At 44.0% G+C, this 51,105-nt stretch overlaps 4 protein-coding genes across 13 annotated transcripts; 3 read left to right on the top strand and 1 right to left on the bottom strand.

The window, feature by feature from the left end:
• The first annotated feature begins 18,702 nt into the window (after nt 1-18,702).
• On the top strand, nt 18,703-21,923 carry LOC136508057 (protein argonaute MEL1-like). 9 transcript variants are annotated; one of them, XR_010771843.1, is made up of 6 exons: nt 18,703-19,527; nt 20,499-20,637; nt 20,774-20,847; nt 21,003-21,148; nt 21,233-21,294; nt 21,812-21,923. XR_010771843.1 is itself a non-coding variant. In XM_066502662.1 (6 exons), exons 2-6 carry the CDS (start codon nt 19,444-19,446, stop codon nt 21,240-21,242), a joined length of 453 nt encoding a protein of 150 aa, XP_066358759.1. In that variant the 5' UTR covers nt 18,703-19,279; nt 19,357-19,443; the 3' UTR covers nt 21,243-21,629. The 9 variants fall into 9 exon arrangements, 4 of the variants coding, with proteins under 4 accessions (XP_066358759.1, XP_066358762.1, XP_066358760.1 ...); XR_010771844.1 differs by lacking the exon at nt 21,812-21,923 and adding an exon at nt 21,362-21,629 and having other exon boundaries at nt 21,236-21,294; XR_010771842.1 differs by lacking the exon at nt 21,812-21,923 and adding an exon at nt 21,362-21,629.
• A 2,950-nt stretch (nt 21,924-24,873) lies between these two features.
• LOC136506448 (DIBOA-glucoside dioxygenase BX6-like) lies at nt 24,874-26,392 on the top strand. Its single transcript, XM_066501377.1, has one exon. It carries the CDS (start codon nt 25,123-25,125, stop codon nt 26,269-26,271), a length of 1,149 nt encoding a protein of 382 aa, XP_066357474.1. The 5' UTR covers nt 24,874-25,122; the 3' UTR covers nt 26,272-26,392.
• An 11-nt stretch (nt 26,393-26,403) lies between these two features.
• Nucleotides 26,404-35,965, top strand: LOC136506450 (IQ domain-containing protein IQM6-like). 2 transcript variants are annotated; one of them, XR_010771595.1, is made up of 7 exons: nt 26,404-26,426; nt 26,506-26,581; nt 32,473-32,701; nt 33,665-33,714; nt 33,826-33,927; nt 34,012-34,129; nt 34,215-35,965. XR_010771595.1 is itself a non-coding variant. In XM_066501379.1 (6 exons), exons 3-6 carry the CDS (start codon nt 32,623-32,625, stop codon nt 34,072-34,074), a joined length of 294 nt encoding a protein of 97 aa, XP_066357476.1. In that variant the 5' UTR covers nt 26,404-26,426; nt 26,506-26,581; nt 32,473-32,622; the 3' UTR covers nt 34,075-35,965. The 2 variants fall into 2 exon arrangements, 1 of the variants encoding a protein (XP_066357476.1); XM_066501379.1 differs by having other exon boundaries at nt 34,012-35,965.
• LOC136506449 (chloroplastic import inner membrane translocase subunit TIM22-2-like) lies at nt 26,800-36,886 on the bottom strand. Its single transcript, XM_066501378.1, has 5 exons — nt 36,472-36,886; nt 28,301-28,365; nt 28,138-28,210; nt 27,979-28,032; nt 26,800-27,293 (listed from the first exon to the last, which is right to left on the bottom strand). The coding sequence occupies exons 1-5, from the start codon at nt 36,737-36,739 to the stop codon at nt 27,064-27,066; spliced, it is 690 nt and encodes a 229-aa protein (XP_066357475.1). The 5' UTR covers nt 36,740-36,886; the 3' UTR covers nt 26,800-27,063.
• Nucleotides 36,887-51,105: the final 14,219 nt, after the last annotated feature.

The following is a 51,105-nucleotide window of genomic DNA, read 5'->3' as shown; positions in this document are numbered from 1 at the left end:
AAGAAGAAAGAGAAAAACAAAGGGCTCAAGGCAAAGGTATAAGTGGTAGGAGCCATTTTGTTTTGGTGATCGAGACACTTAGCGAGTGTGATCACATTTAGGATCAATAGCCGTACTATTAAGAGGGGTAAAACTCATATCGAAATGCGGTTATCAAAGTGCCACTAGATGCTCTAACTCATTGCATATGCATTTAGGATCTAGTGGAGTGCTAACACCCTTGAAAACATTTGTGAAAATATGCTAACACAGGTGCACAAGGTGATACACTTGGTGGTTGGCACATTTGAGCAAGGGTTCGAAACTTCACCGGTGGAGTGTCCGCCCGTAGAGTGCAGATAGTCCGACGGTGCCACCGGCGCCCTGTACGAAAAGATAGGGTTTCACTGAGAGTGACCGGACGCTGGACTCAACTAGACCGGAGCGTCCGGTCAGTGGAAGCATTGAAGACGCTGGCGTCGGTCTTCGATAAGACAGTTGGGTCACTTTGTGACCGGACGCTGACGGGGTGCATCTGGTCTTGCTGACGTGGCAGTGCACAGAAGAGACGTTGAGTGACCGAACGCTAGGTGAGTCCGGTGTGGCAGAACCTCCTAAGTTATAGGGCCCACATGCACCTGTCACTGTCCGATGACCTTTGACATTTATGCATATGTTTCCATTAACTTAAAAAGACTGTCGGGTGTCCTCGGGGAACCTCGAATCATCCATGATTTCCGAGCAGGATCACGTTACAGAGTACATTGCAGTATTACAACATTTATTCAAATATCAATACTAGAGTAAAAACAGCGGAAGTCTTACAATAACATAATTTATAAAACAGTAGTTTCAAACCTCGCAACTAGGTTCGATGTTTATTACAAAACTAAAATAGTAGGAGTGGCATTATAATATAATACAAAACACACAATGAAACTGCCCTGCCCAAGGGCCACACATTTACTTCTCATCGTCATCACAAGGAACAACTGTCATGTAGCATGATCCAAAATAGATCTACTCATGAGGCTCACCTGCAACAAGGGGTCAATGAACCCTGAGTACAAAAGTACTCAACAAGACTTAACCGAAATAAAACTGATAGAACTCAGGAATGCCGGCTCATGGGATTCAAGGTATGGCTTTAACAATAATCCAAGTTCTTTTGCGTAAAAGCTCTTTAACAAAATTCTTTAATTCAAAGGTAAAACTTTATAAGTACCACATATGAATCTGCCATGATCCGTAATGAGATCATGAACTTCATACCGATCTCTTTCACAAACCTTTCTCAAGTTCCAGTTATTAATACTACGATGATGAACAGTGAGTTGAGTCTCCATAACCGAGGAGCAACAATGATTCGAACCGATTAAACCCAGCTGGGAATTCTAGACCACACGACATATGCATGTCCCTGACCTACATATACCAACCTGCACTCAGATCCTCTAAAACAAGAATAGGGTCCGCGCCACCCGAGAATACAGTACTCTACCAATCCAGCCCATTGCCACGTGGGTACACGCTATTCCTGCCATCTCTCCACTCCTAGTGCACGAGTAGCCATTCTCATAATAGAATAGCCGAGTAAAGGCTTACCGGAGTATGTGGTTAGTACTACAAATTCTCACCTCATGCAATTCAACAACAGACGTGCCTTAATCGACACAGGCGGAAAGAACCCGCTCACAAGACCTCCATGTCTTGTGGCTCACACACACCGAGTCCGCCCGGTCTAGATTTATTACTCCACATTCCCATATCACATGATAACATAAGTAACCAAGGTTCCATTTAAAACTTGTCGGATGGCAGGTAATCACCCGACTTTCATCGTTCTAAGCATAGCTAAGCAAAACTAGGCATATACGAATTTAAAACTAGTAATATGGTAAATATGGAATAACAAGGTTGGTAATGTACCAATTTGACTTGTACTTGACTCCTAATCACTTAATGCAGTAAAAAGAAGCAAAAGCGAAATCAATTTGTAAAATACAAGGTAGGGTTGTATGCATCCGGGGCTTGCCTTCGTTGACTGGAAAAGTCTGGTTCCTGCGACGTTTCACAAGTATTCGATCCGACCTCAGCATACTGGATTAACCTCTTCCACAACTTGATTAACTACCACTGTGTTCACCTTCGTTCACTACACTGTAGTAACAATGCCATGTTTAACATGATGCGGAATACGAAACATGATGCTCGATGATGGATGCAAAAATTAACAATTTGAATACAACTTTCCTTCGCGGTACCGTGGCAAGTCAAACTAATCAAACCTTTTTCGCAACACCCAAATCAATTGCCAAGGATCATTATCAACTAATGACCCAAGGACATCACTCAATCAAAAATTCAAACAAAACCTAATTCATTAAAGGTTACTATTTGCTTTTATGAATTAATTATTTAATTCAAAATTATGAAATAAATCAACTTATTCTAATTGAGCTCAAAATTTTGTAAATGTTCATTACATAATAAGTAAGTGTCAAAACAAATTTCATAATTTTTGGACAATTAAATAAGCCTAGAAAAATCATGGAAATCCATTTATTAATAAATTAAGTAATTTTTATCACATTCAAAAGGTACTGAAAAACATTATTTCATATTTTTCTTAAATACTATACATCACAGAGAAGTCACACAAAAATTTTCATAATTTTTGGAGCTCTAAATAAATCTACACAAAATTAACAAAAACAGACACTATTCATTCAAATCTAAAAATAGAAAAATTCCATTTGAACGTTGAGTCACTGACAACCCGACCCCACCTGTCATCCCTAACCTCGCGCGCTGACCACGGCAACGACGGCGCTGACCGACGATATCTCGACGACAGCGAGACCAACGGCGACGGCCAAAGCACCAAAACACTCCCCTCGACTAGGCGCATCGATCTAGGGCATAAGCGGGACTATCTATGGACTGGACCGAGCACTACGTCGGCCATGGCGGGCACAACGGCACGGCAGCGCTACGCCGGCGATGCAAGCATGGTAGAGGTTAAACGCTGAGCACAGAAGGGTTCAGCACCTCACCCCGAACACGACTGAGCAACGAGCAGGGTCGGAGGAGCAACAGAGAGGTGGGTCGACGTTCCAAGCAAGCACGGCGGAGCAGATCGTCATCGGTGGCGATGTTCCGGGAGCTGTGGTGGTCAAAATGAGAAATCAATGGGTCATGGAGTACTACAGCATCGTGGCAAAGCTGAAACAAGACTCAGCAGGGGCAAAGGATCACCATAACACGCTAGCCACGGCGAAGCGCTTACGACGGGGACGCTGCCGGCCGCGAGGAAGAAGAGCGTGCACCGCGAGTTTCCGGTGAAGACAAGCCACAAGGACTGGTTTGCCAGATGCGCAAGGAACTAGCGGAGCTGGGACATGCTTTGCTGCGATGGCTCAGGTGCTGGTTCGATGGCAAAAGCTCAACGGAGCTATGGCAACGGCGGCGGTGGAAACAGAGGAAAGGAGCGGGGCAAACAGCGATGGCCAGGGCTAAATAGAGCGGCTCAGAAGCACAAGGAAGCCACGCAGGAGACTTCTCCGCGCCAGCGCGAAGCCGAGGACGTCCACATGCGCGCCTGGAAGCGAACCGAAGGTCGCCGGCGGTTTAGCTACGGCGGTGAACACTGTTCACAGTATTTACAAGTTCGCCATTCACCAAAATTCACAAATTACTCTCAAATTTTCATAACAACTCAAAAATCTCCAAAAATAAAAGTTGTCCAAAATCAAAAGTTCTACAACTTTGCTTTTATAACCGAACCCCTAATTCAGTCTAGATTTTGAAATGAACTTTTGAATTTGAATAGGGAAATTTAACTGAATTACGCCTTTTCGAATTACTCCAAATTTTTCTAAACAACTTGAAAAACTCCAAAAATAAACTTTGTATAACTTGTCAAGCTCTACACTTTTGCTTTTGGGCTCAACCCCAAAATATGCTTAGATTTTGAAATGAATTTTCAGGGTAGGGTTTAAATACTGAAAAATCAGGGTTTTCTGGAAAATTCAAATCCAAACCAAATTTTGACATGATTCAAATGATTCAATTCAACACTCATAACACAAATATAAACTTGTTTTAGTGAATGCATATCAAAGTTTGCAATTTGACCAAATGCCTTGCAATGCATATGATGACATGTCATGTTTTTAATATTTAAACACCTCGGGGTGTTACAATCCTTCCCCCTAAAAGAAATCTCAGCCCTGAGATTCAAAGCCATAGAGTAAGTAATGGAAAAGGAAATGTGTCAGTCCAAAAACATCCAAAACTTGTCCATAAAACAGCTGAGGTTCCTTTACAAAACATAACTTGTAGCAACCGAGCTCAACTAACATTACTCTATTCTATATTGACGCTAGAAACTCTAGAAACTTTTCTAACAAGTAATCTTCTGATTCCCAAGTAGCTTCCTCTTCTGAATGTTGATTCCATTGTATTTTATAGAACTTGATTGTCCTGTCTTCGAGTAACACTGATCTTTCTGATCTAACACTCGGATAGGATATTCAGGAATAAGTTAAATCCGGTTCTAGTTCCACTCCTTCAACTTCAACATTCTGTTCAGGCACTCGGAGACACTTCTTCAATTAGAGAAACATAGAACACATCATGCACAGCTGCGAGATGTTCAGGTAATTTCAAGCGATATGCCACTTTTCCATACCTCTTCAAAATTTGATACGGTCCAATGTATCGGGGTGCCAACTTTCCTTTAACACCAAAGCGGTTAACTCTCTTCATTGGTGATACTTTCAGATATACAAAATCTCCTTTGTTAAATACCAATGGTCTCCGTCTTCTATCCGCTATAACTCTTTTGGTGGGACTGAGCTATTTTCAAATTACTCTGTATTTGCCTAACCTTGTCTTCTGTTTCTTTCACAAGGTCAACTCCAAAGAATCTTCTTTCTCCTAGGCTCAGACCAACTCAACGATGTTCTGCATCTACGACCATAGAGTGCTTCAAATGGAGCCATTCTAATGCTTTCCTGATAACTATTATTGTATGAGAACTCGGCCAAAAGGTAAGCACTCATCCCACTTATTGGAATAGTTAAGGACACAACATCTTAACATATCTTCAAGTACTTGATTGACTCTTTCAGTCTGTCCATCAGTCTGCGGATGATAAGCTATACTATATAGAAGTTTGGTACCTAACGAAGCATGTAAGTGTTTCCAAAAGCTAGAGACAAACTGTGTACCCCTATCTGACACTATGGTCTTTGGTACTCCATGTAAGCTCATGATTCTTGCTAAGTACATCTTGGCATATTGGATCATAGGATATATTGTCTTGACAGGAAGAAAATGTGCTGACTTAGTGAGTCGATCTACAATAACCCATACTGAGTCAAATCCCTTTGATGTCTTGGGTAGACCAACAATAAAGTCCATACTTATGTCCTCCCACTTCCAAGATGGAATAGGTAATGGTTGTAATTCACCAACAGACCTCAAATATATAGCTTTCACCTTTTGACAAGTATCACACTTTGCTATATATCTAGCAATCTCTATTTTCATTTTAGTCCACCAGAATCTTTGCTTCAAGTCATGGTACATCTTGTTGCTTCCCGGATGGATAGATAACCTAGTAGCATGTGCCTCATCTAGAATTGACTGCCGTAACTCAGGAACTTTTGGTACCACCAGACGATCCTTGAACCATAGCACACCTTCATCATCTATGCTAAAACATTCCGCTTTTCCATTCTTGACTCTTTCCTTGATATGGGCTATACCCTTGTTTTCCTTCTAAGCAGCAATAACTTGATCTCGAATAGTAGCTTCAACAATTAGGTTGGTCAAACTTCTTTGTTGAATTACTTCTACATTCAACTTCTCCATTTCTTGACATAAATTCAAACCCATTGTTCTCACTATCAGACAATTGCAATAACTTTTGCGACTGAGGGCATCTGCAACCACATTTGCTTTACCCGGGTGATAATGTACTTCCAAATCATAATCCTTAATCAGTTCTAACCATCTTCTTTGTCGCATGTTCAACTCTGATTGGGTAAAGATATACTTTAAGCTCTTGTGGTCTGTATACATATGGCACGTATTACCAAGCAGGTAATGCCGCCAAATCTTCAGAGCATGAACCATAGCTGCTAACTCCAGGTCATGAGTCGGATAGTGTTCTTCATGTTGCTTAAGTTGCCTGGACGCATAGGCAATGACTCGGCCTTCTTGCATCAACACACATCCAATACCAATACCTGAAGCATCACAATACACATCAAACGGCTTCTCGATATCAGGTTGGGCTAATACTGGTGCAGTAGTCAACAATCTCTTCAAGGTCTGGAAAGCCTCTTCACAATCAGATGACCAGACAAACTTGACTTGATTTTTCAATAGTTCCATTATGGACTTTGATATTTTAGAGAAATCTGGAATAAACCGACGGTAATACCCCGCCAATCCCAGAAAACTCCGAACTTGATGAACTACGGTTGGAGGTTTCCAATCAAGCACATCCTTCACTTTGCTGGGATCAACTGCAACTCCTTCGGCTGACAAGACATGTCCAAGAAATTGCACTTCCTTAAGCCAAAAATCACACTTGCTGAACTTGGCATATAGTTGATGTTCTCTCAAGCGGGTTAGAACAATTCTGAGATGTTCCGCATGTTCTTTCTTATTCTTGGAATATACTAAAATGTCATCAATAAACACCACTACAAACTTGTCTAGCTCAGGCATGAATACTGAGTTCATCAGATACATGAAATGAGCTGGAGCATTTGTCAATCCAAAAGACATTACTAAGTATTCATATAATCCATATCTTATGGTAAATGTCGTTTTGGGAATATCTTCAGGCTTTATCTTGATTTGGTGATATCCTGATCTCAAATCTATCTTGGAGAAAACTTTGGCTCCGGCCAATTGATCAAAAAGCAAATCTATCTGAGGTAATGGATACTTATTCTTGATGGTCACTTCATTCAACTGGACGATAGTCAACACATAACCTCAGGGTCTCATCTTTCTTTTTCACAAAAATTGCCGGACTATCCCCTAAGGTGAGGAACTAGGTTGGATAAACCCCTTCTCAATTAATTCTTGTAACTGAGTCTTCAACTCGGACAATTCCTTAGGTGGCATCCTATAAGCTCTCTAAGAAATCAGTGCTGTTCTAGGTTGCAGCTCTATGTTAAACTGTACATCCCTATCAGGTGGTAGACCGGGTAAATCTTCAGGAAACATGTCCAGGAAATTCACACACTACTGGAATATCTCTAATCTCTTTGACAGCAGTTGCACAAATCTTGCCCACTGATCTTCTTAGGGTTGGAAGTTGGATGAGAAGTTGAGAAGTACTATCAGGCAAACTTACCCTTAATGTCCTATTCAACGCATCTATAACAGCCTTATGCTGATACATCCAATTCATTCCCAAGATTACATCTATATCCTGATCCTTAAGGATAATCATGGTAGTGGGAAAAATATGCCCACCCAGGTTTACTGGGTACCTGGTATACCATTTCCTTAGTACACAGACGTCCCCCGAGGCGACTGTATAAAGAAACTTTCCTTTGTTGCCCCAATTGAAATTTCATGCTTCACGACAAATGTTCTATTGATGAATGAATGCGATGCTGCCAGAATCAAAAAGTATAACTGCAGGGTGATTGGCAATAGGAAACATACCCATCATCACTGGCTCCCCTTCCGAAATTTCTCCAGCTTGAATATAGAACACCCATCCTGTCTTCCTCTCATCTTTGCCCATCTGAGTATTCTGATTGGGGTTCTTGTTTGGTGCCTGACCCTGTTGTTGATTTGTAGGAGCCTTCTGATAATTTTGATTAGCCTGCCTAGGATATGGACATTCTCTGGAGAAATGACCAGTCCTTCCACAATTGTAACACGGATAGTTGTGACTCTAGGACATGGGAGCATTGCCACCAGGAGCATTGGTTGACTTTGAGTTCAGATAGGTTATAGCAGGATGGACATTTGACTGTTGCCTCAGGCTTGAGACTGTGGCGGACGGTAAGGAGGACGATTATGATGTACTAGATGATAAATCACCCTCTGCCTCTTCTAATTTCCCCCAAAAGATGCAGGATGGCATACTCTTTTTCTTTTTGAGCTCCTTATGCTGCCGATACTTTGACTCTGAAGCAATTGCAATATTTACGGCCTCATGGTAAGTGACAATTGGTGCAAGTTGTCATCATTGTTTGTAGCTTGGTATTCAAACCTCTCATAAACCACCTCTTCTTCTTTGCATCAGTATTGACATGTTCTGAAGCATATTGTGATAGGTGATTAAATCTTCCCACATACTGCATCACGGTTTGATCTCCTTGCTTCAAAGCAAGGAATTCATCTAGCTTCATTGCCATCACTCCTTCAGGGATATAATGGGCTCTAAAGGCAGTACGGAACTCAGCCCAAGTTATTGGAATGCCAGCTGGTTGCATAGCCACTAAGTTCGCCCACTAAGCACTTGCTGCTCCTCTAAGTTGCTGGGCGGCAAACGTAGGTTTCTGATATTCCGTGCATGGAATAAGGTCAAATTTCTGCTCCATGGTTCAAAGCCAATCATCAGCCTCCAATGGTTCATCTACCTTGGTGAACACTAGTGGCCTTGTGTCTATAAAATCAACATATGTAGCCTCCTATCTGTTATGGTGGCGACCACGGTTTCCTTGCATCTGATTCTGATTACTTAGAGCGATCTCATGAAGCAAACGGGAATTTTCAGCCGTCACATTGACAAGTGCGGTTATAGCATCAGCTAGATTTGTTGGAACTGGTGGCAGATCTGGAATACCATCCTCATCTTGTGAAGTTCCAGGAACATACGAACCCCGCGTACGACGCATCTGCTCATAACAAACCAAACTTTATTCACAAGCCTTTATTGAATTACACAAAAGCTTACTCTAGACACATTACATATGGTTTACTAATATAAACACCAGAACCTGTAAGTACCAAAACAAAGATACATAGCTTAACTATAACTAACTATTATACAACTCTACTCTTTTCCGTGATTACTTCAAACTTCAGGCTCGATATCCATTCCGGAATTATTACCGCCTTCATCATCACTTTCATTGATCATTACTAATTCTGCAGGATCTTCTTCTTCTTCCTCTTCCAATTCGTTATCATCGGCAAGGATGACACCGGGGTCCATGGCATCAGCTTGGGGCTCATGATTCGGATTTAGTAGATTGCTAAGCCTATGAACTTCCTCATGCAGATAAGTATTATGTTCTTCTAAATCTTCTACATAGAATTCTAGCTCATGAGTTCTAGCTCTAGCTACATTTTCCCTATGCCAAGCCTCATTTCGTCCCTCCACCGTACGAACTAACATGCTTTCGCAGTTCCTACGTACGGTGGTGAGACGCCTCAATTGATCCTATAATTCTCCTACCTATATAGCATCCAAAGCCCTATCTCTAGTAGCTTGTGCTAATTCTGCAGAAATCCTCTATATCTCTGCTTGGGGATCAGGCCTAGAACTGCTACTGCTAGCACCATCATTTCTAGGGGCAAGTTGGTGACGAGGAACTCCTTTGGGTCTAGTGGACTTACGGGGCGTCATCTTGGCACAAGCCATACTGTAGGAAGCCAATTTAATCCAAGTAAGATCATTTGATCAAGGATTACATTACTCAAACCAGTCTCACTACTCAACTCCAGACTAAGAGGTGAAGGAAGTAACGAGTGAATTAATAATGATGCATGAATCGTTCTTACGAACAGAAACATCAAAGTTTATAATGCACATAAACAACATTTATTTTTATATAGGGCATAGTAAGATTACTACTCCACCACACAAAACCTTTTTAATTAAATACGGAATGGTGAGAAAGAAATAAGATAAGTCAGAAGCAATTTGGACCAAACTATCAAGTTAAATTTAGTCATCCCAAATCATTTTGAAGTTTTTGTAAAACAATACAACAAAAACCTTGTAACGATCGCTCTGATACCATTCTATGGCAGAACCTCCTAAGTTATAGGGCCCACATGCACCTGTCACTGTCCGACGACCTTTAACATTTATGCATATGTTTCCATTAACTTAAAAAGACTGTCGGGTGTCCTCGGGGAACCCCGAATCATCCACGATTTCTGAGCAGGATCACGTTACAGAGTCATTGCAGTATTACAACATTTATTCAAATATCAATACCAGAGTAAAAATAGTAGAAGTCTTACAATAACATAATTTACAAAATAGTAGTTTCAAACCTCGCAACTAGGTTCGATGTTTATTACAAAACGAAAAAGTAGAGTGGCATTATAATATAATACAAAACACACAATGAAACTGCCCTGCCCAAGGGCCACACATTTACTTCTCATCGTCATCACAAGGAACAACTATCATGCAGCACGATCCAAAATAGATCTGCTCATGAGGCTCACCTGCAACAAGGGGTCAATGAACCCTGAGTACAAAAGTACTCAACAAGACTTAACCGAAATAAAACTGATAGAACTCAGGAATGCCGGCTCATGGGATTCAAGGTATGGCTTTAACAATAATTCAAGTTCTTTTGCGTAAAAGCTCTTTAACAAAATTCTTTAATTCAAAGGTAAAACTTTATAAGTACCACATATGAATCTGCCATGATCCGTAATGAGATCATGAACTTCATACTGATCTCTTTCACAAACCTTTCTCAAGTACCAGTTATTAATACTACGATGATGAACAGTGAGTTGAGTCTCCATAACCGAGGAGCAATGACGATTCGAACCGATTAAACCCAGCTGGGAATTCCAGACCACACGACATATGCAGGTCCCTGACCTACATATACCAACCTGCACTCAGATCCTCTAAAACAAGAATGGGTCCGCGCCACCCGAGAATATAGTACTCCACCAATCCAGCCCATTGCCACGTGGGTACACGCTATTCCCGCCATCTCTCCACTCCCAGTGCGCGAGTAGCCATTCTCATAATAGAATAGCCGAGTAAAGGCTTACCAGAGTATGTGGTTAGTACTACAAATTCTCACCTCATGCAATTTAACAACGGACATGCCTTAATCGACACAGGCGGAAAGAACCCGCTCACAAGACCTCCATGTCTTGTGGCTCACACACACCGAGTCCGCCCGGTCTAGATTTATTACTCCACATTCCCATATCACATGATAACATAAGTAACCAAGGTTCCATTTAAAACTTGCCGGTGGCAAGTAATCACCCGACTTTCATTGTTCTAAGCATAGCTAAGCAAAACTAGGCATATACGAATTTAAAACTAGTAATATGGTAAATATGGAATAACAAGGTTGGTAATGTACCAATTTGACTTATACTTGACTCCTAATCACTTAATGCAGTAAAAAGAAGCAAAAGCGAAATCAATTTGTAAAATACAAGGTAGGGTTGTATGCATCCGGGGCTTGCCTTCGTTGACGGAAAAGTCTGGTTCCTGCGACGTTTCACAAGTATTCGATCCGACCTCAGCAGATGGATTAACCTCTTCCACAACTTGATTAACTACCATGTGTTCACCTTCGTTCACTACACATAGTAACAATGCCATGTTTAACATGATGCGGAATACGAAACATGATGCTCGATGATGGATGCAAAAATTAACAATTTGAATACAACTTTCCTTCGCGGTACCGTGGCAAGTCAAACTAATCAAACCTTTTTCACAACACCCAAATCAATTGCCAAGGATCATTATCAACTAATGACCCAAGGACATCACTCAATCAAAAATTCAAACAAAACCTAATTCATTAAAGGTTACTATTTGCTTTTATGAATTAATTATTTAATTCAAAATTATGAAATAAATCAACTTATTCTAATTGAGCTCAAACTTTTTGTAAATGTTCATTACATAATAAGTAAGTGGCAAAACAAATTTCATAATTTTTGGACAATTAAATAAGCCTAGAAAATTCATGGAAATCCATTTATTAATAAATTAAGTAATTTTTATCACATTCAAAAGGTACTGAAAAGCATTATTTCATATTTTTCTTAAATACTATACATCATAGAGAAGTCACACAAAAATTTTCATAATTTTTGGAGCTCTAAATAAATCTACACAAAATTAACAAAAATAGACACTATTCATTCAAATCTAAAAATAGAAAAATTACATTTGAACTGTTGAGTCACTGACAACCCGACCCCACCTGTCATCCCTAACCTCGCGCGCTGACCACGGCAACGACGGCGCTGATCGGCGATATCTCGACGACGGCGAGACCAACGGCGACGGCCAAAGCAGCCAAAACACTCCCCTCGACTAGGCGCATCGATCTAGGACACAAGCGGGACTAGCTATGGACTGGACCGAGCACTACGCTAGCCATGGCGGGCACAACGGCACGGCAGCGCTACGCCGGTGACGCAAGCACGATAGAGGTTAAACGCTTAGCACAGAAGGGTTCAGCACCTCACCCCGAACACGACTGAGCAACGAGCAGGGTCGGAGGAGCAACGAAGAGGTGGGTCGACGTTCCAAGCAAGCACGGCGGAGCAGATCGTCGTCGGTGGCGATGTTCCGGGAGCTGTGGTGGTCAAAATGAGAAATCAATGGGTCATGGAGTACTACAGCATCGTGGCAAAGCTGAAACAAGACTCAGCAGGGGCAGAGGATCACCGTAACACGCTGGCCACGGCGAAGCGCTCGCGACGGGGACGTTGCCGGCCACGAGGAAGAAGAGCGCGCACCGCGAGTTTTTGGTGAAGACAAGCCACAAGGACTGGTTTGCCAGACGCGCAAGGAACTAGCGGAGCTAGGACACGCTTTGCTGCGATGGCTCGGGCGCTGGTTCGATTGTAAAAGCTCAACGGAGCTATGGCAACGGCGGCGGTGGAAACAGAGGAAAGGAGCGGGGCAAACGGCGATGGCCAGGGCTAAATAGAGCGGCTCAGAAGCATAAGGAAGCCACGCAGGAGACTTGTCCGCGCCAGCACGAAGCCGAGGATGTCCACGCGCGCGCCTGGAAGCGAACCGAAGGTCGTCGGCGGTTTAGCTACGGCGGTGAACACTGTTCACAGTATTTACAAGTTTGCCATTCGCCAAAATTCACAAATTACTCTCAAATTTTCATAATAACTCAAAAATCTCCAAAAATAAAAGTTGTCCAAAATCAAAAGTTCTACAACTTTACTTTTATAACCAACCCCTAATTCAGTCTAGATTTTGAAATGAACTTTTGAATTTGAATAGGGAAATTTAACGAATTACGCCTTTTCGAATTACTCCAAATTTTTCTAAACAACTTGAAAAACTCCAAAAATAAACTTTGTATAACTTGTCAAGCTCTACACTTTTGCTTTTGGGCTCAACCCCAAAATATGCTTAGATTTTGAAATGAATTTTCAGGGTAGGGTTTAAATACTGAAAATCAGGGTTTTTTGGAAAATTCAAATCCAAACCAAATTTTGACATGATTCAAACGATTCAATTCAACACTCATAACACAAATGTAAACTTGTTTTAGTGAATGCATATCAAAGTTTGCAATTTGACCAAATACCTTGCAATGCATATGATGACATGTCATGTTTTTAATATTTAAACACCCGGGATGTTACATCCGGTCAGGCATGACCAGACGCGTCATGGTCACTTTCAAGCAGCACATCCGGTCACAACTTAAATGTATTGATGACCGTTGAGATCGAGTGATCTGTGTTTGAAGCAGGGGCCACGTGGCATGTATCGCGCGACCGGACGCTGGGGTCCAGCGTCCAATCGATCTGACCAGTGCCTCCGGTTGCCCCATTTTTTTAGTGGACTGAGGAGCCAATGGCTCTATTTCGTGGGGGCTTCTATTTAAGCTCCATGGCTAGCTCAAGCTCACTCTCTTGGCCATTTGCATTGACATAGCAACTTTGTGAGTTTAGCCAAAGCCCTCCCACTCATCTCCATCTTTGATTCAACATCTTTGTGAGATTGGGAGAGAATCCAAGTGCATTATTTAAGTGTTTGCATCTAGAGGCACTTGGTATTCGTGTTTCGCTGTGGGATTCACTTGTTTCTCTTGGTGGTTGTCACCACCTAGACGGCTTGGAGCAGCGGAGGAGAATTGGCATGAGTTGGTGATTGTTCATGGCCATCTCTGGTGATTGTGAGGGGACTTATACCTTCCTCGGCAGAGTGCCAAAAGATAACCCTAGTGGATTGCTCGTGTCATTGAGTTACCTCACTTGTGGGTAGGTTCTTGCGGTGTCCAATTGTGTGGGTGAGGTTCGTGCAACACCTCTTAGCCGAAGAACCACCAAGTGTTAGTCGACACAACGGGACGTAGCGTGTTGACAAGCACGTGAACCTCGGGAGAAAATTGGTTGTCTCTTGCTCTTTGGTATTCTCTCGGTGATTGATAAAGTATTCATCTTGTGATTAGTTCACTCCTCTACGCGGTGGTATAATCACCTCACTTACTCATTTACATTCCCGCAAACTAGCTATAGCAAGCTCTTTAGTGTAGCTAGAATTGAGAGCTTGCTTTGTAGATTAAGTTCATCTAGTGGAGCTCTTTAGTGTGGCAATTATGAGAGCTCTTAGTGAGTAGTGACACAGTAGATTGTGTGCCTAGTGATTATAACAACTAGAATTGTTGGATAGGTGGCTTGCAACCCTTGTAGAGCTAGAGCAAGTTTGCATTTCGCTATTTGTTATACTAATCAAATTGCTCTAGTTGATTTGTAGATTTTTAAATAGGCTATTCACCCCCCTCTAGCCATATTAGGACCTTTCAGGATGCCAAGGCTCCACTCAAACAAGCCTGTTAACAACTCATCGAGCATCGTGCTCTGTCCAGCGAGGAAAGCATGGCACGGCTCAGCCCCTTCGTTCTAGCAAATAACGCATGGGGGATGACGACTACAAAACAAACCGACCCCCCGACCAGACCCCTGCTATGCGCGGGGGCTCAAGGGCTCGACATCGCAAAGAGACCGAACACACGGTCGCAGACAAGTGATAAGTGTCATACGTAGCTTGCCATCCTACAAAATGACAATAACAAACAGTACCCCCATGCACCCTCAAGCAATGGATCGCAAAAAGCCTTTGCAGGAGTGTCTAGGCGCTCGTGTCCACTTTGCCAGTCTCCCACATAGAGGCTTGGTATATAAATTCCTACTCGATTACCCTACGCGGTATAATGAACCGAGGGGGAAAACGCCAAAGTTCCAATAACGACCCGTCCCCATGGCACAACGGCCACAGAAGCAACAAATAGCAAAAAAAAGCCTTTGCAGGAGTGTCTCACTCCTCCAAAGGCTCGGGGACTACTCTCGGATATCTATACCTAGGTATTTGAGCTAAAGGATTAAAGAGCGTCACGTCGCCTCATACGATGGTTAAAGACGCAACTATGGCCATGTCCGACTTCGAGGGTGAGGTTTCCGCTCGTTCGATGCCCAGGTGCTGGGCCATGCCTCGTCCAATGATGAGGACGAGGTTTCTGCATTGTCCGACTCCAAGGGTGAGGTTTCCGCCTTGTCGAACCCCAGGGGCTGGGCCACGCCTCGTCCGACACCGAGGATGAGGTTTTCACATCGTCCGACCCCTAGGGGCTGGGACATGCCTCATTTGGTCTCATGGGGAGGGCTCCACCTTGTCCGACCCCCGAGGTTTAGATTTCATCTCGCCCGGATCCTAGGGAGAGATTTCCACCTCGCTCGATCCTTAGGGATCGGATCTGCTACCGGACCAAAGCAGTGGTCCTAGGGTAGGGCTCGAACCGCTTCAACCACTATGGCATGGAGGCACACGCCTAGGAGCACATCTCGGATGTGTCCTGATGCAACTGGAGGTCACATCGGGCCATGCTGGGAAACTCACGTCACCCATCGCGTCAACAGGCCAACACTGTGCTGTCAACTCCCTGCCTGAGCATCATCCAACGTCAGTCAACTGGCGTCAGTTGACTGGCGCTGTACCGCCAGCCCCTCGTATGGCCTCTGTCAGGGAACCCTCTGACCATTTCGTCCGCTCGAATGGGACAGAAGACAAGAATGGCGCGCGACGCCCGCACGTAAGCTGCAGCGACCAACAGGATCCCGGTACAACGCTGCTGCCACCACGATCTACAGGCTCAGTGGGACCCACATGAAGAGGAGGACGGTATACCTCCGGGAGCCTTATTTTTTTCTCTTTTTCCCCCTTCCCTTCGGCTGTAACCCCTGCTTTCCCTTGGCCTATAAAAGGGAAAGCAGGGCATCCCACTTAGGACAAGGACTCATTGGTTCACTGCACCGCATCAGACATCGAGCACCGAGCAACCGAACCTGAGACTTGGGAGCTATCTTCCTCTCTCGCCAGTTTGTAACCCCCTACTACAAACTCAGTGCTATTAACACGAGCAGCTCAAAACTGGGCGTAGGGACATTCGGTCTGAACCAGTATAATCATTGTGTCCTCCTAGCACACCATCCGGGTCCAACGCGCAATATACAAATTCACTGGCCGGTGCTTACTCAAAACATCAACACCCGTCCACCCTCCAGCCTCCATGCCTAGTCCTCGCTTCCCCTTGCGCCATGTGTCTGTGCGCTGCTACATGGCACAGCGCACGTGTGCCAAATAGTAATTGGGTGGTACATGACTTCATGGTGCTCGATTTTTAAAGTCGGCTAATTATTGTTAGCAATGTCACAGCAAATATGACCATATGAGTAAGCCAACAGTTTCGTTAGTTTTTTTACATGACCGGCACATTGCAAACAGAATCTAGTTTGGAGGCCACCCATCTGTAAGATTGTAACTGGGGGTGATTAGGAGTAATCGAGAGGGAGCAAGTGAGATAACTCATGTAATTAAATTAATGTGCTAGCAGGCTAAAAAGAAATCTAAAATCTAACTAGAAATGGAATGGGATGGTGTTTACTAACATTAGATCACTTGAGGAGGGTATATTTGCCAAAAACTTGAAGATTTTGTGTAGCACCTCTCTAAGCTATGCCGACGAAAGAAGACAGGAACTCTTGATTGTAGTCGGGCTTAGGCACCGAGGCGTTACTCTTTAAATAGGCTAGGAACATTATGTCAAGTGGCCTCAACCAGCATAGTTGCTTTGTAATACTATCAATTAGTGTCACCTGATTTGATAAGGCCTTCACTGTTCCAGATTAGCCCATCGCTGTTGGGTCTAAACCTGATATTACCGATTCGGATTCGATAGTGTGAATCCGATAGTGACGGGGAAGTCCATCACTACCGGTTTTCTGACAGTGAGAATATGCCAGATTAGCTTATCACTGTCGATGATGGGGCAAGTCCATCACTAGCCTATCACTGTTAGTGATGGGGCAAGTCCATAACTGTCGTTTCTAAGTATAAAAAATAATAATAAAATATATATGCATTTTCAAGATTCAAACTCAATACCTCAACGTTTATAACCAATCACTACAGGTGATGGGGCAAGTCCATCACCGCCGATTCTAAGTGTTAAAAGTAAAAAAGTGTGAGTTTTTCAGGATTCAAACTCAATACCTCAACATTCATATTTTCTCAAGCATCCACACTAGTTGAATTACACAACAAATGTGACTATACACAGTTGATGCTATTCTTTTAACTACCCAATTTCAAATCTTGTATTGTATATTTGACACTCTAAACGATCTCAAATGAAAAAGTTGTTAACTGCAAAGTTATAGATCTCGTCGAATACTACAACTCTAATGGTGACTTTACACCATTCAACATTGTTAACTATCTCAAATTCAATCCGAGAACTTATATTGAATATTTGGACTTGTAAACCATCTCAAATTAAAAAGTTCTCAACTACAAAGTTTTATATCTCTTTAAACTCTAATTTTGATATAAAATTTATTTTGATACGACCTCATATGAAAAATTTACATTTTTTGTGCAAAGCAGCCTATCACTGGCGGTTCAAGACATGAACCAGTAATAGGTGGACCAATCACTACTGGTTTGTGGCTTCAACTGGCAGTGATAGTACAATGCCTATCACTGCCGGTTGAAAACATGGGCCAGCAATGATAGTCCACCTATCACTGTCAGTTGTACTACCACTATCGGTTGAAGCCACAAATCGACAGTAATAATGTTTTTTGTGGTAGTGCTCAATCAGCACCGTCGGGCGAGGGCTTCAACCGGTAAAGTTATCACTATCATTTGTATCAGCACTCTCAATTGAAATACTGAGCCATGTAGCCTTTCCAAAAGTAGAGATCGAGAAAGGTGGTTTTGGATAGTGAAAAGACAGAGAGTGATTTAGAAAGTCTATTAAAGTATGTTTTTATTTGTTTTCTAAATTTTATTATAAAGACTTACATAGAGGACCTTTTGGAGATGTTTTTAGGACAGTCCCAATGCTAACAATTACTAGTAGTTTCTATGTCTATTATTTAGATAGACACTACACATATAAACTATCTTCTCTTTTCATCATCTACCTATGGCATCTCTTTATATCTTGATTATTGTGTAGGCATGGTTTTTTATTAGAAAACTATTTCCTCATTTCTCTTAATTAATTATAGTGGCGTATCATCTTTTTGCGTAGTTGATACTCTAATCTATATCAAATAATAAAAAGACAAAATTTCAGCCCAATTTTTTCGTCCAGCCCATTCAATTTGGTTCAACAGTCCGGTCCACTCTCTCGCATCCGGCCCACTCACGTGACTCACATCGCTCCATCGCTCCGATAAAAAAAAGGAAAAACCATCGTCTCCCAGCCGCATCGTTTCCGCCGCAGCGCCGCTGATCCACCCGCCGCCGTTGCCTTGGAGCCGCTGTCCTCCTGCGCGTCGCCGCCGCCACGCGTGACTCTCGGCGGCCGGAGCTCACCGTCCGCAGCCCGTCCTCCTCCCACGCTGCGGAGGCTCCGCCGCATCGGTCTCCCGCGCCGGCGCAACTCCCGCCCACACGTAGGGCCGTCTCGCCCTCCCGGTGGCCGGTTTCCGGCGCTCGCCGTCTCCCCTGCCGCGGTGGCGCCTCCACCGCTTGCCGGGCCGCGCACGCCAGTCTTCCGCGCCGGCGCAAATCTTGTCCGCGCGCAGGGCCGCGTCGGCCTCCCGGCGGCTCCGTCGCCGCGTTCTTCCGAGAAGCCGGCGCCGCCGCGGTGGCCGCGGGCGCTGGTCTCCTACGGCGGTGGAGGTGCTGCCACAGAGGAGCCAGCCAACCACCAGCTCGGATTGGGACACCAACTCAGATCGGCAAATTATCCATGATAAGTTCGACACGAACTCCACGTTCGACACAAACTTCTCCACTTTTTTCCATAATGTGTTCGAACAGGTTTCTCTCTTTTGCCTTTTTTTCCTCTTATATAATAGCCCACGAATCTTGTTAAAAAAATTAATCTTTGTTGACAGCGAAGTCTCTGCATCTCGAACCCGATCTTGCCAAGTTTGAATCTTGGTCTCGCCAGATTGGAATTGACAACTGGGAATCGAAAGGCGATGCTGACGACAAGCAACCGTCCATGGGGAAAAAGTTTCCAGAGAAAAAGAAGAACAACAGCAGAGGCTTTAAGTCTTAAACAAGTTGGGTAGGCTAGAGTTGAAACCCAGCAGAAGCAATTAAGGTTCAGTTATGTGAATAGCTGTTTTTCAAGCACTCCTATCTAAGGCTAAGTCTTTGGATATATTCCATCATTTCCGGTCTCTTTTTATTGCCTCTACCCAAGTCAACTTCGGTCTTTCTCTGCTTTTCTTCATGTTACTATCCTGACTTAAAATTCCACTACGCATCGGTGCCTCTGGAGGTCTCCATTGGACATGTCCAAACCATCTCAACCGGTGTTGAGCTTTTCTTCAATTGGTGTTACCCCTAATCTATCACGTATATCATCGTTCCAAAAAGTTTTTAGAGAAGAACATGTAATTTTGTTGTGTGCCTTTCATCTTTTATTGTAGATCTTAGCAGGGTTTTGGAATTGTGATATGTCAGAACCAAGTTATATATGTGCATATTGTATTGTATTTGTTGGAGTAAATATTCTTGTTATTACTAAATTGTAAGGCTTGAAAGTTGAAAATTTTAGTACGCGGACTCTATGTGGATATGACTCTTTGTGCATATGACTCTGGAAATTTTAGTATGCAACTCTGCACGAATACTAATTAACCCAATTAACCATGACCATGGATGAATTTAGCATGTTTATCAAATAAAAAGAAGAATAAACATACAGATGAGTGAATGGCAGCTTGCAATTTTGAATTTATTTACCAGACAACTTGCATACCTGATCAGTAGCACTGCACTTCTAGCGCTTGTAATTGACACAGATATGTAATTTCTTTGTCATCTTGCTCGATTTTGTCCAGGGTTTTATTTGCTGAAATCCATGGTTTATGTTTCTTATGTATGCAAGAAATATATTATGTTTATCTCTTAATGTCATATTGGAAGGTAGTTTTTTTTGTGCTCCATAAATATTTGACTCGACACATATTTGCATCTTTGTGATTTCTACACAGTCAACCCATATTCGATGTCAATGATATTTCAGGATTTCAATCCAAGGCCGGTGACAGAAGTTCAGTCAGCCTCACCCAATCACATAGAAGCTGCTTTAAGGGATGTTCACATGAGGGCTCCGAATTTGCAGCTACTTATTGTGATTCTTCCGGATGTTACTGGTCATTATGGTATGTGCATCCTTGAAAAATCTGTGCTTCGGTTGTTATATGGAAATTGAAATTTATTCTATGTTTTATCAGGTTTGAGGGAAAAATACAGTGCTTGAGCGAGCCTTTGTGCCTAATGGAATACCTTTTGTCTTAGATGTGCCAACAATCATTTTTGGTGCTGATTTTATCCATCCTACAGCAGAAGATTCCTCGGCTTTTATTGCAGCTGTTAGTTTCTTGTTCTCTGCTAACAATAACAATTGTTTCATTCAAATGCTTTATGAATTAAAAAGTAAATTTCACTCCACATTTGAAGATTAACTCCCAATGCATGGAAATGTCATGACACAAAGTAATGGAATAGATGGTGCAACCTTTTGCAGGTGGTTGCATCCATGGACTGGCCACAAGTCACAACATATAAAGTTCTGGCCTCGGCGCAAACACATAGGGAGGAGATGATACAGAATCTCTTCTGGACTGGTACAGATGCAGAGAAGGGCACTCCAGTAAATGGTAGAACGATAAGGTAATTTGTATCATTTGTGTTCATAAGAGCTGTGAATGAAGAGGTGATAGTTTGAAACTAAGGTGTCTCTAAATTATGGGCAAGGAGTTGCTGACTTCATTCTATAAGAGGACTGGCTGGAAGCTCGATAGGATTCTAATTTGTAGGTATGTGCTTGACTTATCTAGGTAACTCTTGGATGAAGACTTCAACACTTTTGTTTTGTTTATTTAGGGATGGAATAAGTGAAGGACAATTCAGCGAGTTGTCCCTCCATGGAAAATGTGCTTCCTAACTTAGCTAAAATTAGGATGTGGTAGGTGGCATTGCTGTACATGTATAACTTAGGAGTAGAATGTGTGGTAGTATAATTATAGATGGATACTTTGTGAGGGCCAAAACTCAGTGCTGTTTGAATTTGCTGGTTATGGATGAAACGTGGATAATTAGCTAGGTGGTTGTATTTTAATCCGATACGGGCTTAATAGCATTATTACCAACATTAACTTGTAATATGGATGTCATGTACCATTCCCATGGTTGTTTCTCATGAATATTTCATAATTTTTTCTCTTGTTGCAACGCACGGGTATTTTTGCTAGTCTAATTAATAAATATAGAAACTAATTTTTAGTTGAGTGCATCTTTTTTTTTTTATCTCATGTTGAGTGTATCTTATTGAAGCTATTGAACCAGCAACAATACAACATCACCGCAGGTTCAAAGCGGCACGACACTAATGGATAATTAATTTCGCCTTGTTAAATGAAGACTTGAGGTTTGTGTAAGCATTTTTATTTCTCAGGCGCTCGTGAAGAAAATGCAGGTGCCACAGGCACTGGCCATGTTTATTGGGCCTGTTTGGTTGGGTGGCTAACCTCCAACCAAGGCTGTAGGAGGTCACCTTTGTGTTTGTTTGGTTGCCTGGCGTCCGAAGCCAGGAGCCAGGCTCCAGGAAAACGCAGGTGGCGGTCGTTTTTTTTTTTTTTTTTAGCTAGGCCCGTTCTTCCACAGCGGCTGCGGTGGCCTTCACATGGCACTCCTTCCCGTCGTTCCCGTGGTGGGTGTGGGCGGCAGTGGCACTCCGTCCTGACGTTCTCGTGGGTGCGTGGGTGAACTCGCTGCGAACCCGCCTGGCCTGCGAGGTGCTCACTGAGACGCAGCGACGGGCATACCGTGGCCGCGATGGGCATACACAGGTGCTCGTCGAGATGCTCCCCGTGCTGGGCAGTTCCTCCTCCGAGCGTAGTTCTTCACGGCGTGGCCGGACGGCGTGACCAGCTGAAAGATCAGCGGCGCCGGAGGAGGAGGACGACAACATGGCCGTGAGGAAGAGCTCTTTCTGTTCTATTTACCATTATTACGGATGGCATCGTACTTGAGTCACTGACATGGTATTCTTTATATCACTCACGTTGTAATGATGATAAATATGTAAATATTCCCTCTGCTGCCCTACTTGTCGGGGTGCTGCACGCCCATCACCTGATCGACAAAATTTCTCAAAGAGGTTATACTTATTGGCATGAATAAGAGGTGATTCTATGCAAAACAAATAAGGTAACCAAACACGCTATTTGATAGCCAGACTTAGACAACACGGCAACCAATCAATTAAGGGGATGTTTGGTTTTTCCTTCTAAACTTTAGTCGTTGTCCCATTGAATGTTTGGACATATGCATAGAGTATTAAATATAGACTAATTACGAAACTAATTGCACAGCTTACGACTAATTTACGAGACGAATCTTTTAAGCCTAATTAGTTCATGATTTTGACAATATGGTGCTACAGTAAACATGTGCTAATGACGGCTTAGTTAAACTTAATAAATTTGTCTCGTGAAGTACTGACGAATTATGTAATTTATTTTTTATTAGTATTAATAAATTTGTCTCATAGAGTACTGACAAATTATATAATTTGTTAGTATCCAAATACCCCATACCATATCATCACGTAACACCCTGTAAGGGTCTGTTTGGAACAAAGGAATGCAAAACAGAGGAATGGTAGGAAACGCAGGAATGGAGGAAAGCAAAAAGCGGAAAACTACAGGATTACAAACCATAGGAACTAAAAATGTGGACCGTTTGGATTGCAGGAAATAGATTTGAATCTTCACATTTTCCAATGACAAAGTAGCCGTTGCTTTCTTTCCTGGTCTGATGCTCATGCAAGCCAGTAGCCGTTACTTGCTTGTCTGGTCTGAAAAATTCTACCCGTTGCTTGCTTCTCGTCACTATATAACTTGGACCTGCAGACTAGCAAGACAAGTAGTACACACAAACACACTGTATGTGTCATCCTGATGCTAGCAGCCATCTTTGTAGAGATAGGAAGTGCTTTCCTTTCTATGGATCCAAACTATCGTCGACGATCACAAAATGAAGATGATTTCATTTTCTTCATCCACCCAACACTAGAAGAAGGCACCTCATCCCAATCATCCAAAAAGAAACCAATACATAATTCTATCTGAAATTGAGCCACCTTTATTCATGAAACTCTAACAGGGCATGAGGCCCTATGCAAAAGGCGGTTCCACATGGAAAGAGAGATTTTTCAAGATCTTGTACACAGATTGTGTGAAAATAACATTCTTGGTGATTCAAGGTATGTATCTGTGGAAGAGCAGCTAGGCATATTCCTTTATGCCATATCCAAAAATGTCTCTTGATTTACAGAATCTTGTGGCTGGGTTCCATCTGGGGAGGCATTAAAAGTAGTGGCATTAACTAGATTTGAGAAAGGACTAAATTCATTAGCGCCAAACCAATTAGTATCATCTCTCGTCCCCTCGACATCAAAATGCAAGGTCGATGTAGTATCAGGACCATGTCATGGAGGTGAATGTGAAGCAGGAACTTCTGAACATTGCTTTCTCTTATTAGCATAATGATCCATTCCATGACAACTCCTTCCTTCAGCATAACGACCTATACAAAATATGTACAGGATATTTTTAAGTATAGGTGCAACAATATTTAATGAAAATATATGCCATTAGATCCATGAACTGAAACTCACCATCAGAAAACCAAACGTTGTCCACCGCGAGGTCATGCTCTCCCACTCCGTCGTCCTTGCGCTCCGTCCCACCATGGCCGTTCGGGAGCCATGTGAGCTCCTCGCGGGTGGGAGTCATGGCCGCGCCAGCCATGCGAGCTCCGGCCGCACCCGCAACGCGAGCTTTGGCCACGCCCGCACCCCGCTGAGGCTGCGCCTGCCTGTGGCCCGCGCTCGCGACCTCGCCGGGCTGGGCCTTGGCCGGCCGCCGTCGGGATACATGAATACGGCAATACAGTCACAAAGTAAAATTGTCAAATTGATTACCTTGTTCTTGTGGGATCTCGCCATCCCCTCCAGATTGGGGAACGCCAAGACCATGTTCTGGTGCTGTAGACGGAAGGGGTGGAATCTGTTTTTGTCCCCCAGATGCACTTTGAAGTCGCGGATTCGTCATCAGTGCGAGCTGGAGGGCGGCGAGTGCGTCGGCGTGCTCCCATGTGCCTAGGGTTTAGGCCATGGCGGGAGGGTGAGGCAGTGACGGGAGGGAGGCAGTGGGCGCGGGAGAGTCGAGAGAGCGAGCGGCCGAGCGTTCCCTCCGTTCCCTTGGGTCGGAGTGGATTTTCTGGTTCCCGTGTTTTGTGCGTGAATGGAATCCTTTCCTCCGGAACGGAAGGTTACATTCTTCGTTCTAAACGGCAAATCTTGTTTCCTTTCCTACCGTTTTTGTACCCGTGAAATTCCTACGTTATTCCCGTGTTCCAAACGACGCCTAACTTTTAAAACTTAGTAGTCACCGTATCCGAACACCACTTTCAACCATCTGCTTGTTTGTCCGAGGCTCCAAAGCTGCTAGTCGTGCTTACGTACGTGCTGACGAATTTGAGAAGTATCCAATCAACCACACCAGTACACCACGGACATCTGACATCTCATCTCGATCCATCCAACTCGCCTCGATCGCCAGCCCGGCCGGCCGGCAGCCATGTCCACCACGGAAGAGGCAGCTGGTGGCTACGACTACGACCGCCGCCTGAGCGAGCTGAAGGCTTTCGACGACACCAAGGCCGGCGTCAAGGGCCTCGTGGACGCCGGCGTCACGACCGTCCCCACCATCTTCCGCCACCACCGCCAGGACGGGCCGCAGGTATCGTCATCTAGCAGTAGCAGCTGCAACACTATTAGCGTTATCCCGGTCATCGACCTCTCGGCGGCGTCGGCGGAGGACGCAGCCGCGCGGGAGGAGGTGGTCGCGCAGGTGAAGGCCGCGGCCGAGACGGTGGGGTTCTTCCAGCTGGTGAACCACGGCGTTCCCGGCGAGCTCCTGTCGGAGATGCTGGCGTCGGTGAGGCGGTTCAACGAGGAGGCCCCCGAGACGAAGCGCGCCTACTACACGCGGGACGCCCGGCGGAAGCTGCGGTTCAACTCCAACTTCGACCTGTTCCAGTCACCGGCGGCCAACTGGCGCGACACGCTCTTCTGCGAGGCGGCGCCGGAGCCGCCGCGCGCCGAGGAGCTGCCGCCCGCGGTCAGGCACGTGATGCTGGAGTACAGCGGCGCGGCGCGGGAGGTGGCGGCGCGGGTGCTGGCGCTGCTGTCGGAGGCCCTGGGGCTGGGCCCCGGGCACCTCGCCGGGATGGGGTGCGCGGACGGCCTCAGCCTGGTGTGCAACTACTACCCGCCGTGCCCGGAGCCCGACCTCACCCTGGGGTGCAGCGCGCACTCGGACCCCAGCTTCCTGACCCTGCTGCTGCAGGACGAGCACGCGCAGGGCGGCCTGCAAGCGCTGCTGGCCTCCGAGTGGGTGGACGTGCCTCCGGTGCCCGGCGCGCTCCTGGTGAACGTCGGCGACCTCCTCCAGCTGGTCAGCAACGGGCGGTTCAGGAGCGTGGAGCACCGGGTGGTGGCCAACCGGAGCAGGGACACGGCTAGGGTGTCAGTGGCGTGCTTCTTCAACGCGGACATCGCGAGGTCCACGAGGCTGTATGGACCCATCGCGGAGCTCATCACCTCCGGCGATGGCGCGGGAAGGGCGCTGTACAGGAGCGTGACGGTCCCGGAGTTCCTGGCGCACTACGACAAGAAAGGCCTCGACGGTCGCCCGGCGCTCCACCACTTCCAGCTGCTTCAATAATTTTACATCACATCAGTCCTGTGATGTGATATGTAACTGTAGGCTAACGTACTCCGGTACAATAATTGAAGGTTGAAGATAAACGTGATGCTCTAATAAAGTTATGGATGGAGCAGACCAATACCATGATCATGCATGATGAAATGGAAGAGCAGGTAGGGCCTCTTCGCTTGTTACAGCATTTTTTCACAACAAAATAGCTTAAGTTGATTTATCAGTTCACTTTAATATCAGCCGAACAAGTAGAGATGCAGCTTCTTTCTCTCTCTCTGGAAAAAGGGAGATGCACCTTCAGGGATCGCGAAACCAGGTAAGAAAGATTGATACGAGGTTGAGTATGAAATGGAAGCAGTGTTGATTGAACGCCTAGTACTCCCTTCACAAAAGAGAGGTTGAGTGTGAAATGGAAGCAGTCTCGATGGAATGCCCAACACTCCCTCCCTTCACAAAAGAATGCAATTTCCACTTTTTAAGAGTCAAATAATTTAAAGTTCAACTAAAGTTATATAAAAAATACTATTTACCATGGTTGTGGTAAATCATGTTGGCTCTACGTGTGAATGTCGACAAGGTAAGGATACGTGGGTACAACTCCGAAGATCCGACCAGTTGAACAAAGGACAAGCTGCTCCCCTTATTTGCAAAATTGTCACATAACAGGGTAGAATCATCAACACTAGCAAAACACTACCTTGGGAACACTCATTCGCCAAGAAATAAACAAGGGGCATTGACGCATTTACAAGGACACGTTCCAGAGTAGGTAACTAGGCGTCACTCCATAAGGATAACTCAGTTTCCCCGAAATTTGGATGACAAAAAGTTTTGGAACTTGGAAAATTCGTCCATCGCATCCGGAAGAGGAAGTGTGAAGGGGGGAAGAACGCTTTGTCCAGCCTTCAGATCCATCACACCTGTCGCAGGCGGGAGCGCCAGCGCAGGCTGCTGCTTGTTTAGCTTCTCAATGATGTAAGAGAAAGTCCCAAAGGTCAGGCAGCTCTGAATCAGAGTTTGCGGAGCACCTGAAACCCAATAAAAAAAATGGGATATTGATTTCAACAATTACTGCACCGGGCCATCATATTCTAAGAAATCAAAAACAAGTGAGCATAACAAATTAACTTGAATGGAATGCAAATAGTCAATGTATGCCATGGACATCAACAGAAGATGAGTAATTGGAATCTAAACATTGATACTCCATAGTGCACAAGAGACAAACCACAACTGATTATGGAGGCATCCTAAGGAGATATCAAAATGCGGAATTGTTAAGCATAATAAGCATCAAACTTTTTATTCGTGACAGGCACTCAGACCATTCAATCTAAAGAAACAGGCCATCAACTAACACAAGTTTACAACCAGCTTCCTCTAGTCCCCGGCATAGGAAGGTTTCTATGCTATGCTCCAAAGGTCAACTAGATCAAAGGTTGCAAGCAAAGGTACAACCCAAGAACCACACATGAGCAAGTGATCATAAAATTTTTAACACAGACATTGTGTTTTCAATTTTCAACAAACAGTGTCAATTGCAAAGAGCATATATAAAAAAGAGCAATTGTCTCGTGGCCAAAACTCGGCATAAACAATGTGGCTATTGTTTGTGTAACCTTTGTCCTCACCAGCCATTAAGGAACAGGCTGTGCAGCAATTGTACATTAAAAAAGTTCAAAGCTATTGATTGCACATTTCCTGAAACTTTACCTGGAAAGCTCAAAGCAAGGCCAGTACAACAGCCTGCGACTCCTGCATTGATTCCTGGAAATAAAACAATTGACATGTTAATGCATTCATGCATTTTTAGCATTTTATTAATCCAGAGGAATAAAAAAAGAAACAAACAGAACACAGACAAATACAAACCATCATCTTTTCCACGAAGTTTTCTCAAAGAGCAGGCTACCAAACTTTGAACACCAGCAAGAACAGCAAATATCTAGATCAAGAAGGCAAGATTTACACCATGAGATGTTGGTAAACAATAGGCACAAAGTGGTATCCACATGTGGAAAGAATATCCTTATACCTTAGCAGATGACGCAGCATCAGGAAATGATCCTTTAAACCCCTTCATCATAACCAAACCTTTACCTGAAAAATTAAAGAAAATAGAAAAGTGGAGCTATCTGATTATACATGTAGGCTTCACAGCAGAAGACCAAAAAAGGATAACAAATACACAATCTGGAGCTAGACACCACGACTCCAGGACCCACCTAACACTTTTTAGAACACTGTGTTAGTTAAAATATAGGATCTTGTGCTCACTAATCCAATAAGTCATACAGGGGATCTCTACCGATTGTATGATTCTATAGTTGTTGACCCTCTAAGAAAGAGCATAAAATAAAGCTACAGCCGAGAATATATGGTTTAAGCAGAGGGATACTGATCCACTACCAGTGCTAACACAACAACAATAAAAGCCTTTAAGTCCCAAGGTAGGCTAGAGTTAAAACCCAGCAGAAGCAATCAAGGTTCAGGCACGTGACTAGCTGTTTTCCAAGCACTCCTATCTAATGCTAAGTCTTTGGGTATATTCCATCATTTCAAGTCTCCTTTTATTGCCTCTATCTAAGTCAACTTCAGTCTTCCTCTACCTCTCTTCACGTTACTATCCTGGCTTAGGATTCCACTACGCACCAGTACCTCTGGAGGTCTCTATTGTACATGTCCAAACCATCTCAACCGGTGTTGGACAAACTTTTCTTCAATTGGTGCTACCCCTAATCTATCACGTATATCATCGTTCCGAACTCGATCCCTTCTGGTATGACCGCAAATCCAACGCAACATACGCATTTCCGCGACACTTATCTGTTGAACATGTCGTCTTTTCGTAGGCCAACATTTTGCACCATACAACATAGCAGGTCTAATCATCGTTCTATAAAACTTGCGTTTTAGCTTCTATGGTACCCTTTTGTCACATAGGACACCAGATGCTTGCCGCCACTTCATCCACCCTGCTTTGATTCTATGACTAACATCTTCATCAATATCCCCGTCTCTCTGTAGCATTGATCCTAAATATCGAAAGATATCCTTCCTAGGTACTACTTGACCTTCCAAACTAATATCTTCCTCCTCCCGAGTAGTAGTGCCGAAGTCACATCTCATATACTCGGTTTTAGTTCTACCGAGTCTAAAACCTTTGTACTCCAAAATCTCCCGCCATAACTCCAGTTTCTGATTCACTCATGTCCGGCTTTCATCAACTAACACTACATCATCCACGAAAAGCATACACCAAGGGATGTCCCCTTGTATGTCCCTTGTGACCTCATCCATCACTAAGGCAAACAGATAAGGGCTCAAAACTGATCCTTGATATAGTCCTATCCTAATCGGGAAGTCATCCGTGTCTCCATCACTTGTTCGAACACTAGTCACAATATTGTTGTACATGTCCTTAATGAGCCCAACGTACTTCGTTGGGACTTTATGTTTGTCCAAAGCCCACCACATAACATTCCTTGGTATTTTATCATAAGCCTTCTTCAAGTCAATAAAAACCATGTGTAGGTCCTTCTTCTTTTCCCTATACCGCTCCATAACTTGTCTTATTAAGAAAATGGCTTCCATGGTTGACCTTCCGGGCATAAAGCCAAATTGGTTCATAGAGACCCGCGTTATTGCTCTCAAGCGATGCTCGATAACTCTCTCCCATAGCTTCATAGTATGGCTCATCAACTTAATTCCCCGATAATTAGTACAACTTTGAATATCTCCTTTGTTCTTGTAGATCAGTACCAATATACATCTCCTCCACTCGTCAGGCATCTTGTTCGATCGAAAAATATGGTTAAACAACTTGGTTAGCCATACTATAGCTATGTCTCCAAGGCATCTCCACACCTCGATTGGGATACCATCTGGTCCCATCGCCTTACCTCCTTTCATCCTTTTCAACGCCTCTCTGACCTTAGATTCTTGGATTCTCCACATAAAGCGCATATTGGTGTCATCGAAAGAGTCACCCAACTGGAAGGTTGTGTCCGTATTTTCACCGTTGAATAATTTGTCAAAATACTATTGCCATCGATGTCAGATCTCATCCTCCTTCACCAAGAGATGCTCTCTTTCATCCTTAATGCACTTAACTTGGTTGAAGTCCCTTGTCTTTCTCTCACGAACCCTAGCCATCCTATAAAGATCCTTCTCTCCTTCCTTGGTACTCAAATGTTGGTAAAGATCCTCGTACGCTTTACCCTTTGCCATACTTACAGCTCGTTTTGCAGTTTTCTTTGCCACCTTGTACTTCTCTATGTTGTCCACACTCCTGCCATGGTACAAGCGTCTATAACATTCTTTCTTCTCCTTAATAGCCCTTTGGACTTCATCGTTCCACCACCAAGTATCTTTAGCCTCGCCTCCACTTCCTTTGGTTACTCACACACCTCTGAGGCCACCTTCCGAATGTTAGTTGCCATCTTCTCCCACATGTTGTTTGTCCTCTTCTTCCTTCCAAGAGCCCTCTTTGATAACCCTTTTCCCTGAATACCTCTGGCGTCTCCCCTTTCAGTTTCCACCACTTTGTTCTTTCAATCTTAGCTTGTTTATCCCTACGAGCACGCACCTGAAAACGAAAGTCTGCCACCAAAAGTTTATGTTGAGAAACAACACTCCCCTGGTATCACCTTGCAACCCAAGCATGCTCGTTTGTCCTTTCTTCTTGCGAGGACAAAGTCAATCTGGCTAGAGTGTTGTCCGCTACTGAAGGTCACTAGATGAGATTCTCTCTTTCTAAAGAAAGTGTTGGCTATCATCAGGTCAAAAGCTACCGCGAAGTCCAGAACTTCCTCCCCCTCCTGATTCCTACTACCATACCCAAAACCTCCATGAACTGCCTCGAAACCTGCGCTTGTACTACCTACATGCCCATTAAGATCTCCTCCTATAAAAAAACTTCTTACTACTAGGTACAGCTCTAATCAGACCATCTAAGTCTTCCCAGAACTGTCTCTTAGCACTCTCGTCGAGACCTACTTGGGGGGCATACGCACTAATTACGTTCAAGACCATATCACCAACGACAAGCTTGACTAAGATAATCCTATCTCCTTGCCTTCTCAGTCCCACCACACCATTCTTGAGGCTCTTATCAATCAAAACTCCTACTCCATTTCTATTCGCGACTGTCCCTGTGTACCAAAGCTTGAAACCTATATTATCCACCTCCTTCGTCTGCTGACCCTTCCATTTAGTCTCTTGAACGCATAATATATTTACACGCCTCATAGTCGCGGTATCAACTAATTCTCTTAACTTATCTGTAAGCGACCCTATATTCCAACTACCTAAACGGATCCTAGTTGGTTCGATTAGCTTCCTTACTCTTCGCACCCGTCGACTCAGATGCGAAGACCCTTGCTCATTTTTCATTATACCCGGGCGCCGATGTAGCGCGCCACTAAGGATGCGACGACCCGATCCTTGCTCACTTGACACCGTGCCCAGATTGCGACACGGCGCATCACGGGGGTGACGACCCGGCCCTTGCTCATTTAACACCATACCTGGGTTCCGATATGGCGCGTCACTAAGAGGGTTACGCCCCAACGGTTTTCTTTCGGGTTTCATCTCCATTAGAATGGCTAGATTTAACGTTGGCTCGCCACACCTATCACAACCCTCCTCCTTTACCACGGCTTGAGACCTGCTATATTGAGACAACATAGGCGGAGTTCTACCAGTGCTAACACAAATAAAAGCATAATAATTTTCGAATTTTGCTATATTTCTGTCGACTGATTTTGTTGATTTGGATCTGTCAGATTTTGGGCTGTTCATTGTGTTTCAAGATTCGTGTGGTGTTTCGGGCATAAACCTACGCTAGCGGATTCTAAAACTGGCGCAACGAAACCCGCAAACCCCGTTCTATTTCCTTTTCCCCAATCGGCCATGACGGCCAATCCCCTCCACCTCTCTCGTCTCCTCCGTCACGGTTGCGCGGGAGGTGGGTGGAGCGCGAGCCTCGCCGCCGCTTTCCCCTGTACCGAGGGCGGCAGAGGTGCCCCTGCGTGACAAAGCGTCGATTGCGGGGAAGTTCTTCGGACTCTCTTCGTGCGTATGTGCTCAACTCCGACGCGCGCGGTCGAATTTGTAAGTGTAGTTGTTCTTTAATGTAGTTATTCGTCGATTGCTATTGATTGAGGAGCTGCTGCTGTGTGCGCTGATTGTCACTGGCGTCAGCAGAGGCGCAGATCGAACGAGGTGGCGATGGCGCGGCGCCAGCTCGTCAAGGCGGTTGCGACGTGAATGAGGGTGGGCCGGCCTCAGGACTAGGAGCAAGACCTCGTCGAGGAGCTCAACCAGGAGGGAGTCGAATGGGTGGTGGCGCTGCTCATGAGCTCCGCCTCCGTCGGCGATGCTGCCATCCTGGAGAGAGCGGTTGTGGTGGGATTCATGCTGCCTTCTCCCGAATGTGAGAACATGGACTGGAACCCCGGTTTCTGCTAGCTTTTCTGTGATCTGCTGTGGAAGGGAGGTGGTGTGCACTGATACTAGCTTTTTCTGTTTGCTTTGGAACTTTGCGTGCAACTAGCTATTGATTTGACATGTGCTAGGATAGCAACTCTGATGCTCCTCGTTGCTTTTATTTGGACTGAACCATCATGTTTTTTTCCAATGTTTTTTTCCCTAATAGATGGATGTCCTCCATGCTTGTCTGTCCCTTCCCTTGAGATTTGTGATTTATCCTGGTGTTAGTGTTTATGGCTGTGTCGGCTGCCCTTCTTTCACATTGGCTGCAGCTGCTGCTGTTTGATTTGTATGTGCAATAGCAACTGCTGTCTGAGTGTGGCGGCAGCTGCTGCAGCTAGCACAAACGAGCAGGCTGTATGATTTTGTGATCCATTTTGTGTTTTGCCTCTTGCATCAGCATGTATTTTCCACATGTTCACCACAGCATTTGGTCTCTGCCAAACTATGCAAGCCTGCATGCCGGCCTTGTTTTGCTGTGATTTGAAAAAAGGTGTGTATTTTTATTTTTCGTTGGCACGCAAGTGGGTGTTTTCTTTTTCACCCAATGCAAGATGTGCCTGAAGAGAAAATAGAATGATCCCTGCTAGTATTTTCTGAGTACTGCTGCAAGACTGTGTACTTCCCGTATGTAAGTGTTTAACTACAAGTGGTTGACTTGGCTAACTAATTGTTTTAGAACAATAAAATTGAGATCTTTTTTTTTGTGTAACTAATTTTAGTATATCTAAGCTTGTTTTGTAGGTTCACCATTTGGTTCGTCTTTTTTTTGTGTGTGTGTGTGTTGCAATGTAAAAGTTAGATGCCCATTTTCAGGTATACTCATGTGAGTGGACAGGTTCTAACTTTTAACTTCAAATGCAGAAGAAAAAGGGAACATTTTAACACTCTAGCTTACTTGCCATAGGGGCCACTCGTACTGCCGGGAGATTGGTCGTTCATAATGGAACTTTGAAGGTATCTATCAATCTGCTACCATTCTAGTATGAGCAAATATTCAATTTCACTTTTTTTCGATGACCAGTTTGTTTGATGTCTTGGTGACGCAGACCTGTTTTTTTCTGTCAGGTGATTTGGCCTCTCAGCAGGCACTACTGGACGACAGAGGAGAACTTCCAAGAGTTCAAGAGCTTCGTCAAGGACAACTTGGCTCATCCAACCAATATTAAGGTTGGCACATCGCAACCCTGATCATTCAGAAAGTTAACTGAACATCTCTAAAGTTAATTCTTTTTGTGAACTTGTTCTCTACAGAAGATCCCAGAAGAGGAGGATAAGCACATGTTTACTTGTTCTCTGCATTTCCAGCATTGCTAGTGCGGTCACTGTCAGGAGCTCAATCTGGCGCCTGCAGGAGCAGACCGAGGCATGAGTATGGGCAATTTGAAAACGAGTACCTGGATTTTGTAGTTCAGCCAAGAGTTGTTAATTATGATGTTGCCATTTTGCCTATTTAGCTAAATGAACAAGGACTGGTGGAACAGCAGAAGCAGCAGCAAAAGCCACATGGGCAGATAGCAGCAAGCAGCTAACGGGTTTTGGATCATTGTTGATCTTTACCCGTGTATTGAAAATCTGACAGATTTTGGTATTGTAAATCTGTCAGTTTTTTTTGTTGGTGACGTGTTAGCTGTTGATTTGCCAAAAAGTTGACAGATTTCTGGTTGAAAAATCTGTCGCCAGACATGTAGACAGACCCATAATTTTCTAGAAAGGGCTTTATGGTGCCAGTTTCATTCAATATGGTGATGACTGTAACATCAGTTAAAAGGATTAAGTTCTTCATATCTCAGTTTTGGTTTCTTTTTGCTTCTTCACAAATCAAGGTAGAAGTTATTTGGATGAACTTTTTCTTTTACATGTGAGGATTCAGATCAGGCCAGCATTGCTCACATTGAACCATATATGCATTTGAAGGGCTAAACCAAATTTTGGGATATAACTCTATGGATAATTTATGTATTATACTCAAGTGAATTGTAGCTTTGATAATACCAGTAGTATTTCCTATTTGGTACAAGCATCTCGATTTCCTATTCTGGTCTTCTCTGAAGAAGAGCTATCTTTTGATGGATAAGTCTCATGTGTGGCTGGTCTTTGTGGGGCTATGATGCTCACATGGTCATGGTCCTTGTGGCTGTTTTTCTGTTTTTAGGACAGCATCTTAGACTAGAGGACAGCATCTTAGAGGACAGCATCTTAGACTAGAGGACAGCATCTTAGCTAGGACAGCATATTAGCATCTTAGACTAGCATCTTGGTATATGCTTGGCTGGCTAGCAGCCTATAAATATGTAACCCCAACCCCTCAGGTTGATATGGCATTTGTGTGAGCTTGTGTGAGAAATAGACAAGAAAATTGCCCCAACTCCTAGTGTCATCCTCTCTCGATGAGAGTAAGAATTCTCCTACTACCAAGAGTGAGAATTCAGCGACTAACATCTTTCAATTTCTACTTGTAAGCAGTGAATCAAATAATACAGCTGGGGCCCAGACTGGTTTGAACAAGAGAAGATACAAGTCAGGGTTCTGTTTGGTCAGCTGTCTGTGACGATGCAGAATGAACTAAGAACACAAGATGACATCTGGTTGGCATGATGGATGCTGAAAATACAAGGTTATGCCATCGGAATGTAACCAGCATTATTCCACTTATCTAACCTTAATTTAACTTTTGCAGCTCACCTTTATCCAATTTAATCACTACTGTAGACCCCCACTTGCATAGGGTTGTAAGAAGACCCAATTTCCCAAATTAAACTAATCCTCACCCATGAAGGGCAGGTAGAGTAACAGAGCAGCAGATGTGAAATGCTCCAAACACACCTCCAGACCTTCTCTTTCATTAAAAAACAGATATGCTACAGAACAAATACTCCAGAACCATCCAACTCACCAACTAACTATTCAACTATGGACATACATCAATTTGAAAACAGATTCCTATAATTTGGGTTTCTGTAAACTGCTTCAGATAACACAAATACCCATGCAAGTGAAGCTTTTCCAGGCTGAGAGTCTCAGCCCTATACAGCAGATTAGCAGTCAAGTGATATCTGACTGTGTGAATCAAGGTTTAGTCATTTTTAGTTTCTTTTATTATTTTAGTCCTTACTTGTTTCATGAATACAACCAACACTAAACCTCTGTACGGTTACATGGTCAGGGCTCAGGAGTCAGGACCAAGATAATAAAGTGAATAAAGAAGAGAAATCCCCCCCCCCCCCCCCCCCCCCCCCCCCCCCCCCACAATTTATTGAAACCAAAACCAAATAGTCCCACTCGAATCAGATCTTCTCTACAATCTGAAGAAACTTAGACACCATAACATTAATGTAACAAAAGAAAAGTTATAAATGGTGCAATTATAGACCAAACAAATGTAAACAGTTCCTAAGTGCAGGAGTTGTACACTAAAGACCACAAATTAGACCAGGGCACAAATACCTGGCTACCCCCAGGATGAACAATGCCTATAGCAAAACAATACTTATCACACCAATTGGGAGGCTAGAATTGGGGAAACACAACCTAAACCGCACGGGCTCCAACCCCATCATCCCAAGTCCGCACCTGAGGGCTGAGGACTTCGAAATGGCGCCACGACCACACGTTACCTCGCGGGCGGTGAGCCATAAACCCTAGCACGAGGCTGAGGTTCCATTCGAACGGGGAGGCAAGGGAGAGCGGAGACGACGGGCGGCGTGGGTTTACCGTATCCGACGACGGCGCCGACGAGGGAGCCCGCGGCGGACTCCCAGGCGAAGCGGAGGAGGCAGACCCCTGGGGCCGCGGTGGCCGCGGCCAGCGGGCTCGGGTTCCGCGACACCGCGAGGCGTGTCAGGATCGGGTTGGAGGCGGCGCCAGGGCGTCGGGCCCCCATCCCCTGCTGAGGGGACTCGTCGGAATCGGATCCGGTGGTGTCGCCGTCGGAGAAGGGGTCATCCTCCGGCCTCGGATCGCCGCCGCCGCCTCTCGCCATGGCCGCCGCGGTCTCGTGTCCCTGTTCGTGTTCGCGAGCGTGTGTGTCTAGCGCGCGGGCGCGGCTTCGTCACGGGGACCGGGTGGATCGGTGCACCGCCACTGCGCACTGTCCGCGTGCACACCGCACAGCCTGCGGCCTGCGGATGGCGCCACACGCGAGTAGGATCCTCTGCGGGCAGTGGGTGAGAATCCACCGTGGATAAAGTGCAGTTGAGTTCTTGGTACGAGAGTTTGACTGTCCATCGGATTCCTTTCTTTTCCTTAAAATTTTAATTAAGACCTTGATTAGTTCTTTCCCTAAAATTTAGTCTCTATCGCATAGGATGTTTGACACATGTATGAATTATTAAATATAGACTAAAAAATAACTAATTGCACAGATTGTGACTACTTTGTGAGACGAATTTTTTAAGCATAATTAGTCCACGATTTGATAATGTGGTGCTACAGAGTAAACATGTGCTAATGATGGATTAATTAAGTTTAATAAATTTGTCTCGCGGATTCCTGAGGACTTCTATAATTTATTTTATTATTACTATCCGAATACTCCCGTTCGACACCTCATGTGACATTCGATGTGACACCTCTAAACTTTAGCTCCTAGATTTTAACATCACCTTAATATAGAAGATCAAGAAAACTGAATTTTAAGGTATAAAATTTTAGATTTTTTTAACCAAATACTTTCAACTCAACAACTTTATATCACCAAAACATGGATCTAGTTCTCAAATCCATAAAATCCATAGAGCTTTTCAAGAGGTGCTCTGGAAACCTCTGTTTCGTGATAGGAAACAGAGCATCCTTTCGGAAAAACGCCAGGGTCTAGCTGAGGCCGCCGCCGCTTCCACCACCGCTGGTCCCCCTCCGGCAACTCGCCGGAGGCCGAAGGAAACGGGGATCCATCTCTTTAATAAGTTTTCCAGTAGATCGAGTCCTGTTAGGATTAAGGTGTCTCCATGCCAAGTTTCTTGGTATTGGGGATTTGTCTCCTTTTCGGCGACGAGGAGGAGGTAGGGTAGATTTGGTTTTTTCATGGTGATTCTGATGAAGATGAGGGCGACAGCTACATCGTCAACAACTTTCTTGGCATGACGACATGGAGAATTAGGTTTTTGGACGGTGACATCAAGGCGGAGATGATGTCGCCGTCATGGAATAATTTTCTCCGGTCTCTTCTCTATTTTGTTGTGGTTAGATCTGACCACAATGAAGGACTAGTGAGAATAAATCTGCGCATCAAGTCAATTACTGGTATTGAGTTGGAAAGATTCAGATCAAATTTTCTTATTCTTTGGTAGCAGAAGAAAGAAGATGGAAGACAAAAAAAAGTTTATGCTCAACTCCGCTACAGGAATGTTGGCCGTCGTTCCTTGGGCATATGTTCTTAGGGCTTTTGCCAAGTGTTTGTATGTGTGATCATCCATATGATTTGTCATAAAGGTTAGGGATTGAGATTTGGAGCAATATGAAGCGTGGGTACAATATAAATGAAGCACAATTTCTTAATATACGTATTGTATTCCAGAGTGCTTGTAACATAATAATATACTCATGTATATTTTAATATAATTCTCCTTTCGTCTTAAAAAAAGGAAACCTCTATTTCGTGGAGTCAGAGAAAACTACCCACCATGCCATTAGTTACACAGCAATACTGGTTTTTTTTGTCTCCACATACAAAAGTCATCCCCGGCGCACCTCGCCCCGCCCCGCGCTCCTCTGTGCCAAGACGTCCCATCCACGACAGCACCCTACTTCTCGGGGCGCTTCCTTGGATGCCCTACTACTCACCTCGCTGCCGCCCCCTACCTCCACTGCCGCGCCCTTGCTCACCTGACACTCATGCGTGGAGACCCATTCTTCTCGGCCATCCCTCACTCGGTTCTTCCCCGCCCGCCCCTTGCTTGGTTAGGAAAACGAAGATGTATTGGTTTTTTTCATTTTGGACCCTGGTTGTTTTTATAATTACATGTGAATTCAGATGGAAGATGGAGCTTTACCGAACAGTTTTCTGCGAGCCAAACCCTTGATGGAGCTGGTGCTCTGGAGTTAGTTTCGTGGAGCTAGAGCTCTCCCAAACAGGCTCTAAGGGACATGTGCTCTAGCAGCGTCAGCGGTGAAGAAATCTCTTCCACCTTCTCTCTTCTCTCATTCTCTTCCCTTTCTCTCTTCTCTCCCGTTGCTCTTCCTCTCCTCCCAATGTCGGATGCCTCCAGGCACGAGGTGCATGAGAAGCTCGCCTGCTCAGGATTGGGAGCCGCTGGCGACGCCGACGCGATAGTGGCAGCGCAATCTAGTGTGGGGCTCGCTCACCTGGCATAGGGACCCATGGGGCACGGTGCGATGTGTGCCCTCTTAGCATAAGGAGACACAAGGCGCAACATGACAATGGTGGCATGGCACGGTGCTGGGCTCGGTCGCTAGGCACGGGGAGCCACAAAGCGTCACGGCATCAACCCGATTTATGCAATAACAGCGGCGTGACACGTGTGCGATGGGGCGTAGCGAGGACGGATAGCCCAGTGAGGAGCACAGTGCGGTGACATGGTGGCAGCGCACGGTGCCTGTGCTCCCGCTTCGCTTGGTAGTGTAGGTCTACGACATCAATGGGAGAGGGGAGGGAGAAAGGGGATTGAGAAAAATCAGTTCTTCCTTTTTTTAAGGACTGGGAACAAATTTTGAGGGACTGAGAAAATCTTTGTAGGGATATGGATCTACTTGAGTGCACAAGCTCTACATAGGAGGCCAACCAAAACTGACCTGGGCTGGTGTGCACAAGCTCAGGCCAAACCGAATGAGTCAGTTTAAATGCTATTTGATCCGAACTTGACTCTTTCAGTCAAAACTTGATTTCCTTGTACATCTAAAACTCTCCTGATCATATTTGGCTCTCAACAGTTGCAGTCCAGTGCTACTCTACAACCTAGACATTCATATATTACGTGTTTGGTTTGCTCTCTTGCAAATTTGCCCGCTACATGAACTCTCCAAGGTATTGGATTTTGAGTGCCAGACAGTCCACAGCTTTCAAGTTGCCGACTGATGGTAATTCGTATCCACTCAAAACCTTACCTCACTGCCACATTGTCTAATCGGCTATCCCAAGGGCCAATACGTGGCTAGACGGTTGGCACGGGTCTGTTTAGTTTGTAAGCAACTTGACATGTCGCAATTTAGGCATGCTATAGTTTCTAGGTATGATTTAGTTCATGCCACAATTATAACATGCTAAACTTTGTTAGTCGTTTGTCCCACGTGTCATAGACTCATTTTGATACCAAAGTTTGCCACAAATAATGTGGCGCCTGATTTATCGGTTATACTTTTTATGGCTGCCACACTTTGCCTAACTTTAATTAATTGTGGCATAGTTCAGCATCAAACAAATAGGCATAAATTTGGATTTTTTATATTAATATTTTTTTAAAATATCTGTTAAAAAGATTATTTGTAGAAAATCTTATTTTGTATGGCCGAGATTACCGCGAATAAGGTTAAAGCTTACGACATCTCTAGCAGTACTACCTAAAGGAGCCCCTACTAGCATGTTTAGGTACCTCCCTATTTCTAGGGGGGGCAACATTTTGTTGTTGTCTCCGCTAGTACTTCGAAGAACAAAGTCCATATTCTTTTTTATTGGAACCCAAACTAATTCAAAATCGCCTTAGCCCTTCCAAAACTCTCTCTCTCTCTCTTGCACTTTCTCACCTGGAACTATGCATGTCTTCTTTCTATTTTCACATACTTCCTCCTTCACGTACGCTCAACACTGACAAGGAGAAGGGAACGACAGATTCGTCCCGTGCTGGCAACGCCTGAGGCAACGGGCAAGCTGGCGAGCTATGCTACGCTCGTGCACCCTCGGGGCTGGTTGTGGCTCGACCAGAAGGAGACCGGAGTGGACTAGCCACATGTGTCTAATAGCGCACTACGCAGTAGGCAACGACGGACTGGCGGCACGCTTGACTAGGAGAGGAGGAGGTAGCATCATCAGGCAGAGTCACGGAGAGGAAACGGGTTAGGAGGAGATGGTGCTAGACGTAGAGGAACCGGACGAGGAGTGTTGGTATTTATTAATGTGTCACTTGTTTTAAGTACTTAGCCACCTTTTATAAACTTGTATCTCCTAGCTTTAGTAGGTTGTCATCCCTAGTGATGATGCCAGAGATATGTGTTGGTACTACATAGTATTACTAGAATAACACTAAGCAGTTCTTATTAATGCAAGTGACTAGAGAGAATATATATAAATCTATGAATACAAAGTATCCGCAAGCGCACAGATAATATACCATTATAGCATTTTATTCGAGAGTATTCCAGGTATCATTATTTATATTTTTATCACTGGGAAGGTCTAGCATGGACATGTATTGATAACTTATACTATTGAAGGAGAAATAAACCATAACCAATATTCTACTCACAACAGGGTAAGTCATAAGATAAGAGATGTATAGATGATAAGTAATGAGAATAATAAATCACTCAGAGCATACCTTTCTATAGCATTAGCATGATCACGTAGAATATTAAAGGAATAATTTCTAAATTATTCTTAATTATAAGTCAAAGTATACATTTGATTAGTGCAATTACACCTAGTAATCATGGCTAAGATCATCATCATATCTACACCTAAGGGATATTACCAAGGAAGATTGAGGGCAGAGCTCGTTCTACCTTCATAATCGGACCCTACTTGCACCTATATTCGGGGAGTGGACTACAAAGGACTCAACGGGAGTGTCACATTCGCGATCTACCACATGACCCAGAATATAGGATGTATCCGCAGGTAAACAACGTATAAGCACCACGCTTATAAAATATCGACCACCCACCCCGTGTACATCGGAGTGAGCGCTATACGAACTAGCTATACTAAATATATAATCAAAGTAGACGTTGAACATTATAATGAAGAACATGAATAAGATGAACACTGCGATTGTTATAACAATTGTAACTAGCATATAAAAATAATGAAGAAACAAGAGAGAGAGGGGTACAAAGTTTATACCGAACCATGCTCTTGACAAGATCGGTGTAGGGCACCATGATGCCTAAGAGGAGGGGTGAATTAGACAACTTAAAAATTCTACTTCTAAACTATGGCCTCTTTTTCTAACCCTAGCAAAACATATGTAATAGATAAACTATCTAAATGTGCAACTATGGTTTTGCTAGTGTGTTGCTATCTCTACCGCAAAATGAGTAATATAATCAATGTAAATGCGGAAGCTAAAGAGCAAGGTAGAGATATGTAAACTCCCGTCGACGACTCCGATATTTTTATCGAGGTATCGAGAAGCGCTCAAGCTTCCCCCTAGTCCTCGTTGGAGCCCCTCGCAAGAAATCCCTCGCAAGGACCAAGCTCCCGGTCGGGTAACTCCGTGGATAGCCTCGAGCCTTCCCCACGTGCAAGTGGGTCTCCAACGTGCCTTCCGGCAAGCCTCTCCCGGATGCTCCCCGCCATTTTCACTATCAAGCTTCCGACCAAAACGCCGCAGGCCTTGTTCCCTCCGGTACACGGTGGCGGCCACACCACAAACGCGGTTGGTGTGATCTCGCAAGACTACAAGCCCCTCCGATGTACAACAATGGTGCGCGCAAGCACCGAGTGGTAAGAGGTATGCAAACCTCACTAAACACTAGGCCTAAACCTAGAGCAAACGCATAAGCGGTGGTCTAATCAACCTAAGCACTTCGCAAAGCACCTACGCTAATCACCTAATGAATCACTAAGCACTATGCAAGTGGAGATCACTAAAATGGTGTATCAACACCCTAGATATGTTTCCTCAGCTCCACTCACCTCATTTGGCCGGTTGGGGGTTGTATTTATAAGCCCCACTAAGAAAGTAGTCGTTGGGGATGAAGTCCCACTTTTCTGCTACTGACCGGACGCTGAAGTCGTCCTGATCGGACGCGTCCGGTCGTCCCGACCGTTGGAGTCACGATCAACTGATCGGACGCTGCCAGCGTCCGATCACCTACCACCGGACGCGTCCGGTCGTAGTTTCGTCCCTCTGGAACCTGTCTGTACTCGACCGGACTCTGCTGTCCTGCGTCTGTTGATTTGTTCGTTCAGCGTTCGATCGCTGCTGCTGCCGAGCCTCTTGATCGGAGCGTCCAGTCACTGTGCTACCAGCGTCCGGTCACTTCTGTGAGCTCGTTTCTTTGCGATCTTGCGTCTGACTTGGTTCCTATCTTCGTGCTTGGACTTTGCTTGATATCTTGGGTCTTCCCTTGTGCTTTTAAGGTCTTGCTTATGATGTTGATCATCGGATCATCATGTTGACTTCGTCCAAGCCACGTCTTGCACCCTATTGAACTACAAAACAAACACTTGCAAATTCATTAGTCCAATTTGGTTGTGTTGGTCATCAAACACCAAAATCTAAAGTAAGTGGGCCTAGGGTCCATTTCCCTTACAATCTCCCCCTTTTTGGTGATTGATGACAACACGACCAAAGCAAGCAAATAATAAAAATTTGCAAATTTGAAAACTACCTACTTGCTAGGATGCAATGCAAGGGGCAAGGTTATATGATGCTAAAAGATACTACTTGTAAGACTAGAAGATACCACTTGAACACTTATCTTGCCCTTGCAAATGTCCCCATGTGGCATTATGGATTTAAGCCTTGCTTCCTACAAATTCTCCCCATTACATAGGCTAATCCATAATCCACTATCCTCCCTTTTTTGGACCATTACCACTTGTAGACCATTGCCACTTGTAAATTATCATGATCTAGCTTTTGGTCCTAGGGTCCTCTAAATTCTCCCCCTTTGAAATCAAACACCGAAAAGGGAGACATTAGTAGCACAAGGGAGGGTCAAACTTTGTGATCCTTTGTGTATAGAGTGGAATACGTCACAAAATTTGACTCTCACATTATATAGACTAAGCTCCCCCTAAATATATGCATACATATGGTAGAAGGCAAAGCATATGCATAATTGGCAAAATATTGCTCAAGGGAATTTAATCTATATAATGCATGGAGAAAGCATATAAATATCAAAATAAAATCAACATGATGATATCGGTTTAGAAATACCACATGTGGAAATCAACTTGATTTCTACCACTTGCAATAGGTGGTGGATATTTGAATTATGATGCTTAACTCCGGGGACTCCATTTTCCTTGCAATGAGACTACTACACACATGATAAGCTTGAAAAAGGTGTTAGTCTCAAATCATCCAAATTGTAGAGTAACCTCCCCCTAAATTTGTGCACACAAGTGTGGAATACTTGTAGAAGATATGCACATTGATTTTAGAATCAATAATACCACTTGAAAGATGATATCACATGAATGTGAGAATCATTTTTGAAAATGATATTCAGGAGAGATTATCTACAATTTGGACTTTGGCACATATTAGATGAACAATTGTAAGATAAGCTATGTGCCGTGCTCCTAAACAATTTTAAACCATGTAGGTTTGCTCCAAGTGTTAAGAATGAAACCGAGCAAGCCTACCATAAGATATACCTAGTGTATGCATGACAAAAGATATATGCATGCAAATGCAAACATAGGCATGAAAAAGTGACTAGATGCTTAAAGATACCAATTTGTAAGAAATACCACTTGTAGGAAATACAAATTGATACTACTTGAAGGAAACTGAATCTAGTTACCTAACATGGGAAGGGGAATTTGGGTCCATAGTATTCACTAACCCACTTGGCAATGATTTTGTCCATCATGATGCACCCCATGAAATACACCCATACTTTGCCAAGTCTCCAAATTCCCCGAAGTCCATTGGACTTCTCACTTCCCTTTCGGGATCCAAACCTTCTTGGTGCTCTTCATGTTGGAAATGATTTCCTTTGGCACATAGAAGCGTTTGACCCCATTATTGGCTTGCTTGTTCACCTTGATGGCCACTACCTTGTCATTTTTCTTCTTCTTTAACATGTATGGTGTGGAGACCTTCTTGTCTACCTTGTTGGTGTAGGTGTTGGAGAGCTTGCTTGTTTGCTTCTTCTCTTTCTTCTTTGCTCCTCTCCCATTATTAACCTTGCACTCATAGGACTTGTGACCTTCCTTGTGACACACGTAGCAAACCATGGTTTGTCCTTCATCAAGCTTCTTCACTCCCTTGACGGTGTTATCTTGATGAAGTTGGGCTTGCTTCGCCTTGCCTTTCACTTGAGTCAAGTCCTTGGTGAGGCGAGCTACTTCTTGCTTGAGTTGCTCATTCTCCTTTGCAACCTCTTGTGTGCATGTATCTACAACAACTTTCTCAACATAGACTTGGTTGCATGAGGATGAGTCTAAACATAAATCATTACAAGAAGTAGAGGCATCTGTTTTAGACATGTTAAAGATAGAACTTTTATTTTTAGATGCCTTGGCGGGGGTTGAACTAACGGCTTCAAGATTAGCAACTTTATTAGTTAGCTCATCACAATGTTTGCACATGGTTTCCATTTTAGCAAGCAAACTTTTATAAGCATCTTGTGAGCTAGCTAATTTTTCTTTTAATTTTTCATTTTTCTTTACAAGTTGCTTATCATTGATTGTGCATGCATTTGTTGTTGCACTAGCCTCAAGTTGCTCAATTTTAGTACATAGTTCAACATTGAGATTAGCAAAGTTCTTATATTGTTCAAGCAAAGTTTTGTATACTTCTTGTGAACTATCTAGCTTTTCTTTTAATTTTTCGAGCTTCTTTTGTTGACTAGTGCAAATTTTAGCATAATTAAGATTTTGTTGCACAATTTCATCATAAGAAGGCATTTCATCATCACTATCACTCTCACTAGAGGATGAGCTTACGTTACCTCGTGCCATAAGGCACATACGCGAAGAGCTTGATGATGAGTGCTTGCGCCCTCGCCTCTTGTGATGGTGTTTTCCTTCACTTGAAGAATCATCCTATGACCTTATTGATGTGAGGGCTTGGTTCTTGCATGCCTTCTTCTTTGTCTTGGGTGTGGGCTTGTTTGGACAAACTTCCACAAAGTGCCCCAACTCGCCACATCCATAGCATCCTCTCTTTCTTTGCTCATTTCTTTGATTGGTGAAAATGAGATCTTAGATTTGGATGGGCACTCTCTTGACATTGAGCCTTTAGATCATCTTCTCCACCTTGTTGATAAGTTTGATTGATTCTTCATCAAGGTCGGAGGTGGAGGAGGAAGATCGATCATCATCACTTGATTCATCATCATCATCATCATCATCATCATCATCATGTTCTTCTTCATCTTCACTTGAGGAGCTTGAGCTTGAGCTTGTCTCAACTTGCTTGCCATTCATCTTCTTTTTCTTGCTACATGCGAGAGCTTTGCCTTTGCTTAATGAAGAGGCTTCTTCTTGACCCATCTTACATGACATTTCAAATGCCACTATCTTGCCAATGACTATGCCCGGGGTCATGGTGCTCAAGTCCTCCATGTTGTGAAGGATGGTGATGATGCTTGCATATTTCTTTTATGGTAGCACGGAGATGATCTTCCTCATGATGTCTACATCATCTAGCTTTGTTAGTCCTATTGAATGGAGCTCATTGATAATTAGATTCAAACGAGAATACATATCATGAACAAGCTCATCATCATTCATTGTAAAGGAATCATAATTTTGTTTAGCTAGACAATGTTTTTGCTCATGGACATTTGATGTGCCGTCATGGAGCTCTTGAAGTTTTAACCAAATTTCATATGCCGTATTTAAAGTGAACACTTGGTTAAACACATCCATACTAAATGATTCCAACAAGCAATTTTTAGCTCTAGCATTGAAATGAATTTCCTTTTCTTCACTCTTCGTGGGTTTATCGGGATTCTTAATGGGTTTCATCCCATCATGAGTGACTCTCCAAACTTCCAAATCAACCGCCTTAAGGTAGTAAGCCATTCTAGCTTTATAATAAGGGAAGTTAGTGCCGTCAAAGTGCGGAGGCCTAGAGGTATCCATCCAAACCACTCTAAATGGCGTCGACTCTACGGCGGTTAAGCCAAAGGTCCAAATCGAGCCAACCGGCTCTGATACCACTTGTAGGGGACCGTGACACCTAAGAGGGGGGGGGGTGAATTAGGCAACTTAAAAAATCTACTTCTAAACTATGGCCTCTTTTTCTAACCTTAGCAAAACCTATGCAATAGATAAACTATCTAAATGTGCAACTACGGTTTTGCTAGTGTGTTGCTATCTCTACCGCAAAATAAGTAATATAATCAATGTAAATGCGGAAGCTAAAGAGCAAGGTAGAGATATGCAAACTCCTGTCGATGACTCTGGTATTTTTACTGAGGTATCAAGAAACGCTCAAGCTTCTCCCTAGTCCTCATTGGAGCCCCTCGTAAGGAATCCCTCGCAAGGGCCAAGCTCCCAGTCGGGTAACTCCGTGGATAGCCTCGGGCCTTCCCACACGCAAGTGGGTCTCCAACGTGCCTTCTGGCAAGCCTCTCCCGGATGCTCCCCGCCGCCTTCACTATCAAGCTTCCGACCAAAACGCCACGGGCCTTGTTCCCTTCGGTACACGGTGGCGGCCACACCACAAACGCGGTTGGTGTGATCTCGCAAGACTACAAGCCCCTCCGATGTACAATAATGGTGTGCGCAAGCACCGAGTGGTAAGAGATATGCAAACCTCACTAAACACTAGGCCTAAACCTAGAGCAAGCGCATAAGCGGTGGTCTAATCAACCTAAGCACTTCGCAAAGCACCTACGCTAATCACCTAATGAATCACTAAGCACTATGCAAGTGGAGATCACTAAAATGTTGTATCAACACCCTAGTTATGTTTCCTTAGCTCCACTCACCTCATTTGGCCGGTTGGGGGCTGTATTTATAAGCCCCACTGAGAAAATAGCCATTGGGGATGAAGTCCTGCTTTTCTGCTATGGACCGGACGCTGAAGTCGTCCTGATCAGACGCGTCGGGTCGTCCCGACCGTTGGAGTCGCGATCAACTGATTGGATGCTGCCAGCATCCGGTCACCTGCCACCGGACGTGTCCAGTCGTAGTTTCGCCGCTCTGGAACCTCTCTATACTCGACCGAACTCTGTTGTCCTACGTCCGGTCGATTTGCTCGTCCAGCGTTCAGTCGCTGCTGCTGCCGAGCCTCTTGATCGGAGCATCCGGTCACTATGCTACCAGCATCCGGTCACTTCTGTGAGCTCGTTTCTTTACGATCTTGCGTCCAGCTTGGTTCCTATCTTCATGCTTGGACTTTGCTTGATATCTTGGGTCTTCCCTTGTGCTTTTAAGGTCTTGCTTATGATGTTGATCATCAGATCATCATGTTGCCTTCGTCCAAGCCACGTCTTGCACCCTATTGAACTACAAAACAAACACTTGCAAATTCATTAGTCCAATTTGTTTGTGTTGGTCATCAAACACCAAAATCTAAAGTAAGTGGGCCTAGGGTCCATTTCCCTTATAATCAATAATCCAAGCGAAGTCCTGCTTGCCTCCCTCTAGATCTATCCTAACTAGCTATGCTATGGAGGAGGAGGAGCTCCGAGGAGATTAGGGTTTCTGTCTTCTCAAATGACTTGATGACAAGGGTTATGCCTAGGGTGAGAGGTAGGGGCTGGATTATATAGCCCTGAGGGTCCAACATGAGTCCTTGGATCAAACCAATTTAAGCAATGGTCTAGATGCATCCTCAAAGGTGGTGGGAGACCGACATACGAAGCTGGCTGATAGGTGGTCCTAGGGGGGCAGGCGGCCCCACCAACAGGCCAGGTGGCCCCCCCTGTCAGGGGATGGCCCTCCGCTTCGGTGATGTGGCTTCTAGACCCTTCTAGAGTCTTCCCATGTAGGTACCATGGCGGAACTCCGTATTTTCCTTTGACGATTAGGTCTTCCTTGGCAGTTTTCTGATTAAACCCTACTGAAAACACAGATTCACCAAAACTCGTGAAATTTATTAGTTTAAACCCCTAAGCCTTCATTGGTGATTGTATTTATGCCCTTGTACATGTTTAATTGATGGTTTAAATTGGTTGTTAACTACCATTAACAAGGAGTGGGAGGCTTCGGATAGGTAGACAAAGTCGAGCAAAAAGATGGCTTCAACGGTGGGATCGGACAAGGAAGAGACGAGGTCAGGCGGGAGGAGGTGGGATCGGGTGGGGAGAAGGCATGGGGCAAGGAGGGGTCAAGCGTGGCATGAAGAGAAAACCGATTTAGAACTATAATGTAGTAGATCTGTTTAAATAGTCTGCATAAGATGCTACATAAAAAAACAGACTAGCTGAAATATTATCTTTCATTTATACCACACATGTCACAGTCATTTCCTATGTGCAATTGGGAGCTCTTGCCTACCATGAATAGGACTAGGCACCGGTGCTAGAGTGTGATGCCAACGGTGGTGCAGCATTGGAGCTTGTGCTTCCTAGTCGGCATGGACCGACGACGGTGCTAGGGCATGATGGCCGTGGTGGCCGTGATGACCCATCGCTGGTGCTTGGGCATGATGGCCATGATGACATGGTGCCGGTGCATGATGACTGTGATGATCATGGTGGCCATGATGACCTGGCGCCGGTGCTAATGCATCCTGGCCGTGCTGACCATGATCACCTAGCGCCGCTGGTGCTAATGCATGGCGGCCGTGATGACCTTGCGCCTGTGCATGGTCAACACCGCCATTGTTAGGAGAACTTGCTGACTCTGTAGGCACCGACGCAGGTGCCAGGGCATGGCAGCCATTGTGGCAATGATGCTTCGGTGCAGCAGCGTGGTGTTGCGGGCCTGGAGCATGGGGCGACACGTGATGGTTGTAGTGTGCCTGTGCCACTGACAACGTGACCATCAGCAGCATCGCCCTTACCACAGCCACTACCCTAGATCAGGACATCACTGTTGGTTCAAAAAACCCCTTCACTACCAGATTTTGAATCGACAGTGGCATACCGGTAGTGAAAACATATCCCTCTTTTGAAACTTGAAAACAACCTTGCAAGAAAACACGGGCTATCTTATGCATTTTCTTTTTTTTTCTTTTTTTTCTCTTCTTTTTTTTCAGGCGGGGCATCTGAGTACTCATTGTTTTTAATATCTCGGACACTAGTCCATTTTTTTTATCTCTCTCTTTTTTCTCTTTTTTTATGAATAACTTTTGCATAGACCCATGCTTCTTTTCTGTAACGAAAACATTTGAGAGATAGCAAGAAGAACTTGGAGCATTTATTTGGTGGATATCTATGAAGAATATTTTTGGTGTTTACTCCTAGTGTAGGAGTAAAATATTTTTAGGTGGATCTAAATGGAATGGCATGTTGTTGCGCCTACCCCCAGTGTAAGAGTAGTGCATATTTAGGTGGTGTGCGCGTGATCTTGATTTTAAGAACATGACAAATCTCTCATAAGGCATTAACAAAGCTTGACTAAACTCAATGCAAAACAAGCAGCATATATGAGTGAAAGTTTTTCTATTCTAAATATCATATATGGCTCTGGTAGGAATTCAAGCTTTGTCATACATGAACTCATTATATAGGATTCTCATATTTTTCAAAAGATAAATCTCTAGAACTCTAGTATCACTAGGAACAAGATAAACATCACCTCAGACCTTCTCGTATCATATCCGTCAATTACCTAGACTTAGATCAAACATATGCTACCCACGAGTTTCAAGTTCAGAGTAAATTCTTATATCAAAACAGTCATATCGAAAACTCAGGAGAATTGAAGACTGAAAACTAGGTACTTGAAAGGAATCACGATAGAGCAACTAGTCATCATTTCCATTGTAAGAGATTATCCTTAGAGTCTTTTTGTTTAATTCTTAAAAACAGAAAACTAGACACACACTTTTATTTTATTTTCATTTTTAAGATCACACCTTACTATTATATCTATATATATAGCTAAGATAAACTTTTATTTAATTTTTGTTTGTTATGCATCTTTTTACGACATTAACAAATATATAGAAAACTCAAAGATAGTAAAACCAAAAAGAGAAAGAAATACTTAGCTAGATACATGGGCATGCTCCTCTCCCAAGCTGGATGTTGTCGTGGTCTTTCTTAAAATCTCTCTCATCCTTCTAGAATTTGTTTTCCTCATGTAGCAGGTATAGTAGCAGCTCAGGAAAATGTACTTCAGATGGATGGCTTTACTCTTGATCATCCTGCAAAATACTCCAACAAGAAGACCAAAAACTTGTGGCATGGATTAAGATAAGGGTTTAGCGATCAGCCATTCAGAGATTTGTTCTTGTGGGTTTAGATAGATTTCCTAATTGCCAAAGTTCTAGTGGGATGTCTAATTAATATATTTTTGGATTTTCTTATTTATATAATGCAGAAAGAAGTATGTATGCATGTTTATTTTTATTTTTATGTCACCACGGTAAA

Source organism: Miscanthus floridulus, chromosome 15, assembly GCF_019320115.1.
Source record: "Miscanthus floridulus cultivar M001 chromosome 15, ASM1932011v1, whole genome shotgun sequence".
NCBI classification, from domain to species: domain Eukaryota; kingdom Viridiplantae; phylum Streptophyta; class Magnoliopsida; order Poales; family Poaceae; genus Miscanthus; species Miscanthus floridulus.
The sequence above is the reverse complement of the archived record's forward strand: the minus strand, read 5'-3'. Positions and strand labels throughout refer to the sequence as shown.

Coding starts and splice junctions, on each gene's coding strand:
- LOC136508057 (XM_066502662.1), top strand. CDS start 19,444: ATGCTGACGACAAGCAACCGTCCATGGGGAAAAAGTTTCCAGAGAAAA. Junction 20,638..20,773: donor GGATGTTACTGGTCATTATG/GTATGTGCATCC, acceptor CTTTTGTCTTAG/ATGTGCCAACAATCATTTTT. Junction 20,848..21,002: donor CCTCGGCTTTTATTGCAGCT/GTTAGTTTCTTG, acceptor AACCTTTTGCAG/GTGGTTGCATCCATGGACTG.
- LOC136506450 (XM_066501379.1), top strand. CDS start 32,623: ATGAGCTCCGCCTCCGTCGGCGATGCTGCCATCCTGGAGAGAGCGGTT. Junction 32,702..33,664: donor CATGCTGCCTTCTCCCGAAT/GTGAGAACATGG, acceptor TACTTGCCATAG/GGGCCACTCGTACTGCCGGG. Junction 33,715..33,825: donor TTCATAATGGAACTTTGAAG/GTATCTATCAAT, acceptor TTTTTCTGTCAG/GTGATTTGGCCTCTCAGCAG.
- LOC136506449 (XM_066501378.1), bottom strand. CDS start 36,739: ATGGCGAGAGGCGGCGGCGGCGATCCGAGGCCGGAGGATGACCCCTTC. Junction 28,366..36,471: donor CGGCGCCGTCGTCGGATACG/GTAAACCCACGC, acceptor TTAATTTTTCAG/GTAAAGGTTTGGTTATGATG. Junction 27,294..27,978: donor CCTTGCTTTGAGCTTTCCAG/GTAAAGTTTCAG, acceptor ATTGGGTTTCAG/GTGCTCCGCAAACTCTGATT.
- LOC136506448 (XM_066501377.1), top strand. CDS start 25,123: ATGTCCACCACGGAAGAGGCAGCTGGTGGCTACGACTACGACCGCCGC.